This window comes from Sciurus vulgaris (assembly GCF_902686455.1).
Source record: "Sciurus vulgaris genome assembly, chromosome: 1".
Lineage (NCBI taxonomy): Eukaryota > Metazoa > Chordata > Mammalia > Rodentia > Sciuridae > Sciurus > Sciurus vulgaris.
In genome coordinates this window covers 100998810-101070898 of record NC_136461.1, presented here as the reverse complement: position 1 = coordinate 101070898, position 72089 = coordinate 100998810, and the positions used below count along the sequence as shown (strand labels likewise).

Below are 72089 nucleotides of genomic sequence, written 5' to 3'. Positions count from 1 at the left end.
ATTCTCATTTCCCCTGTAACCCCTACACAAGACGAGTATACTCTAACTCAGAGTGTTTTTTCCTCAAGCATCAAAAGAATGGCGATTTCTCTGTTAAAGACCAAGTGGATCCTGGAATACCCAAACATTGTCTTGATACCATACTACTGGAATTTTTTGGTAAAGTTGATTGGATTCATCTTGGGCTCAAGCCCATGGAGGATCGCTGTGCAGCTGGTCTTCAAGCTTGAGTAGGCAGTAGCTCAGTCACTGCTCCTGAGATACGAGGGAGAAAAGAGAGGGACCCCTGTTGGCCTGAAATCTGACCGGTGAGATCAGCGGAGCACACATTCACCTCTTTGATCTTGAAAAAGAAGAAGCGATTGGAGTGGTGGTGGGGACCTCACTCTCTATAGTGGGGTCACAGTGAATTCACTATGAAAATTATTTTCCTCTAGGATATAGAGGTAAATAAGTAGGTAAAGTGTAAGAACACAGTCTCTTAACAAAATTCAGTACTGCCCATTGTCCACAGCCCAGTTTTAGTGACCATATGTTTGTGCTTCAATTGCTCTTGCCACAATCAAATATTTATTCTTAACTTGGCATATAATTGTTGAGTCAATAATTCATTCACAAATTGTTTTATCATTCATTTTTTCACACGGTAAACATTTATTGATTCAGGCAGTAGAGATTAAGAAGCAAATCTGTAAGGCAATCCTTGGACTAAGTCTTGGGAGTCCATGGGATGAAGATGGAGTTGGAAACAACAGAGTTATAAATGGGTAAGTGCAAAGGTGTTATAAGAGATGTCCGGACAGGAAACCAGGAGAAAAGAGAAGAGAGACTCTAAGTAGATGAATTCATACAGGAGGTTCCACTTCTAGCCAGCTGGCATCACAGCAGGCCCAAAATGAAAGTGTGACCAAATCCTACACTGTCTGCATTGGAGGGATCTTTAGATATCTTCTAGCCCAACCCCCTCCGTCATAGGATAAGGAAACAGACCCATCTGGGGAAGGAAATAGATTGGGCCAAAATTGCAGAGCTGGTCAAAAGCGGGGCTTGGACCTCTGATCTCGCAGCTCAGTGATCTCTTCACTGACATGCCTGTCTAAGGGTCCCTGGCTGCTCTCTGGAAGGTGGGGCCCAAGGTCTCCAGCTCAAGTTAAGCTATTCATGGACCATAGCCTACCTCATGCTTTCAGGCCTCCTTTTCTGAACTTCTCTCTCTAGTTTTCCCTGGGTGTGAAGCCACCTGCTCATCTCCTGGAGCTGATCACCCTTTTCCTCTGTTCTCAAATTTGTAAGCTTTCCATAATTTCCTGCTGCTCTTGGTCTTAACGACTTATCTTTGGTCTGGCCTGGTTTCTCTAGTTGGCTTCCCTCACCCTTGGCTATTTCTCCTCTGTCCCCATTCCTTTGAGCAGTTCTTGCTTTCCCAATGGCTCCCTCTTCCCCAGACACAGTCTCCTGCTCCTCGCAGGGGCTCTTCACCTGTTTTGTGAACAGACCCTCTGACTGTCTGGTGATTCCTAGGTTCCCTTTTTTACCATAATGCTTTAAATTTCATTAAGTAAAATATATAGAACCACAAAGGAAATTTTGTTTTGAAAAGTGGCAAAACATAAGAAGTCAAATTTATGCTATAGCTTTTTCAATATGTTAAATAGCAAGATCTAATGGCAAGTCTAATGGCTTTCATAATGTCGAAGTAGTGATGAGCACAAATGATCTTGCAAGATATCTGTGACAGCTGTAATGTGATATGAAAACATCTGTAATTTCTATTACTGACAAATCCACAAGTATTGCATATGCAGCTGTAGTTTATTGTCTACTTTCATAATTGAAAGAAATGCTACATTTCACTTAGATGTTAGCAAAAATGAAGATATAATATTTTTCCTTTTCAAGTTTATGGGTTCCTGAGTGTGATGCACAGACCACAGCCATTGTAACCTCCAGGTCAAGAAATCCCCCCTAGATGGTCCTGTGATTTGAAATGCCGCATCCGCGTAGGTATAACATAAATTTATATCTCTGGACCAGGATATCCATCCATTCATATATCTCACAGGCATCTATAAAACTTAACATGTCAAAAGATGAATTTTTGATCTTATCCTCCAAAATACCTCCTCATTTTTCTCATCTCAATAAATGTCACCTCAATCTTACCTAGTGCCGAAACCCACACTCCAGAATTAATTTTCTACTCTTCCTTGTAATTTAATTCAACAAATATTTACTCAGCACCTGTTATACGAAAAGTACTATTTTAGGCACTGGGAATTCAATAATGTACAAGACAAGTTCTCATTGTGACATGTTGACAATGAATAAGAAAATACATATGTACAATTAGTAGCAATAAGTGCACCTAAAACATTATTCATCCAAAATATTTCTCCAGTGTTGCTATTTCTGTTCATATTTATTGTTACCCTATAATCTAAACCACTTCTGATGCTTGCTTGCAGTAGTCTCCTAATTCAATCTTTGAAGCCAGTCTTGTTCTACTCCAATCTTCCCTCCACGTGGTAGCCTAAGAGAAGGGAGGAGACTGTCCCCTCACTGCTGAAATCCTTCAGTGCTTCCCAGTGTGCTAGGAATAAACCTAGACTGCCTCAGCTGGAAGGCCCAGTGCTAGCAAACCCTCACCTACTCTCTATCTTGCTCTCCTACCAATCCCTCTGCATCTATATTTAGGACCTACTGGCCTTGCATTTTCTAATATTGGGACCTTGTCTGTCTCTTAGTCCTGTTGATGCCAACTCATCCTTCAGGTCTTTTAACATATTTAACCATCTTGTTAGAGCATCCTTTCCTGAGCCCTCAGTCTAAGTCATGTCTCTATCATCCTGCCTCAGAGCAACATCTTTTCCTTTATATAACAAGCTACTTGTTATCATTGATATTTAATATAATACTCAAGTGTCTACTTAATTTCTGTTTCATCTGCTACACTGCAAGTTCCAAGAAGGCAAGAACCTTGTCTGTTTCGCTCACCAACAGCAAATTGTTCCCAGCATATTGTTAGTGAAAGCAAACGTGTGGCTCTGAATGAATTGTGAGTCACTGCACCTTTCATCTCTGACATCTACCCCCAGATTCATCACAAATTCCAGGCTCATTCTTCCTTTCTTTATGCATAGACATATCAACAACTCTATACTTATTTTTTCCTGACCTAATCGGATACAGTTATTCTCAAATTCACTTACCCACTCATCCATTCATTCTTTTAACCATAATTTATTATGTACCTTCTAATTATAAGGCACCATGCCAGGCAATATATAAGATTGGAAGATGTGTATAAGACATGGTTCTTGTCCTCAAGTCATTTATTATCTAGAAGGAGATTTAAGAAGTTACCAGGTAGCAAGAAAATAGGTGCTATGTGAACTATCATTGCACATTGATCATCAGCATTACCAGCACTGGAAATGTGAAGAGGTTGAAATAATATAACTAGAGATTCCAGGAAAGCTTTTATGGGGAAGATTGCATCTGAGCTTGTCCTCAATGGTTGGGCAGGGTTTAGACAGCCAGAGGCAGAAGAGGATGCATTCCAGATGAAGGAATAGTTTGTAGAAACAGAAGAGCACAAGTGTAGAGGAGTCCATGAGTGGCCCACAGCCTAGGTTGCCAGTAGGGGAGCTATGAGAGTCTAGGATGAGGCATGTGACATTTTGATCTCTATTTGATACTTTTTAAGGAGTTAGCAAAGATTGTTTGATAGAGGAATAAATTAAGAGGAGGGAGCACTGGCAAGCCTTGGCTATCTGCATGATTTTAAGTAAGACAGATTTTCCTTATTCTATTAAAAGATGATCGAATAAAACATGGGGGTAGGAGAATTGCAAGGGAAGCTATGTATATATTCTAGAGTAGATGGAGAGGCCCTTGTAAAGGAAGTGGACATCCCTTTGCCTTCAGACTAGAATACTGACTTAGGAAAAATGAAAGAGTCAACTCCAAATTCTGATGGCCATTCTCATCCCTATACTGAGAGATCACTGACTCTACAGCTGGAGTGTTTTAGTTCAGGATGGTATGGCCTAATATCGTACACTAGGAGGCTTATACAAGGTAAATTTCTCTCTCACAGTCATGGAGGCTGGGATGTCCAAGACCAAGGTGCCAACTGATTTGATTCCTGGTGAGGGCTCTCTTGTTGGATTTAGATAACTACCTTTTCACTCTGTCCTTTCATGACCTTTCCTTAATGTGTGCAGATTGGAAGAGAAATGTGTCTCTCTTCCTCTTGTTATAATGTCACCAATCTTATTGGATTAGGACCCCACCCTTGTGTCCTCTTTTTAAACTATGACCTCCTAAAAACCCTATCTCCAAATATAGTCATATTGGAGATTAGGGCTACAACGTAAGAATTTATGGGCTACAACTCAGTTCATAGCATGGGGCAACTGGATCCTGGATCTGGATCCTTTAGAAACAATGACTGTGCAGACTTTTAATTCAGTGGTATTTGAGCACTGTTTCAAGGAGCATGAGTCATTTCAAGTAGCCTCTTCTGGGAACTCCACTCAAGGGGCAAAGTACACATGGACTTCACTTTACCTGTATTAGTCTCCATATAAATTACTTCTAAAGAAAGGGGCTAAAAATATGTATTAGGAAAAACCTGATCTAGTGTGATGACTTCACTAAACCAGAGAAAGAGAAGATCTTGACATTCAGAAAGGCATGAGACTTGTCCACAGTCACATGGCAAAGTAGGGACAAATTCTATTAGCCACTGAATTAAATTACAATTTTGTGTACAGGATTACACAGAATTTCTAGGATTATAGTCCCAGTCCAGTGTTTTTCCCATTGTTACCCTTAGATTCCTCAAGGTCCAAGAGAAAGAGGTTCTGGATATCCTACTGTGAGCATGACTAATGGGGAACCCTCTTGGCACAGAGTAGATGCTTCCTGAAGATTTTGTTCAGAAGCAGAATTAATGCTGTGGGGCTCAAGCAGGGCACTGATCTTTTATCTGTTCTTCCTCACCTGTTTCACATGCCCATACTTATATAAAGAATTGGCAGGAGTTATGAACTATTAAATAATTTAGGTGTTTTTCCTAAATAAGTATGCATAGAAAATTATACCATAAATGCCTAAGTGTTGTTCTAATATGCTGTTTGTCAGCCACTCAGAGGAACCAGAGGTAAATGCTTTCCTCTCTGGAAATAGAGAGACAGATCCATGCCACCTATGGAGAGACTGATGTGCTGTGGATTTTCAGATCAGCTCCAGTCCTTCAAGAAGATGCATAATAATGACATAGAACAAAGTTGTTGGGACAAAGGAAGAACCTGTCTGGGGTTCCTTCTGAGTTCAGAATGCCCATATGTGGGGTGCAAAAGCTGTATCTCCAGAAAAGGAACTGATTTTTAAGCATATATAAGGGGGACAGAATAGCAGAGTTCTATTCATGGTCCTTGGAGTAAGGACCTCTTCATTGTTCCTTATCCGTAGAGGCATAGCCACCAAACACTCATTGCTGCTTTGAGATTCAGGCCATCTAGATGGCCATTTTCCCTTGGACCATCTCCCTTTCACATTTCACTTACCATCCTTCAGTTTGCAGCTTAAATTTTTTATCTTCTTGATCATTATCTCTCTCAATCTGATACTTTTCCTGTCTTTTAGAGCACTTAACTGAGGTATAATGATATATTTATATGTTTGTCTTTCCCAGATTCTAAGCTCCAATCAGGGCTATGCTAAATATCAGAGTGTTATGAATACCTTATATCTATCTATCTATCTATCTATCTATCTATCTATCTATCTATCTATCTATCTACATATATACATGCACACACTCAGTGGATAGTTATTTAATGAATAAATGGTTTATTTCCACTAATGTTAAAATTTTATTGTTTTGTTTTGCTGAGGATCAATCACCTGTGTCTTCATATTACATTCTTCATATTACATTCTTGGTTGCTGTGGATTGCAAGAAATCAAAGGAGTGTGAGAAGTGAGTTGAGTGTATAAATGAACAATGAAAGACCAAATCCTAAAATGTAACTTCCTGTGATAAATCCATACATTTAGTTTTTTGACAAATGTCTTTTGACCGAGCACTATATGATTTGTACTGTAGAAATACAAGTATACACCATGAATAAGAAGAAATGATCGTTTGACCTCGTGGAGCAGATAGAAAAAAAAAATAAAAGTAAGCAAAGTTGTTGAGAGAATAACCAGGATGATGAGCTGAGAGCCAGTGGGTCAGACTATGTTGAGAGGAGGCCAAGAAGGCTGCTTTATTTCAAGACCTAGAGGATGAGAATGCAAAACATAGGCAGAGGGAGCAATAAATGCAAGTGTTGAAGTGGGAATGAGCTTAACATGCTGAAGCAATAGAAAGGAGACAAGAATGGCCAGAGGAGTATAAGCAAGGGGGAGTGTGATTGAGATGAACATGGCAGAGCTCTAAAGTCATGATTACAATTATGGATTTTATTATAAGATCAATGAGAAGCCAATAGGAGATTTTTAAGCAGAAGGGTGACATAATTTGGTTAATATTTTAGAAAGATTAAATTAAAGGACAAGATGGAACCAAAGTGACAAGCAGGTCTGTTGTAATAGTCCAATAAAAAGGAGACAGGGACTTGACCTTGGGTGGTGGCAGTGGGGATAAAGACAAGGGGACAGTTGAGATTTATTTGGAGGTAGAACTGATGGGTCTCAGTGATGGATTGAATGTAGAGGGTGAAGGAGAGGGAGAAATTGAAGATGACTCTAGTATGACAAATGGCCCTTTTCTTGAAGTCATATATCTTTTCAATTTGCTCCTGACTTGACCCACTCTGCTTTCCATCATTATAAACCATGAAGGCTTTCACTTTTCCTTCCTTGACATCACTTAGGCCCCATATTTAGCATCTTAATTCAATAATGTACAATCTGTATGGTTCATATCTTGATCTTCACAGCTCTTTGAGTCTCTTTAAATGGACTGCAACATGTGAATTAAACATGGTGGGCAAAGTGAGAGAGACTTTAAGTGACAGATATCTTGGTTCTCTTAACCAAATGTTCTGCATAGAATCCAGATGGGGCAAGGTAATGCTGATGACCACCGTCTCAGCAGGTATTTTAAGGAAAGATGGAGAAACTCAAAAGTCTCAAGGATAGAAAGATGTAGGAAAATAAAAGGAGAGATAGAATCTGAAACACCAGGGACTTCCCAATGATGCATCTTGACCAATCTGAGATACCAGAATGGATGAAGTGGTCAGTGTTTTATTGAGCCAGAATCATCTGTGTGTGTGTGCATGTGTTTAATCTACCTGAAAGGGAAAGATAGATGGAGCAGGGTGGGAGAAGTGAGACTAATATTGTGACCACCATTTATTGAATTCTTGTTATTTGTCATGTGTTATGCTAAGTCCTTCAAGTAATATATACTATTTAATCCTCCCAAAACCCATTTTATGGAAAAGAAAACCGACTCAAGGAGATTTAGGTAATTTGTTTACACATAAATAGCTAGCAACTGGTAGAGCAAGAATTCGAACCCAGATTAGTGTGGCTGCAAAGCCTGTGTATTTACCTCTACTATACTTTCTTCTTAAACCTGGGAAGGACTGGACAGAAGGCAGAGGTGGAAGCAGATGGAAAGAGAGAGACAGAGCCTAAGAGAACAAGTATACTTGATATTGCAAAAAAGTAGTTGACTAAAATGAAGGGAAATCTAACCTGAAGGAGAAAATAGGGTATTAGTATATGACATGAGAGTGAATCGAGCCTTATGAAATTTCTAGAGATGAATCTGATGTGTTAGCAGCCTCCTACTCTATTTCCCTGCTAGCTGTGGACTCATAACTTCTGTCTTTATTGCTGTTTCTGCTTCCAGTCAGGAAATACTCTATCCTGAGATGAGCCAACATCCCCTGACTTCTCTGACACAGGCCAAAGCCCACTCTCGAATGGAGGGACTAGGGAGGAGAGCAGCAGAGGCTGTTTTTCCTGAGTGAAGGCGATTCATGCCTCATGAAAGACCCCAAAGGAACAGTACCATGCTGTAATTAGCTGAGATTTATAACTTGGCACAAAAACCACTCATGTTAGATATTCAATTTCCCTGTTCTTGCTCCAGGTGCTCAGAGAAATTCCCCTAGCATCCTTGTCACTCTGCATCCCAGAGGAAATCCCAGGAAAAGGTTGTTTCACTACTCAAAGAAAGAGGGCTACAGTAAGAGGAGGCTCATGTCTTCTGTGTCTAGGTCCTGAGTCCTCTCTCAGTCTATGAGAAAGGGTACATTGAGCCCAACTAGAAGGCAATGAGACTAGCATACAGTAGCCTATATTATTAGCATAATCAAGATTGATGTACCACACCCTGCACTAAACAGCAGAGCTACACAAAATGCACCTGACCAATACAGACACTGTCCTCATGGTGCTTACAGAATACCGAGGTAGAGAGATATTGGATAAAGAATTACAGCACCATGGTACATTTGTAATACAGGAGAAACATAAGCATTCTAGTATTCTGGTGTCAGAAAACCTCAGTCTGTGACTTGTATTAGCTCTTTCACCTTGGGCAAGTAATTTATAGCCACAATGAGCCTAGGTTTCCTCATCTATAAAATGAAGGCGACTCATTCATTCATTCGACAAATGTTTATTGACTACCTCTGGAATCTTTTAGCTTGAGTGACAAGAGAAAGCCACTCTGGAAATTATGTTCGTGCTGAGATCTGATTGATGTGAAGGCATCTGCCAAGTGAAGGGTGAGATTGGGAGAGGTATTCCAGAAAGGGGAGGGTGCTTGCAAAGTCCATGAGGTGGGAATGAGAACAACACTGTCTTCCATAGCCCACAGGTGGCATACTGTGACTACTGACCCAAGAATGTTGTGCTCTCAAGGAGCTTCCTTTATAATTGGGGAGGTACCATCTGGAGTCTTTAGAGAAGAATACAGGATCATGGATTGCAAATGGTGAGACCTACAATATGTCACGGAAGATTGGGGGCCAGGAGAGGTTAGTGTGGGAAGAGGTAAGTTTATCTTCTTTGTCGTGAGGGATACATCAAACAGTGACTGTATCTCACAGTGACCCAGTCACTCTGGTCTGGGCCAGAGATGCTCCAAGCAGAGGAGACCACAGATGCTGCAGCTGACAGTCTCATTTTCCTGTTGGTAAACCTGACCCTGGAGTGGAAAAGTTGTAGAGATCATTTTTGGTTCTCCATGGAACCACTGACCCTGAAAAGAGTCCTTCTGGGATGTGGGGCAGCAGAAGCTATATCTAGAAAAAGATAGGAAGGAGAATGAGAAGAATGGAGAGGGGCAAAGAAGTAACCCCACAAAATGCGTTGGCTCAGTTGGTTAGATTTTTGGTGGTCTTTAGAACCCAAGTTTTGTCTTGCCTCCTGCCCTCCCTGAAGCATTTGGGACTATAGGTAACATGGTTCATGGGCTTGGCTGTTTAATTTTGGCTCATTTCAGTTCCAAGATCGGTTTTCTCACTGTAACTTGTGTTGGAGATCGTGTGAGCATTTCAGACATCCCATGATCACACACCAATAAATGCAAATGAAAACAAATCAGTTCAAAATATGTTCTTTCTGTCTTTTACATGCTGAGCCCCCAGTGGTGACAGGCGACCGGTGACAGCTGCAGAGGAGGTGAAGACCTCCCGCACTGCTGCCGGACTGGCTGTCTCCCAGGCTCCTCCTGACCATCCTTTAATCACTCTGACCTTTTTTTTTGAAGGGAAATGTTCCACCCAAGGTGGTTTCTGTCCTTTGGGAAGAAGCCAGACAGCTGCAGTCCTGGTTGCAGTATTGAGGACTCAGTTTATCTCTTATCTCAGGGGTGTTGTGGAGAGGCCCTTCCAGTAGTATGTGGCCCACTCACCCATGGAGGAAGTAGCAGGCCTGTCCTATCATTGGTAACAGAATTCTATGCTGTAGATGCCATAACTTTGTGAGAAGAGTGGCCTTGTCTCTTGGGGATTGTACTTGTCAGTTCACCAGTATTTACTGAGCACCTACTGTTTGTCAAACGCTGGATAAATCTAGCCATGATTTTGTCAATGAAGTTTTCTAGAATTACAGCTGTACACACTCATGTATGTATTTCCTGTGCTCACTTCCACACTGGCAGAGATGAATAGTCATCGCAGAGGTTGTGTGACTTGCAAAGCTGAAGATGCTATTTCGCTCTTTATAGAAAATGTTTGTTGACACTTGCTGTCAAACCTTATGTCCTGATACACAATCCCACAGTAAGATGGTAGCTGAGGAGAGGTGGGTATAAAGGGAGGAGGGCAGTGACATGCACTGAATAAAACATGGGTACAGTAGTTAGGAATACAAGCCCTAGAATCAAACGGTCCCAGGTTCAAATCCCAGCTCTGTCACTTACCAGTTGTGGGTTTGGTTCAAGTTACTTAGCTCTGTATCTTAGCTTTCATGTCTGCAAACGGCTCTGATAATTGCATTTATCTCATAGGATGGTCATGAGGATTAGGGCGATTAATGTAAGCATTGTCTAATGCATAATAAGCATTCAGGAGGGAGAGACTGTTATTTTTACTACAAATGCTGTATACCAAGCAGTAAGTTAAACACTCCATGTATTTTTTTTTCACTCTGTGTATTTTATCTCAGTTAATCCTTAAATTGTTCCCATGAGGCAAATACTGCATTATTGTTTCTGTGTTGACAGGGAGGGATCTGTGGTACAAAACACTGCATTGGATCATATACTTGTAGGTGGCAAAGTGGTTCATGTGAACATATGTGAATCCCTTAAGATGGCCAGTGGCAAAGTAGTTCCAAAGAGTCACAGTGGGGGCTGGATGGGGCTCAAGGAGGGCCAAATCACTTGTTGTCATTGCAAGTCCCAACTCAAGAGCAAACTGTGACATAATTTCTTAAGAAGATACAGAGGGCAGGGGCCTCTTGGAAAGTGAAGGTGGAACGCACCCACTAGCCTATGGAGGAGATGGGCATCTGTGTAATTTTTATAGTGAGAAATAGTCTCAGTGGTCAGAGTCAGAGAACAAGAGTCAGAGAACCCTTGCGTCAGGGAGTTGACAAGGCCTGCTTTGGAACATGGGATGGAATTGCATGGTTTCCTCTGTTTCTTGTCACCTTTGTCTTTAATTTCTACCCATAGCCTCTTCATGCGCCCCCCCCCCCCCCGGGAACTGGAAAAGACATGCCTGGGCTAGGAAAAGGAGGGTAGAGCTGAGATACAGGTGATGTTTAGCAGTCACAGTGGATCGAGAGCAGGGGAGGGGCAGGTAGAGAAGCTACCAGGTGGTGTCTTGAGACTACATCATACATATTTTAAGGCAAACTCCAGAAGCTTTATTCAGTTACCTGGGTCTATTGATGTCACTTAGACTGGATCAATATATCTTCCTGGAGAATTCAAAGGAGAAAAATCTATGTGGGGCCTGCTCTGTAGGGAGAGCACGTTGGTGCCAGAGTGACAGCTCCGTGAGGAGAGTGTTAAGCACTTGCAAACTGAAGTCCCTGTTGTCTCCCCACCCTCAAGATGGGGCAAATGATGTGAGAGGGAAGCGAGCAAGTGGAAGCTGTTAAACATTCACATGTAAAAGAATCCACTGAGCTCTCAGGTTATGCTGGACTATGTTGGACACCAGAGTTATGGGACTAATGGGATACCATGGCAGTCCCTAAGAGACAAGCTCTGGGTTTGCTTTGCCCATGGAGGGGGCGTTGAAGGAGCCTCCAGTGGCCAAGGCCTCCTTCCTCAGCTGCCCCTGTGATGCTTTTGGATAGTGGAAATGATATTTCTCCAAAGTCAGCCCTCCCTCAACCCCATGACATGACACAACTCCCAGTGCTGACTCATCAGGGATGTTTGCTCTTACATTATTTTTTTCTATCTCCCTGGTTCCTCATCTTCTGCTTTCTTTTTTGTGCCCACAAGTGGGAGGTTTTCATTAAGCTAATTAAAAAGCCACCTGGGAAAAATAGGACAAAAAGCCACTTGGGCTTTCTTGAGTGGCATTGGCTCTGCTGCCTCTTCTGAAGTCTGAGCTGCCTCTGGTTGCTGGAGAAGACAAAGACCTTTCCCCAGTGGCTGAGCCAAAGCTCAGGTGGCCAGGCCCTTTAGGAAGCCTCCTCAACCCTCCTCATTCTCTACTTTCACCATATTCTAACATACTGCTAGAAGTACAGTGGACTTCAGAAGGAGCATACCCATGTGCAGCTGTTGCACGAGGATTTTTATAAAAGAAAATGCCTCTGATTCCTTGGCTGCTATGTGTGCACATAGGCATCAGGATGTGTCTTGCTTGTATCTAGTCTTAATCCTTTTGTTGTTGCCCATAGTCACATATCTCTCACATAGGGGAAGAATGGAACAGATATTTGCAATCATTTGCAGGAATCAATTGTTTTTGCTTGGCAACAACTCAGAGGGCTTTTCTTTTCTTTTCTTTTTGGTACCAGGGATTGAACTCAGGGGCACTTGACCACTGAGCAACATCCCCAGCCCTATTTTGTATTTTATTTAAAGACAAGGTCTCACTGAGTTGCTTACACCTTGCTTTTGCTGAGGCTGGCTTTGAACTTGTGATCCTCCTTTCTCAGCCTCCTGAGCTGCTGGAGGCATGCACCATCATGCCCAGCTGGAGGGCTTTCCAGTGCGAGAATTTGTTCCATTCCTAATATGGCTCAGGCTTTGACCCATGGTTGTTCCAGTTTATCTAGAATTGCACCAAAGTTTGAGTGATTCTTAAATTTGAGCAGTTTGTAACATGACTCAAATACAAACAGAGAACTCTGTCTTAGATCTGCAAGGTGCACTGAGGAAAAATGTTCAATCTGCCCTGGGAAAGCCAGAAGCCGGGAGGGTGGGTTCAGGTTGCCTTTTGGTGGCTGAGGATAATCATGTGTTTTCTTTCTCTCCAATCTGGGGCTACTCCTGAAAGAATGGTTACTTCCTGGCTTACAATTTTTCTCTTCCACCTGCCCTCACAGCACTATCTAGATTTCGACTCCTGAAGGAGTAAGTTCCTGGAGTGCCTCTCCACTGTGAAGGAGCCTCACACCACTCCCTGCTTCAGCTAGTCAAGCTGCTATAGCAGAGCTGCTCCCAGCATGATGGGCTGACTAGTTAATTTCTGGAGAGCCCAGGACTCAAAGTCTACATGATTTTTTCCCCTTCCTTTTGAAGGAAGAAGAGAGGGAGAGCAAGAAAGAGATAAAACAGGCCTGAGCTGTCAATTTTTGTGTGTTCCTTTTAAGTTACTCATCAGGCACTAACACTAACATTACACATTTTCAACATTTTATTATGGAAATTAAAAATATACATAAAAGTTGAATGAATTTTGCAATGAACACCAGATGTCTACAATTCAGGTTTTATCATTGGCACTTTGCTGTACTTGACCTATCACATAATATCAATCTCTATATCCTTTTAACCATCCATCAGACCATCTCAGTTCTCTCCCCCTAAATATTTATTGAACACTTAACAGGTGCAATGCACTATTTTTAATGATCAACCCATAGTCATTCACAATCTGATAAACACACAATGCTTGTCATTAAGAGAGGAAAGAGAGAGGATCATAGGAAGGAGGGGAGACAGGAAAGAGAGAGAGAGAGAGAGAGAGAGCGATATCTGAGCACAAAAACAAATCAGTAGAACAGAGTTGAAAACTTTTCATGTAGTTATTGGCACATGCAAACAAATCAAACCCATTAAGTTTTTTAGGGACTTATACTATTATCAAAGGGTTTTTGCAATGTTTGGCCCAGTGAGATTCATGAGTTTGTTACAGATCAGGGACTGCTGTGTGTCTCTTTCTTCCTCCTTTTCACTGGGAATGATTACAGCAGTTCCATTGTCCTTGTTTCATCCGGGTTTTGAGCCTAGATGCTGCTCTCCAAGGTGCTGAAGTCAGAGGCCGTCCATCTCCACGAAGGACAGACCCAGCACAAAGCAACCCCAGATATTGGGTAGACATTGGGGAATCCCAGGGAAAATGATAGAAAAGGTCTCAGGATTTTTTAAAAAAGGTTCTCTTCAGAATCTATCAATGCAGAGAGGGGAAGAGCAAAGAGGAGGGAAGGAGAGAAAGAAAGAGAACACCTGAAATTGAGTTTCATTGTGTTTTTTTGTTGCTTCACACTGTGTCAGGCACACAATTAGACCTAAGTGAGTAGAACTATCTGATGGTGAGTGCTGTTGCTTATAAATTGAAGGGGTTTAGCTGAATTGATTTTGATAAGTAAAACATTTACAAGTGAAATTACTTCAGAGAAGTGATCCTCAAAGTGTAGTCCCTGGATGAGCAGCATTTGTATCACCCAGGAACTACTTATAAATGCAAAGTATCATTGCTTGCCCAAAACCAGCTGAATCATAACTCTGGAGAAGGGCCTCCAAATCTATTTTAACACACACTTCAGGTGATTTTGGTGCATACTAAAGTTTGAGAACTTCTGCATATTGAAAAATGGTTCTCAATGCTGGCTACACGTTAGTCACCCAGGGTTTTGTAAAATACTGAGGGTAGGTCCCACCCCACCCCCAAAATTAGATTCTGAGGGAATGATGTCCAGGATTTGATGTGTCTTAAAATTTCTGTAAGTGATTCTAATGTACAGCTAGAGTTGATATACTGCCTTAAAATTTTATTGAAAACACACAGGCATATCCACGGAATCAGAAGGGGGCTATAACCCACAACAGCATGAGTTTTAGCTATCAGCCTTGGACTTCTGTGCTCTGAAAGCTTTCTGGAACTCCTTGGAGACTGAGCAGACACATCATACCTGCACAAGGGCATCACACACTGATATAAAGTGAGAGATACTGAGAATATTTGTGTAGTGACACAATTCAGTGGGGTTTTGCATCATAGATTATAAGAACTAATTGGCGGCATTGTTTAAGTTGACTCCATCATATTACAGCTCTCTGATGACATTATCAAATTTTAATTCACCTCTAATTTTTCTCCATCAAATATCTCCTTTGATTATGGATGGACAGGGAGATGCAGCAATGTGGAGTAAAAGTCATGAAACCAAAAGATGTAGAAACTTTTCTAAGACATTTTGGAGAGCAAAAAAGGATGGGCAACTCCCAACACATCATCTCCAATTTCTGTGATTCAAGTAAAGGGAATCCATGTTTCTCTGTGTTTGGTTGGCTCTCCAGTTGGATAGGCCAATAGGAAAAAAGATATGTGTAGCTGTGTTTTGTAAACTGTAAAGAGTTGTAGAAAATTAAGCCCGATGTATAACTTTTTTTTTCTCTGTGTATTAATAATGATGTTGGTGGGCACAATCTATCAGAGAGGTCTCACTCTAGAAGAATATGAATACTATTGCATTGAGTGAAGCATCTTAGTAGAATTTCCATTCATTGAGAGTTCCTGGGTGAATTCATTAAAATTTTAGCATTTAAGACAAGCCTTCAACTTCTGGTTCCTTCTCTGAGTTTTAAAAAATGACCCAGATCTAAGGTCCTCTGGATCCTATCAGATTATATATGTTTTAAAGGTAAAATTTTAGAAATAATTAGGATAGGTGGCACCATTTGTTGGCAGGGGGCACAGCTAAAATGCCTTCAATTCATCTCATTTGTTTTTCTCTTATGTCTCAGAGACATTTGTAATCAGTATTTTAGAAACTGGATATCATTAAAGAAGTTGAGGTTTCAATCATAGCATGGGTAGTGTTGGAAAGAATTTTAAAATAAACTTGTTTCATTTCACTTTGAACAGATGCCAAAAGATATCTCTTCATCCTAGTACAAAGCTATTTGAGACACAGATAACTGCTCCCTTCCAAAGTTGCTTCTAGAGCTTCCATGCTATTCCTTTGCATTATTTACCATGATGAGTACCCAAAATAGCATTAGCCTGGCAAATATAGGGCATGGGGCGGGAGCAGGGGTTGGGAAGGTAATTACCACCCAACATGGAAGCTATGCCTGAATTAAATAGGAAAGTGGAACTCCTTTTTGGGCACCATTCAAACTGGAAGAGATTTCAGATAATTTCATCTTGCAGGCTCAGAATCACACTAGGAAAAGTTAGAGCAATATAGTCATTTTCTCTGCATGGCCTTAAATAAACAAAATGTAACAAAGGGGGAAGTTGATGGAGACAGTGTGGATCATATCTGAGGTTGGTTCCAGGCATCATTGTGAAATGGAAGACCTTTATTCCTGGCATCTTTCCCTGATTCTTTGCTTTTTGATCCCTTTCTGAATCCTCTATCCCAGGGCCAGGACTAGGGTGAGGCAAGCAAGCCTCCAGGGTAAGAAATTTAAGGAGGTACTTGCTTTCAGATGAATGCCTTCCGAGAGTGAAGGCATTCCTCCTTAAGTTTTGAACCTAGTAGCCTGCTGATCTCATCCTGGTTTAGGACCTCCTCTGTGTACCCTAAACACCTAGTATTTATATAATAGTGTCCACATGTTTCTTCTCTAGTTTGTCATGGAAAATCATCTGACATACTAATTCATGCCAGAGTATTGAGAATATATTGACCACCCATTCTCAGGAATGCTTGTATGTTCCAGAAAGGCAATATTCATCCCAAAGAACGTTCATTTCAACCTTGATGATCTCTCCCTGCTCTTAACTACTAGAATGTTCCTTGTCTGTGTTACCTATTAGACATTTGAAATATCCTCTGTGAAATTTCAGGCTTCCTCAGGGATATTTCTGAATATCCCTATAGTTACTATATTGTTTTATATTAAATATGATTTCTTATAATGTTATTAACTGATAGCCAAGAGTTAATTTTCAAAATATCAATGGGGGATAGATTTTTGGAAATGGGGTCCTTCTTGAACTAAGATGTGCAAATGAATAACCCTAACTCAGGATAGGAAATGGAAGCTAAAGGAGAAGCACTGTGGAAGGAGGAGAGACCACCCCTGAATATTGGGTAGTTATGGAATTGTGCAGGTAATGGGTTTTGAGCTGCAGAGATGAGGGTTTAGACATTATAGACAAGTGGAACAAGCATAGACAGAGGGGTAGAGATCAGAAAGATTGGGGTATATAATGAAGAATAAGAAGAAGTTCTATTTGACAAGAAGAAAAATTCATGGAGGTAGTGCAAGATAAAGTTGGAAAGAAATGTTGGGGTCAAATTGCAAAGGGCTCTGAATAAAGGCTCTGAATACCATTTTAAGAACTATGGGCTTTATAGAACAAAGAGTGATATGAGTGTGTTGAGGAACATGGGAAAGTTTCCATTGACCTATAATCTGTCTCTTTTGGCCTATTAAAGGTGAATTTGATTTTCCATTGGAGATTAATACTTTTGTAGTAACAGGTCCTGGGGGAAGAGGTAGACAGCTCTTGAATATAAACATTTATTCACACTTCAGTGAAAAGTAGTACAATGGCTACTTTTCTTCTAATAACTCATGAAAATTAGGCAATTGAACTGTATTTATAACAAAAGGTGCTGTCCACAAAGGGCAGGCATCATTAGGGTTCTCCAGTCTGTTACTTGGGGTAATAGAGTAGGACCAAAAAAATGATGAGAACACAGGGGCAGCTGTGGGATCATATGTTGTTGATATTAACCAATTAACAATTCACAAATTGATTTCACCTCCATTATTTCATTTTATCCTCATAACAGCTCCAAGAGGGAAATGCAACAGTGATGATTTTATGAATAAGGATAATGGACAGCACAGAGCTTCCAATCCAGAGGTCAACTGGCAGTCTTCAAATTTGAATTCAGGTCTCTAGAATCCAATTGCCTTTTCCATCATTCTCTAAAGCTCACCTATTTCTCTCATTCTTGCAGAAGGTCAACCCCTCAAGAAGTTAAACCTTTGATTTCTTCATTAAATACTATCATGTGTGAGTCTGTTACCCTTGAAGACATCCATGAACACTGACAGTTGTGGGTTGAGTAACAAAATCAAGGGACTCTGCTGGTCCTGGCTCTTGACCTTCCATCTTTGAACTTCTATTTACTTTTTATTTGTTAGTGGGTTTTCAGAATAAATGCAGTTAACAAGAAGGGTACAGGTGGTTATGGAAGTGAACAAGTATGATTAGTTTTATAAAAATGTTGAATATTTAACATCACAAGTGTTGCTTAGACATGTCACTGGTGCTTATAGGGAGAGGACTCTGAGCCAAATCATTGCCACTTCTTATTGTGTAGTTATTAATACTGCATGACTGATTTGTTCATTACCTCAAATCCCTAAGTAACTTGTTTCCCAGTGAATCTCCACTTTACTTTTCTCCCCATGGAAACTGGCTTCCTGAGACTGGAGTCTGCAGCAGGGAACAGATGCTTGGGTCCCTTATGGCAACCCCAAGGGATCTGTCTGGAAGCGTGGAGCTGGTGTGTCAGGAAAGCAAGCCCTTTGTCGAGCTCATCCTGGCACTCAGGGAGGCAGGAAGGGATCTGCCAAAACAGAGAGAAACAATGACTCACTTCTCCAGTAACACAGCTGACAGAGTGTGCACACCCAGCTTATCTCATCAGTGCTTCATGACAACTCCAGGAGGCAGGCAGGGCATATAGCACCTTAACAAAACTGAGGCTGAGCAAGCAAAGTGCCTCTTCCAGAGCCATTTGACTGGATAATATTGAGGCTGTCACTAAAACTCAGAGCTCCTGAAACCAGGTCTATGTGCTTTTTGTGGCTCCACCCTGCATCTGTAGAGAAGTGCTGAACATTGACTGTTCATGCATCTCTTGAGAACAGGAATTTCCAGGACTCAGAGAGCATTCCTGTCCAGTTTCTACTCCATACAGCCATTTCTTTTTAAAACGCTGGCAGGGCACATGCACCCTTAGTTCCAAGCTTAAAAATCTGTCTCCAAGAACCTCTCCTTCACCTCTACCTTCAACTGGGTTTAGTTGCCCCTGTACCACACCTCACCATAACTTTTACCTCCATTGTAGCACTAATGATTTATTTATTTACTTATCACTTGTTTGTTTACTAGGTAACAGCTAATAAACTATAAGCTGCTCTGGGTATGAGTCATGTTTATTGTTTCTCCATGGTGCTCAAAGCAATGCCTAGAACATAGTTGGTGGGCAAAACATTTGGAACAGAACATGATACAGGGGAACTCAACTGCCTTTGACTGCATCCTTTGTCGTGCCTTGAAATTAGTTCCTCTCTCTCCTGATTGACATTTTTGTTTCTCCTACTCTCCATTCAGAAAGGGTCTGTAGCTTCCAGTCACCTTGAAAAGGCTGAATGCAGGATCCTTCCTTGGGGTGCTACATCTGAATCAATGGATGCTGCTAATGTAGAGTTCTCAGCACTGGAAACCCTGTTTGGTGGTGGTTGTTGGAGTGTGCTGCAGAAGGAAGGCTAATGTTTCCCTGAAGTTCCATCATAAGGCAAAATGGCCAGGTGAAGGGGCTGTCTCTGAGACTGTGGATCTCTTAACTGTGGGAGCATGTGGGGTGCATCTGTCGGAACATAATGTGCATGCATGTGTATGTGTGTGTGTGTGTGTGTGTGTGTGTGTGTGTGTGTGTGTACACTTGTGCATCCTGAAGCTCCTAGAATGAGAAAAAAGAGAGAGAAAAGAAGATGAACCATACTTGGTCTATTTCTCACCCAGAGACAAGGCCACCAAAAGAAGGGCCCCAGAGGGAAGAAAGCTAATATACTGTGGTTGGAATGAGTCACCTTCTCCTTGCCTCTCCTGCCTCTGTCCTTTCTCCCTTCTGCCATGACTGGGAAGACCCTAACCAGGGCTCATAGTTGTCTAGAATTAGGAAAATGACCACATCAGGTCACCATCAGGCCACAATGAGTCCAATAAGCTTCTCCAGTGGAGAGGAAAACATGGGCACAGAGTGGGCTGGAGGAAAGAGACCAAGCAAATAACCAAGGGCAGAAAGCTTGGTGCACCAGGCACTCACTCCCCACAACATCATCAAAGTTTAATGCCTACAAATGCGTGCTCAGGTCACTCAGTTTCCCTTCTGTCTGGACTCGCACACTCTCCTAGTCATAGGCACATTCATTCACCCCTGGTTCAACAACCATTTCCTCTGTGTCAGGCACAATAAGAGATGCCACACGGGCCAATGGGTGCTGAGTCCCCTAGGATTTCATCTGCTTTGTTCCTGATGCTGGTCTCAGTTTTGAGTTGGCTCTAAGATCCTGAGTGCAGGATGTAACTTCTAAGAATGTTTCTCTCTCTTCTCTTTTTCTTTTTTGTAGTACTGGTGTCTGAACCCAGGGTCTTGTGCATGCTAGGCAAGTGCTCTACCACTGAGCTGCACCCATGGCCCCATCTCTATCTCTCTAAATACCTCAAGCAACACTTTACCCTTAGATCCTACATACCTACATACACACTTCTTTCTTTTCCTTTTGTAGTTTTACTTATCTGAAGGTACTGGGAATTGAATTCAGGGCTTCATGCATGCTAGGAAAGCACTCTAGCACTGAGCTACATCCCTAGGCCCATACACAGTTCTTGAATAAATTAACTAATTAATTAATGAGGCACAGGATATGATCCCTACTTCCAAGGAGATTAGAGTCTATTAAAGAAGAAAATACTTAAATAAATGACTTTCAAGGTCCTTTCTAATTTTATGATTCTGTTCCTATGAAATATTTATAATAATACAATGCAGAATGTAATACGTTCCATTTAAGTATATATATTATCACAGGAGAGAAAAAAATGCAGCTTCAGATTGAGCCAATTATTGAAAAAATATATATATATATATATATATATATATATATATATATTCTTCCAGGCATTTCTGAATTATTGTCTCATTTCATCACTGCTCTTTCAGAGTGTGGAACAGCTTAATGATAATAGTAAACACTGTTCACTGAATGCTTGCTCTGTGCCAGGCAATATGCTTGCATGCATTCTTCATATGAATATCTTACTTAATCCCCACACTGAGCTGGGCATGGTAGTGTACACTTGTAATCCCAGTGACTCAGGAGACTGAGGCAGGAGGATCACAAGTTCAAGGCTAGCCTCAGCAACTTAGTAGGGCCTTAAACAACTTAGTGAGATCCTGTCTCAAAATAAAAATTAAAAAAATGGGCTAGGATGTTAGATCTCTTTCCTCTGGCTAAGCATCCCTGGTACTAAGAAGCAAAAAAAAAAATAAAATAACAAATAAAAATAATAAAAATAAAAAACCCCACTACAAGCCTACTGAATATAGTGTTATTTTTCTATTTTAGAGTTGAGGAAACTGAGACTAAGGGAGAGTAATTAATTTGTTTAAGAGAGATGGTGCCAGTTACTGGCCACATTGAATCTATTTAACATCAATAGCTGGGTTTTGGCCACTGCCTGGAATGCGTGTGGTTTCTGGAGCATGTTCCACGTCTGATTCCTGACCCAGCACTTCAGAGCTATGTGAGTTGAGAACCACATTTTCCCTGAGCTTTAACTCCCTGATTTCCAAAAGGCAAAAAAAAAAAAAAAAAAGTAATCACTACCTTGAAAGATTGTTGAAAGGAATAAATGAGATAACCTAAGTATATTCCTGTTATATAGTAGATATCAATGTGCTGGTGCTCTTTTAAAGAAATAAGGTAACTTTAAAAAAATAGACCAGCAAATATGCACTTGTCCTTTAAACCTGCCCTGTTGGGTCACCCTTCCCTGCCCCTGGCCAGATTCTGTACTTTTTCCAGTCACTTTCAGATATTAGAAGTTTTACCTACAGGTATTAAAAAGACCAGGTGGATCTAAATCAATACTTTCATTTCACATCCAATTTAAGCTTTTCTCTTTCTTCCCAACTCAGGGTCTACGTATGCTCGGTAACCTGCTGTCGGGTGAAGGTGGTTGCTAATTTCTTTAAGTTCCTTTTTCTATCCTATCCTGGCTACTAGACAGTGGCTGGGCCTCCTCCAGGGCTGGGGTGGAGGAGAAATGAGAGGGTAGGGCATGTCCAACTCCGCTGGTGCTGCTGTGATGTGGCAGCCGGGGACATGTGTGTCCTCTGGGTCCCCAAATACGGGCTCTCTCCCTTGCGATGTGCTTCTGTGGTTCTTTCAAGGTTTCCCTCCCATTCTCCAACACAGTGGTCTCTACATGATCTCTGATGATTTTCCCTAAGCTCCCCTTTCTAGGGTCATGCCCTCAGCCTCTCTGCTGAGGGCACCTCACCCCTGCAGGTAGGTCCCCCTTTAGTTCCTCTTGTGACACCTACTTGTCCCAGGGAAAGCCCCACCAGAGTGAGGACACTTGGGCAGCTCTGCCAACCTTGGATTTGTGACTGCCAGGTGAGGTTCAGATGCCCCTCTAGCTCCAGGATATAGGTCAGGTCCTCCAAGAACTCTGTTCCTGTGGAGCAGATTTCCTTCTCCTTCTTGAACACAATCTACTTCTTCTAAAAGTAGTTCTAATACTGAGCAGAGGGCAGTGATCAGGACTTCTTATGGAGCCAGCAATTCTCAGTGAATCCTCTTGGAACCACCTGATTAACTCTGGCCTTCCCTTACAGATGGGATTGAGGTGGGTGACAAAGTGAGATTGGATTTCTCTGTTTCTTAGTAAACCTCACAGATGAGATGTTTCCATGCACCCACTTTTGAATGTGTGGGCACTTGGCCATCATTTTCTTCAGCTGTGGAGCCTCAGCCCAAAGTCCCAAACAATAAGAACAATTCAATTTAATACACTGTTGCAATTCTCGTCCACTCCCATTTGCCTACATGCCGGACACACACACACACACACACACACACACACACACACACACGCACACAACTTTTAATTAGAATAACAATGCACATAGTTTCAAAAGTCAAATGGTATTACAAGGTTAATAATAGAAAAGATGGAAAGCAGTATGGAGATTCCTCAGAAAACTTGGAATGGAACCAGCATTTGACCCAGTTATCCCACTCTCCGTTTATACCCAAAGAACCTAAAATTAACATAGTACAGTGATGTAGCCACATCAATGTTTATAGCAGCTCAACCATAGCTAAAATATGGAACCAACAGAGGTGTCCTTCAACAGATGAATGGATAAAGAAAATTTGGTATATATATATATATATATCATGGGATACTACTCAGTTTAAAGGAAGAATGCAATTATGGCATTTGTCAGTAAATGGATGGAATTAGAGAATATCATGCTAAGTGAAATACGGCCAAATCTAAAATTTCCGCTATGTGGATGCTAATTTGCAATAAGCGGGGTTGTGGGAGATAGGGAAGAATACTTTATATTAGGTAGAGGGGAGTGAAGGGAGGGGAAGTGGGATGAGGGTAGGAATGATAGTAGAGTGAAACAGACATTACTACTCATGCAGTCATACATGACTGCATGACCAATGTGATCCTATAATATGTATAATCAGAAAAATGAGAGATTACACTCCATTTATATATGATCTATCAAAATATATAAATGCATCTACTGTCATGTACAACAAATTAGAACAGGGGGAAATGAGAGGGAGGAGGGGGTGGGGGTATGAAAGATGGTGGAAGGAGACAGACATCATTACCCTATGTACATGTATGATTACACGAATGGTGTGAGTCTACATCGTGCACAACCACAGAAATGAAAAGATGTACCCCATTTGTGTACAATGAATCAAAATGCAGTCTGAAAAAATAGAGCATGTGCCTCTCCTCTCCATCCTGACTCAATGTCTTATTTCCCAAAACCACTGCTTCTAATGTTTCCTGCTGATTATTTTGTCTATTCCTTCCTTATTTCTAAATAATGTATGTGTGTAACTATTGCTGGATTTCATACTTCAGATATTATCTGTTGTTTTCCTAATGCAGAAGGAGAGAATTGAGAACTTTCTTAACCCTCCCTCCATTCTCCTCTACCACCTTACCTTCCTAATATAGTTACTTAACAATTTTTTATTTTATAGTGTATCTGTTATTGTTGTTATATAAATATTAACAGTAAGCTACATAGTGGAGTGATTATATATCTGTTCTTAAATAACTTTTGTTTTTCCTGGGATCAATCTTTGTTCATTTTGGTTGTTTGCTTGATATATAATTTATAAATAATTCATCTTTAGATTCCTCAACAAATCTATCAAACTCCTTTTAAAATTGCACAAATGAGATATCCATCCATTTGAATAAGTAATTCTTAGGACAAGGACCCCTAAGAGCCCTCGAGCTATTTATACTCCTTGGACTGTTTGCTCTCTGAGGCCCAAAACACATCTTTGACCTTGTGGTTTCCTTCATTATCAACTGAGAAATCATGTCTTTCAACTTTGTTAGCTGTTTCCTAGATTGAATATCTTTTACTTTCTTAATTTACGTGTATGTGTGTGTGTGTGTGTGTGAGTGTGTGTGTGTATATTGATGTGTATGTATTTTTTTCACTTTGTTGGAGCTTCCTGTGAAAAGTTCATGGTAGATCAATTTTGTTAGTTGTTGATAAAAATGTCAGAGTAAGAGAATGTTTGGCTGGACATTGAATTCTAGGTTAGAAATAAACTTTTTTCACTCAGAATTTTAAATGTATTAGTTATTGTTTCCTAGTTCTAATATTTCTGTTGATAAGTTGGTCTAATGTTATTTTTATATCTGATTTTTAATGTCTTTATTCTCCCCAAGGTTCTTCTCTTTATCTTGCTCTGAGACTTCATAATTGTATATCTTCCTATGGTCCTTTTAAAAATTCTCTGCAGTAGGCACATTGTGTTATTTCATTTGTCTTTGGAATTTCTGTTAGCTGGGTATTAAAACTGTAGATTGATCCATATTGAGAAAAAAATACCTTTTCATTCCTTTGTCTTCTTGTTTTACTATCTGAAAAATTTCACTTTTTCTTCTATAATTCTATTAAAACTTGTATTTCTATTATATTTTTAATTAGTAAAAATATTTTTGTGCTCATTCCATTTTTTTAATATCACTCTGCTTTTGTTCCATGATGCAATGCTTTCTCTTTTGGGAAACTGTAGTTAAAAATGTTTTCTTCTTATGTTTTCCACATTGTCTCTGTTTCCTTCAAGTTTATTGTCTGCATTTGTGTTGTGGTTTAGATGAGGTGTCCTCCAAAAGCTCATGTGTGAGCCAATGCAAAAAGTTTTGGAGGAGAAATGATTGTGTTATAGCCTTAACATAATCAGCATATCGATCCCCTGATGGGGATTAACTAAGTGGTAATTGAAGTGCTAGAGTGTGGCTGGAAGAGGTGGGAACTGGGGCATGGCTTTGGGTACTGGCAAGCGGAGAGTTCTCTCTCTACTTCCTGATCACCCTGTGAGCTGCTTCCCTCCACCACACTCTTCCTCCATGATGTTCTGCCACATCTGGAGCCCCAAGGAATGGAGTCGGCCTTCTACGGGACTTAGACTTCTGAAACCGTGAGCCCTCAAATAAACTTTTCCTCCCCTACAGTTGTTCTGATCAGGCCTTTTAGTAACAGCAGCAAAAAAGCTGACTAATATAATTTGTTTATTTGAACTCTATTTTCTAGTACTTAGACTCTCAGTTAATCTCCATGCTTTCAGGTGATTCATCCTGTTCTAGGTTGTGCCTGGTATCCTCAAATTCAGTCTTAAACTTTTCCAATAAATTAAGTTCACTCATAAGTGGTGGAGGTGTAATTAATTGCAGGGCATCTCAGACTGGGAGTGGATCTGAGTGCTGGACTGAGGTAGATTTTTATATATTCTATTTTTACCCCATCCCTCACACTCACCTTCAGAGGTCTCTGGAGGTCACCTATTCTTGAATTTGTGTGTGTGTGTGTGTGTGTATGTGTGTGTGTGTGTATGTGTGATTTTATGGTGTCTTAGCCTGATTTCCTCAGAAAATATTGCCTTATGTGCTGTATGATATTAGGCAAAATACTCTTGGGGACACAGGAGTAAGGAAAAGTGGGATTAAGGTAGGGATGGAGAGAGCCAACACAAAAATATGATACTGTGCTGGCTACTACTTTGTTCAAGAGCCACTGATTCCTTAATCTTTCAGGACTGACTTTCAGTTGTGAATGACTGTACTTTGATACAGTCTCTGTGAGGATAGGAAACGGGAAGAACTAAAATATTAGGCCCTTGGTCAAAAGTTTACCCCATTAAGCTAACTTTTCTGCAGTTCTGGGTTGTTTATGTTGGGCACTGAGCACGTTCCATAGCATTACCAGGGAAGCTGTAGAGAGCAGTGTAGACAGATGAGGTGCTGTTGGTTTGTACCAGAGTGAATTTTCTTGGATCACGTGCACAGCTGGCTATGGCAGTACTGATGGTGAAAAACAAGAGGTGAAAGTCATGACTCAGTGGGCCTGAAGAGATGCATGAGAGGCATTTGATGCTGGTGGGAATCAGTTTGCCTGTCGTTAGTTTCTCTGCTCACTTAATCAGCTCTTTTCCTTTGCTTTCCAGGTTCTAAAATTATATGGATATTTTTTATTTGCTATGGTCTCTCCTGCTATGTTTTTTTTTTTTAAATCTAGGTAGATTTATATTTTTCAGTCATTTTAGAAGTTTGGAATTTTGAGAGGAAATAGTCATAAACTTGTGCAATTATTCTGTTATGAATCAGTACCCATAGCAACCTATTTGGAAATGTGTAATGGCTTTTGTGAGCACCTCCTATGCCCACCCTTCCATTAATTCTAGTTCTAAAAGTTCCTTGACTTATCTCATCCTGGGTGTGAAAGGAGTCCCTTTGGTCTCTGTATGGTGGGATCCATCATTGAGTTTCCATGGTCACCTCTTCCATAGGTGAGGAATAGGATTCTAGAAGGTATTCCAAGGTAGTGGAATCTTAGCTAGGGCTCAGAGTGTGCATATAACTCCATGGGGGAAATGGGATTTGGAGGCAGGTATGACTTTCCAGGCTTGAAGAAGTGCTGGTAGTAAAGATGAAGAAATGGAAACAACACAGTATATTCGAGACTCATGAGTAGCTTTGATGACTGATGTTTGGGGTACCATGGAATATGATGTTGAAAAGCTTGCTTGTGCAGGGCTGAGAATGCCTGGTGAAGGAGTTGAGACTTTTGTTCTATACACAATGGGAGTGTTTGAGCAGTGAGTGGCCTAATTCTGTTGAGGCTTTGGGATGATTTACCTGGTGGTCATGGGCTGGCATATTGTAAGAAGAAGCTCCACGGGCTATGAGAAACTTGAGGAATGTGGAAAAAATTTGGAAGAGAAATTGGAAAAAAATTTGGAGGATTCTAAAAAGAGGACCTAAAGTTTTGCCAAGTAGTGGGGAACCCTGAGAATCAACTCATATGTGTTCTCTTCATATGGCCTATTGCCTCTCGTCCTTCAAGAACCATGTCAAGAATCATATCTTCCCGGAAGCCTTCACTGTTAACCCCCACTGCCAGACTGGTTGAGGGGCCCCACCTATGCACTGCCATGGTTTCTGGGTTGGGATCTACCATAAAGTTCCTTATATTATACCCCAAGCTTTGAACTTATCTGAAAGTTTACAGGGCCTCTATTTTATCTACTCTGTGTTCCCAGAGGTGACCACAGTCTCACTATTATAATTTGGACATGGAATGTTTCCCAAAGGCTTATGTGTTGAAGAAATAGTCCCCAATGCAGCAGTGTTCAGAGGTGGAATTTTAGGAAGTGATTGGATCATGAAGATTCTGATCTCATCAGTAGATCAATCTGTCGATAAAGTCATAGCTGAATAGACTATGGAGAAACGGTGGAAACTGTAGGAGGTGGAGTGTAGTGAAAGGGAATGGGTCTATGAGGGCAAACCCTTGAGGACTATGACTATTCCTGAGCCCCTTCCTCTCGCTCCCAACCATCATGAACTGAGCAGATTTTCTCCACCACACTCTCCCTGCCATAATGTTCTGCTTTGCCTCAGTCTTAAACAATGGAGCTGGCTGACTTTGGATTGAAAACTCTGAAACCATGAGCCAAAATAAATCTTTTCTCTTTTATGTTGTTTTTCTCAGGTAATTTGTCACAGTGACAAAAAGCTGACTAACACACTCATCCATGATAAATGCTTAATAAATGATTGTTGAATGAATGACTAAATCTAGGGATGATCCATGAAAGTACATTGCTGACTTTCTCTGACAATGATTAGCAGCTTGTGAGCAGCAGCAGAGGACGCAGTTGGTGGGGCTAGGCCAAGATCAGGAGCTGACATGGTGATTCTGAGCACACCAATGTATCCAGGGTCTAGGATGTAAGAAGTGGCAACATCTAAATAGACATATGGAACTCAGACTGGATCAGGAGGAACCCCTCTCAGACACAGGCAATAGTTGAACTTATCTATCAGTAGTGCACATTGATCACAGGGGGGTATTCATGTTCCTTGTGTCATGAGCTTCATGAGGACCCTGTGAGTATGGAGGGACTGTATTGCTATATCCACTTTACAGGGACTCTATTGGGGCTCAGGTTATAGAAGGATACTAACTAAACTTCAGAGTCAGAACTCAAACCTATACATCCAGTTCCTTGTTCAAGACATACATGTGTACCCCTGACATGTGTGCCCACATTCAGATCACAGGCAAACAAAGACAAGCCTTCACCCACAGAAGTACACACAGACACACAAACCCCCAGACCAGAGGCTTTAGCAATTTATTTTATGTGGATCTTCCAAAACCCCATGTCTCTCAGGCTGTCAGACTGCATAAGCTGCTGGAGAAGGAAGGGGAAAAAAATCAAAGAATCTCCTTGACAGCTCCCATTAAGTGAAATATGAGGTGAAACAGAACGAAATAAAATTGGGAATGAGATGACAGGGTTTTTCTATCTGACGGAAACCGTTTGAAAGCCGTTGGCCTGATTGTTGCCCATTCATCATCCGCTGAAGCTGGTGCAGACCCTCTCTGAGGCTCCCTTCCTCACACTCACCAGGGAGATGACCTTTTGGAAAGGACATGCCCCTGCCAAGTCAACTCAGAAAAGCAGTGTGTGTCGTGGATCAAGGGGAGGGGTCCTGGGGACATTAGTTTCCCATCTCCTCACACTGAGTTTCTGGTCCCAGCTCTTTCCAGTTCTTACTTCCTACACAGTTTCCACATTCTCAGAGCAGCCCTGCCTGCCCAGCTTGTTCTTCCATTCCCAGCAAGTTCCTCCATTCTAGAACATTCAATACTTGACAGTACCCCACTTCTTTGGGTCTTGCATTTCCAAATCATCCCATATTCCAGACTCATTTTTCCTGTGGGGGACCAGTCCTCCATCCTCAGAATCTACTACGTAGTTCAAGGGACACTAGCACAGGTGTCCCATGTCACTCTCCCTATTTTCTGCCTTTTGGAATCTACCATAAGGTTCCTTATATTATACCCCAAGCTTTGAACCCAGTCCTGGTTTAAGGGGACCTTTGTGGATTTCCTGGTCACTTCAGCCTCTCTCTTCCAAACCAGTCTCCTCTCTTTCCCATCATCCTCCACCCATGGATGAGTGAGAAACTTCGAGTTTGCAAGATTTAGGTGTGAGGAGCTGAGATCGCTGAGAATTAAGACGGTCCAAGCAAATCAGCTCATGCCTCACAGAGGTTTCTTCAATTTCTCTTTTGAAGCTTTATTTCAATCTGAGTCTCTGCCTTATCCACCCCTGACCACTATAGTAGGGAGAGAAGACATTTTTACTTCCCAGTTAGCACTAGATACTGAAATAAACTTTCTGACCTTCAACTTCCCTCTCTAATCCATGCTCTCATATCAATTCAAATCATCCTTCCTAGGTGCCATTATTATTCTACTAATTATTAACTAAAATAATCTGTACTCATTCATAATGCTCTCTCCTTTGGACCCTTCTCCATGTGTCATAAAGCATCCACTCTCTCTCTCCCCAGTGTAACTCTTCCACACATGACATCGGAAGGATTACCTGTTAATCTCATCTCTTGTGCACTTGCACTGAACCTTGGGCAAGTCTTCAAGCCTCTGTATTCTCATCTAAATTAGGTGGGCAATAGTTCTTGTCTTGGTGGGGTGTGATGAAGCTTGACTGAGAGAACAGTTGTGTGCTGTGCACATGGTGCCCACGACGAGGTCTGTCTTCTCACCCTCTGGGGCTCTCTTCTTCTGTGCCAGCCCTGATCAAGTCAGTCAACTTCCTGCCTCCAACACATGGCTTACTCTTCCCTGGCTTCATAAAGAACCCTCTCAAAGTAGCTCAGGATGAAAATAAGGCTTATAAGAAGGATATGCAAGTATCTCCCCCGTCATGGAGTGTAAGACATGGTTGGGGGGCTGGAAGCCCAGCCTTGGAGACCCCTCTCTCCATCTGTCTGACCTATGTGGTGTGTTGCCTGCTGTCTCTACATCTGCTCTGCCACTCTCATACTCTGCCTGCAGACCTCCCTTCTTGGCACAGTGTGTATGCCAAGAGCTAGCCTTCAGCCCACAGCCCTAGTCTCTTGCAGAGCTGGTGCCTAAAACCAACTAACACTAATCCTGGTGTCTCAACTTCAAACCTGTGGCAGACTCTGATTGACACTAGGTTCCTGGTCTTCCTCCATTCTCTCTTGCCTCTTCTTCCATCCTTTGAAGATTTATCCACTGTCACTCTCTTCTTGTTCTATACTATCTCCCTGGGTGACTGCATCCATTCCTCTGGCTTCAGGGACCACATTGATGATTCCCAAATTTACAAACCATTCCAGCCCTCTTTATTGAACTCAAGATCCATAAATGCAGTGGCCTATTTGTTTTCTCCAGTTTTGGTCTCACAGACACTTCCAATTTTATATATAATTTCATATGTGCAAAATAGAGCTCATGTCCTTTCCATTGGCCTCCACCCCTACTACCACCCTAGCCTGTCTTCCTGTGAGTCATATATCACTGTTATCCAGGATTTAGCTCTCTGTCATTGCCCTTGACACTCTCCCTCCTTCATCCCCTATGTCTAGTCCATCATCAAACTTATACAGTTTTAAAAAAATTTCTGAAATATCTCTTGAATTAGTCCTGTTCTCTTTTCCCCAATACCTTTCTAGTTAAAGCAACCATCATCTCCTGACTAGTTTATACCCTAGCTTCTTAATTAGTCTCCTTAGAGTCCCTTTGACCCTTTATTCAATATTCTGGCTGTTCTCTATATTAGACCAGAAGAAGTTTTTAAAAAGAAAGTGCAAACTTGATCAAGCCACTCCATTGACTAAAATCCCTGAATGGATCCCCCTTGAATTTACAATAGAATCTTAAATCCTTGACATTCTGCCTTTTCTGGCTGCCACTCTATCAACCTCACCTTTTTGATCTCTCTTTGCTCTTCCTATTTCTGTCACAATGGCTTTAACCAAGGTCATTCCAGAAAAAAATCAGCAGATAAAACCCCCAGGGCCAGAGCTTATGAAGGTGTGCTGCTAAATCAGGAGTGCTGGTGACTTGGACCGGCTTTCTTCCTTCCTTGCCTCTCGTTGGCCTCATTCTTAATTTCCCCAAAGTAGCAAGCTCCCTGCAAAGTTGTGCCTCTAGAAAAGTAGAAAACTATACCCTCTCATTCCACCATTTTCAAATCCCACTCATCCTTCTGCTCTCAGCTAAATACCACTTCTTCAAGGGAAGAATTTCTCGAACCCCCAACTTTCTTAGGTCAATTACATCAAGCACTCTCAGCATCCTGCCCCATAACTGTCATCCACAGCACTCAATTATCGCAGTTGAACTTTATCATTTTATTGCAATTCAATTAATGTCATTCTCTGAATGTAGAATGTGGTTCTATTATTTCTTCTTTGCTGTATCCTCACTGCCTAGTAATATGGTCTGTATAACTAAGAGTTCAATAAAAATGAGTTGCATGCATGAATGGCCCAGCTTGGGCTGGATCCCTGCCTGGCCTTATCACCTGAAATCATGGAGATTGGAGACTAAAGGAAGGGAAATTAAGTCTACCAACTCACCAGAGGCAACAGTTACTGACGAGGGTTGCATATTACCCTACAAAGAGAACTCCGTGAATGTTGCCTGCTTGGGTGGGGGTCTTACATTTATGAGTCTGAGTCTCTTTCTATGTATTCAACATGCATAAAACAGCCAATATGAGAATAAAGAAAACATGATGAATGTCACACTAGAAGAACCTGTCACTCTATCTCTACCAGTACAAGGAGGGTTCATTCACTCATTCAACAGATATTTATTGAGCATCTATTATAGCCAAGCATGCAGTAGAAATCTACAACAGGCAGGACCCACACAGTGTGTTCTTGGTGTTGTCCTGCTCTCATGTCAATTCTGGATCTATCAGGATTTCCTAATTTGTCAACCTGAGAGTTAAGAATATCTTCTTGTGGGTATAAACCCCTTTTCTTCTTGATTCTAAGGACCGTCTGCCTTTGTCCAATAACACTTTGCAATAAATGCAGTCCTGCTGTACCTTCTCTTTGGAGAAGCAGAGGCAAAGGAGAAGCTGCATCAGCTCAAATCTCAGCCTGAAACCTCTTCATAAGCCATTGCCCAGGGATTCTCTAGAAGTCTGGATGGAGGGCATTTTCACTAGGGCCACCAAATGTGAATGTTCTTAGAGCGAAGGCAGGAAGGAAGGGAGGGAGGTGGGAAGCATCTTTCTTCCTGGCCCAGACCTCTCTCTAATTGTGATTCCCATAATAAGCCTTCCCGTGGCGTGAAGGTGCTCAGGACTCACAGCTTTTCTTTCCTACAGTGATGTCTCATTTGTCTTCCCTGTCTGAGGCGAACATCTGTTGAACCAAATCGATAACAATAGGGGAGCTGTTGTTGACAAGGTGCAGGGTGTATCATCTACCCAGATGCTCAGGAGCTTAGTCCTGGGAATATTCCCTGGATGATGGGGAAGAAAGAGCCAAGTGGCCAGGTTGGGTGATGGGTTGGATGAAATTCTTAGTTCCTCGGCCCATTAGCTCTTGCCGCTCCCCTCTGTGCTTGTCACTTTCCATTTGTTTTCCCTTTGTCTTCAGTCAATTCACATTACTCTGCCTCCCCATCCAGGCGTGATGCTACCTGGTCCCATTCCAATTCCAGACCTGCCGGCATATTCATCTTGACAATACACCTGTGGTTTTACTCATTCTTATTTCCACCACGAATCCAAACCTTCCCATCTGTGCAACGTATAAGCTTAGATCAAAAGCAGATCTGGGGGCTAGGCATGCTGATTCACACTTCCATTGACCACTGGCCAGGGTCAGCAGTGTTTGATATGCAAGTGAGGGAGACCATAAAATTGGTGCTATGTACCTTGAGAGTTGTACCTTTTGAGGCTATGTGACTCCTTGGTTCCTCTAGTGTGTGTGTGTGTATGTGTGTGTGTGTTTGTGTGTGTGTATACATACAGGTGCATGCATTTGTGTCTGTGCTCTTATTTGGAGATATTTTCCAAGTTCTTACCTTGTGCCATAAGTCTATTCAGAACTGACAGGAACCTGGCATCTGCCTCTTTGTAGTTTTTCTCTTGGAAAGTGTTTCTCAGTGTGGTGCCTGTCTACCAGGGAATCTCCTGGGGTGGGGTAGGAGAGAGCTCCCGTGGACCCAGTGAACGTGAGTGTCTAGGGTTGGGGTTCAAGTATCTGATTTTAACAAGGTCTCCAAGTCAATCTGGTGCAACCCAAGTTTGACACCCACTTTTGCTGCAGCAGGAGTTGGAGCAGTCTCCTGGCTCGGCACTCTTGACGTTTTGGACTAGATAGCTCTATTGTGGAGGCTGCTGTGTGTATTGTAGGATGTTTGGCAGCATCCCTCTATCCACTAGTGGAGCAACTCTTCCAGCAGTTGTAATAATCCTGTTCCAGGACATTGTCAGGTGTCCCCTGCAGGGCCAAATCACACCAAGTTGAGGACTGATGCAGATGACAGAACAGAGGAGCTACTGTCAGACAGCAAGATTCAAATCCAGGCTCTGCCACTGACCAGCTGAGAAACCCTGGGTATGTATCTGTGCGTCCGTGAGCCTCAGTTTCCTCATCTGTAATTTGAGGAAAACAATAATGCTGAGTTTGTAGGAGTGCTGGGCTGACCCAGATCAGTGTTCAGCAAAGACTCTCGGAGAGGACAGAGCTTGGGACAGCTGGATGATGGGGGCAGGTCAAGGGGCAGAAAACCTTTCCCTGCTGTGGGTTAGGTGAATTGAAGAGTAACCAGAGAATGAAGGCAGCTGTAGACTTGGCGACCAACAGTGGTGGCCAGAGTGGGGAGACAAAGCTAAAGAAACCTCTGTGTCCCCAGGCACCACCTTTGCTCTCCCTTCCCACTGACTGTGGGAATGTCCATGAACATCTCCCTGCCTGTGTGTGCTCTGTGGCCTCAGCTTCTGTGACTGGCTTGGTGGCCTACTGTGTGCTTCCCAAGTACTGATAGCCCTGCTGGCATCTGGTGCCTGCCTGTGTGTCTTCCTCCCATCTTCCCCTGCTCAGCTGGAGCCATGCAGCTGTGGACCCCAGGGTTTCTGCAGCCCCTGCCCCTGCCAGTCTGCAGTCCATCAGGCACAGGAAGGCTACATTGTTACAAGATATTTTTAGCTCACCTCCTGCTCCTGAGCTGCCCTGATCTCCAGATGTCTATTTTTAGCATCCAGCAGAGGCTGGGCAGCTTTTCCATGCTCAATAGGAAGGTGGTGATTGGCTCCCAACTGGCACGTCGCTTTGCCAACCCAGCCAAGTTGGCACAGCTTCAGGCAGAATAATTACAATAGTAAATTCCAGATTTCGCAGCTTTAGCTTTACCAAGGCTGTGGAGATCACCATTCAGGAGAGTTTATTTTTTCTGCATTAGATTTGAAAACCCTTCAATACCATAATGTTCCAAGTCTAAGGAATGGAAAAAGAGGTTAGGTGCCCAGGAAATATTGGCTAGTCAAGGACAAAGAAGAGGAAAGAAGGACCCAAACAAACAGGGCCCAGAGAACCCAGAGGAGAAAGAGGGAACTAAAAGCTGAGACAACCTGAAGCAGAGGCAGATAGGGACAGGTTAGGTCATGGGTATGTGGGGACACCGGCTCAGACCAAAAGAGAACAGAGGAATAGAAAAGTAGAGAGATGAGAAGAAACTATACAGCTCTGACAGCTAACACTTAAGGATATTTCCAGAGTGCGGGACATGGCCCCAATCTCTTTAGGTACATTGTTTCTTTAAGTTTTTATATCCACAAGACTTGGATTGTCATTACAATTTTTAAATGGGAAAAGGAATGATTAACTTGCCCAGGATTACACTGGGCTTGTGTGGTGGAGCCTGGATTCAGTCCTGTCTGACCTCAGAGTCTGCACGCAATGGTGTGCTCCATGGTTGGAATAGCCAAACACAGAAAGCAGCAGAAGCAGGAGGGAGGATGGGGTAGTGGGGGGCTGGGGAGATACACAACACAGCTGCAGTCTAGTGGGCCATTTGAGGCTAATACCTTGTCTCTTTCCTTGGGAAGGACAGCTCAGAAATGGGCACCATTGATCGTGGTGTCAGTGCTGAATTACAGCACTTCCCCGAAATGTGTGTCATGCTGATAGGGTCCCTGTGCCACCTCAGAGGCTGCCTGACATGCTTCACGCCAGCAACCAGAGTGAGCACAGCTGAGCTGGTTTCAGTGTTTGGAAATACCATCTCGCACCATGTCATTACACTAATTGAACAGGCCAACTTTTTTGACGAAGACGCTGGGGGCAGCAGAGCAGGCGATAATAGCTTTGGATTTGCCCAATGTCATTCACTTCCCGACCCAATCCTGCCCACTGCTCTTCTCTGGAACTACTAGATTCGCCAGCCCCCGCCCAGGGCACAGATGATAAATGCTATGCAGGGGGAGGACTTATTCTTGCTAATGATCTCCACCACAGAAAACCTCAGCCCCTGATGGAGACCCCCAGCTCATCTTTCTACATGTGTTGAGGCTTCAGCCAACAGAGGCAACAAGAAAGCCTTTTCCAGCAACAAGGGCCTGCCTTTGTCGACAGCAATCATAAGTCATCCCTTCTGCTCCTGGCTCCTGCCCCTCCCATGCCCATGTAGCCATCCATCTCTGTAAATCTCCTGAGCAGGTGGAGATTTACACAGGAGTAGTGGCTTTGCCGTCTGTGGGCCCCCTGATTACCTCTGACATCTTCGGGAAGGGGACTGTGGGATTCTATCATATCATATTGCATACCTACTCAGAAGATCTTAATGGACAGGTTGTTGCTCACCATGTTATGTCTGAGGGTAGGGAGAGAATGGAGACTAGACTCTCCTCCAGGCCAGGAATGTGTTGGGGTGGAGGAGTATGGGGCTCATTCTTGAGGTCTGATGGGCTGGCAAAAATGTTGTCATTTATTGCTGTCTCAGGACCCTTTGCCTACTCTTTCTTTTTTGAAAGGGGCAGATAGATGCCTTCTATCTGTCTTTAGGGAGGTGACAGGGTACATGGGGAGACAGGATGTATGAATGCATTGGTATAGCCAATAAGTGGTTGGAATATGAAGTCACTTTCATACCAGTTGGGATATAGTTTTAAGTGGTTGAGACCATAAGCCATCATTTGATGTTGCCCAGAGATGGCCATGATGGTGGATAATGAGGTCTGGGAACAGCAGGGAGCAGATAGGGGGAAACCCCCAGGAGCTGCTGAGCAAACTGAAATGATGGTGGTAAGGTTTGCCACCTTCACCTTCTCCTCCAGAGGGGCCTGGTGTTGATGGGGTCTTGGAACACATGCAGGGTAGACAGGTTGGTGGCAGCATTGTCAGGGGGTACTGAGAATAGGCTGTTGAATTTAGGCCATGTGGGAAGAGCTGGTGTCAGGTGTACGCCCAGCCATGGTGTGACTTAGGCACAGAGCTTCTGATCCTGGAGACCTCCTGACTAGCAAGTGAATGGGAGACTTACAGAAGGGTTTGATACAATTCCCCATGTCAGAGAGGCCATCATTTAGCTGATGACAGCTGCATCAAACAAAAGATCACATTGACACTTTTAAAAAATCAACAAAGGAACAGGATGCTATTGGAATCACTTGATGAATGACTTGCAGCACAGCTCGTATCACCTGGTAAGCAGCTTTAGTTACAGCACAAAAAGAAACATTTTAAAAGTTCCTCATATTGACCTAGTGCTAATTAATATTATATTCTTAAATATTTTGAATGTTACCCTTGCCTCCATACATGCACCCCCAAGACTAGGAATAGTTTCAGGATCAAAATAGCAGACATAAGCCCAGTGCCCTCATCCAGTGGTAAAGGTCAACCGGCAGCAATATGACTGTAGAGTGGACGGGACTGATGGTCTCCCTGAAGCCAGCCTTCCTGGGAAGGGGAGTTTCCAGTTAGACCTGGAAAGTCAGCAAGGACATCCTGGGGCAGAACACTGTGGGTGTGGGGCTCAGGGGAACAGGTGCTCAGCCCAGGACACCTACCCTGCTCGCAGAGGGCAGAGCTCAAACGAGGGGACCCCAGGGGCCTGCCAGTGACTGCACCAGACGCTTGACCCCCAACGGCACTTTGAAACCTGGGAAAGAAAAGCTGCCTTTAAATCTTGAAAGCCTGGAACAATTAGAATGGTTACTGCCACGGTGAAGCAGGAAATGGGAAGAGGGAGATAGTGGGAGAGTCTTAATTAATCGTTTCTTGTGGCTTATTCTCGCTTTGATCACGAGGCTGATATTTCCGCAGTCTATTACAAACTTCATTAAGTTTATTTGCCTGCTAGGCGCCTGCCCTTTCTCCCGTCCTGTCCTGCCAAAGATAAATGACTCCAGCGGCTCAGCTGGTCCCCTCTGAGCCTCCCCTCCACGCGTGGGCTGCTGGAGGACACCTGAAGGGAAGCTGCAGCACAGCAGACCCAGCGAGACCAAGTCGGCTCTTGCCACCATGTTGCACCACGGTGTCCACTACTAGGCTCCCAATCAGAACCGAATTTGAAGTGCTCATACACACCCGTGAAGCTTTTCCAAACTTGGAAGTGAACCAGACAATGTGGACACGTGGCTGTGTCCAGACCAGTGCACTGGATGGAATGAGCGATTTATCATGAGAATTGTGGAATCTCTGCCTCAGAGGCATTGGAAAGGTCACATCCTCCAGCCACCCATCCGAAACCTGAGTCCCTTCTGCACAAATGATTGCCAAGACTACGCTTGAACTCCTCTGGTGACAGGAAGCTCATTATTCCAGAGGCAGCTCATTTCATCCTCAGACAGCTTTGAATCTGAAATCTGTTCCCTCTAACTTCAAACTTATGATCCACATGCTCTCAATTGAGTCAAGTTAAAAAAGAGAAAAAGTAATTTATCTTCCACAAACCTCACCACATATGTGAAGAAACTTTATTGTAGTTTTCACTTAAGTCTGGCTACCATCTTCAAGTTCTTCACCAATTCTTTACAAGATATACTTTGTATCTTCTTAAATATGTTGTTTCCAGAGTTGATGAACTATCCCAAATATGGCCAGACCAGTGGAAGGCAGAGCAGGAGAATCACCTCCTTTGTTTTATATATTATGCTTCAACTAATGCAGTCAAAATCACATCTGCTTTAGTATCAGTCACATTGCTCTATTAATGAGCCTTCTGAGATTTAAACATGGGCCAATAATAATAGTCCATAAAGTATGGTAGTTTATCAGAGCTAATTTAGATAGCTTGATGGAATGGGTCATGATAGTATTATATATTATGGACATATACATAGCAGATAAACAAGCCCCTGAAAGCCCTGCCAATTTAACTGGGGGATTGTGGCTCAAAAACTGATAGTTATTTTTTCAATGGTTTTAAATGGTCTTAATTAATCCATTAGTTGATTATGTTTAAGAGAATAATTTTAAGAATTATCTGAATATGTTTAAACCAGCATTAACAGGTAATTTGTTTACCATTAAAACAATCACCCAAATAATAAGCTATTAAATGCACATTAACATATAATAATTGCATAAAGAATAACTAAGCAATTAATTAACATTTAATGTAATTCATAGTAAATTAGATAGCAAGACTTATTAAATGTCAATTAGCCATATTAGCAACTGACACCTAAGTGATTCAACATGCTAATGTTAATTAATTTCTTATTTCTTACAAGCTTAATGACTTAACAAAACATATTTACATATTTAAAGATTCTTAAAGTCACCAGACTGCCAGATACAAGAGTGGCTGTCTGTACGGTGGTTTGGGAAAAGAGATTAGGGGAAATTGATTACTCTTTTATACAGGGCCTCTTCTTAGCCTCTTTTCTTACTGAAAAGAATATTTTAGAGGGAAGAGTCTGCAAAGAGTACATTGAGAGGCACAGCACCCCAAGGGAATGCAGAGTGAGTCAGAGAAGGAATGCCACCTTTAAAAGGTGCTTAGGGGGTAGGTTACTGCTGTGGGCAACCAGTCACTTCTGGGGACCCTCTGAGAAAGGAGGGACCACGTGAAATGAGAGGCTACTGGGTAACAAGAAAGCAGTTGTTTTTGTGAACTTCTGTTTAGGAGATGGCTCCTTTATTTAGTTATTTTTCTTTCAGTGCTAGGGGTTGAACCCAGGACCTTGCATATGCTAGGCAAGTGCTCTGCTACCGAGCTACACCCCAGCCCAGGCTCTGACTGGATTAACTGAACTGACCCACTGCTGTTGTGCCATCTAAGTTCAATGTGGACATTTTTTTTGAGGGGGGGGGGATGGGGTAGCCATCAATTTGGACATAGAATGTTTAAAGGCTGAGCCGCCAGGAAGATAAGGATGTGACTGAGCATCAGGAACACTCAGAACCAGGTCCCTGATGCTATTGCGACTCTTTATCCCTTTACTCTCATCGGTTCCACACTGGCTTTCTCTGAATGTCAGAAACATGACCTTGAAGGCTAACTTTTACTCTTTAGGCTCCAAGAAAAGATGGCTCTGAAATGCTCTTGGTCCCAGTCTGAAAGCCCAGGGAAAGGAGCTGCCAGGATGATCAGGCTGTTTTCCCTCTGCTCCAGATGCTCACAGCCCATGAGAGAGCAGCAGGCAAGGAGGGAGCAGGGCAGTGAGAACAGATGTTCTCAGGGTGGTCACAAGGGCTCTCCAGACCTGGCAGGGACCCCAGTGGGTTCCATAAGGTCATGAGAGGGGTCTGAGCTGAATCTCTCAGGAGCTGGCAGAGAGAAAGGTGAGAGTGTGGTCTTTAGCCACCCTCAGTGAGTTCTGTGCTGGTAGCTCCTGGTGTCTCAGGGCAGGTGGCCTGTACCATCCATCTCCTCGGCCCAACTGACCATGAGAGTGTTGGATAGGTCACAGCAAGACCATCCCCTTGGACACTGTCCATACAGAGACATGGAGTCAAAAGCTTTAATTAATATTTTTATGAGACTTGGCATTAAAAATGATGCCTTCCAGAATAAGAAAATTGTTTAGTGAGAGGATTAGTTTGGAATCTACAAATATTATACTCTGTTGGTCTTGTCATTGTTAACCCTACCTAAGTTGTGTGGGCCAGTTTCTTGGCTAATAAGTCAAATTCTCATTATAATCCCTATGACATAGGTATTTTTTTTCCCAATTAACAGACTAAGGACACTGAACCTCTAAAAAAAATTGCCTATAGTTTTAATCCAATCTGTGACTGGTAAAACCTGTCTTCAAAACCAGATCCAACAGACCCCAAAGCCCATATTCACTCATTCATTCATTCATTCATTCATTCAAAAACACTATGTACTAGGCCCTGTGCTGTACCCAAGAGGCAAACAAACACAACACTCTCCCTGCTTTCCCAGGGTCACAGAATAGCTGCAACAGTGAGAGAAAAGTGCCAGGACACAGATAGACACAGGGCCATGCACAAAAATGGGAGGGGTACCAGTCAAGGGTGGGGTCACTGAGGGGTGATACTACACCAGTTCCCATCTGAAGAGGGAGCAGATTTCAAGTTGGCGAAAGGTCTGCAGCATATGTAGCAGGCAAAGGGAAGAGCCCATACCAGGGTGTGGAAGGGAAAATGAATCAGTGATCTGATGGGAGAGTAGAGGGGTAGGGAGCAAGAGAGGAGCTAGTGAGAGGCGAGAAAGTGAGGGTAAGCCGGGACTCCATTCTCAAGGACCTTGACGGTCTTGGGGAAGGGCTGCATCCCACTTTATGCTATCTTCCCAGGGCCTCATGCTTCTTGACTCAGTTCTGGATCTGGACAGAGGGCCCTGGATGTGGAAGTTGATGCATGAGCAGAATTCTTCTGAATTTGTGAGTCCTCTTTTTCATGTAGGGCAAAGGTCTTCAAGATGCCCATCCATTGCTGCTGCCCTCTTTGACCAAATACCATTATAGGGGAATTATAGGAAAACAAGGACATGCTGCACAACAACAACCACAAATGTCAGGGTGAGTCTTGGCTCCACTCTTTGCAAACTAAGATGTTGGGCAAATTTCTTAGGCTGTCCTTATCTGCAGAGGACTTGGCAGGGCTACTGTAAGGATTAGAGTAGATGTATATGAAGTGCCTGACCTATGGTAATAAACCCAACCTCTCCAAAATTCAGAAATCACAATACATCAACACCAGTAATTGTCTAACAGACTTAATGGGAAAGCCATGCAATTGCATCTTCAAATATTTGAGTGTAATAATTGTTTGCCTATTAAGCCTTCTCCTCTCCAGGCTAAGTAGTGCCTTTCCTTCCAATTGTTCTTCATATGATATGTTTTCTAGGGCCTTATGATGCCAAATGTTCTCTTTTAAAAAATTCTTAGGTGGAGGCTGAAAGCACCGCCCGGCCACGCGCTGCTGGTTCCGTGTTCTCTGCGCGCCTGTCTTCCTTTTGCCGGGCAGCTATGGTGGCTGTGAAGACGCTGAACCCCAAGGTTGAGGTGGCCCACGCGCAGGCAGCACTGCCGGTGAACATCAGCGCGGCCCGCGGGCTGCAGGATGTGCTGCAGACCAACCTGGGGCCCAAGGGTTCCATGAAGATGCTGGTGTCGGGTGCCGGGGACATCAAGTTCACCAAGGACTGCAAGATGCTGCTGCACGAAATGCAAATTCAGCACCCAACAGCCTCCTCAATAGCAAAAGTAGCAACAGCCCAGTATGACATCACTGGTGATGGCACTACTTCCAACATCCTCATCATTGAAGAGCCACTCAAACAGGCAGATCTCTACATTTCTGAGGGTCCTCATCCTAGAATAATCACTGAAGGTTTTGAAGCTGCAAAGGAAAAGGCCCTTCAGTTTTTGGAACAAATCAAAGTAAGTAGAGAGATGAACAGGGAGACCCTTATAGATGTGGCCAGAACATCTCTCCCAACGAAAATTCATGCGAACTTGCAGACGTCCTGACAGAGACTGTAGTGACTCCATTTTGGCCATAAAATAAAAGATGAGCCTATTGACCCATTCATGGTTGAGATCATGGAGATGAAACATAAATCAGAAATGGACACAAACTTAATCAGAGGGCTTGTTTTGGACTATGGGCCCGCCACCCTAACATGAAGAAGAGAGTGGAGAATGCTTACATCCTCACATGCAATGTGTCCTGGAGTATGAGAAAACAGAAGTGAATTCTAGCTTTTTTTTTTTTTTTTTTTTTTTTTACAAGAGTGCAGAAGAGAAAGAGAAACTAGTAAAAGTTGAAAGAAAATTTATTGAAGATAGAGTGAAAAAAATAGTAGAACTAAAAAAGGAAGTCTGTGGTGATTCAAATAAAGGCTTTGTCATTATTAATCAGAAGGGAATTGACCCCTTTTCTTTGGAGGCACTTGCAAAAGAAGGCATAGTAGCCCTATGCAGAGCAAAATGGAGAAATATGGAGAGGCTGATTCTTGCTTGTAGTGGGGGAGCTCTGAATTCTCTTGATGACCTAGATCCTGACTGCTTGGAACATGCAGGACTTGTCTATGAGTGGACATTGGGAAAAGAGACGTTCACCTTTATTGAGAAGTGTAACAATCCCCATTCTCTGTCACATTATTAGTCAAAGGACCAAATAAACACACACTCAATCAAATCAAAGATGCAATACGAGATGACCTGAGGGCAATCAAAAATGCCATCGATGATGGCTGTGTGGTTCCAGGAGCTGGTGCCGTGGAAGTGGCTATGGCAGAAGCCCTGATTAAATACAAGCCCAGTATAGAGGGCAGGGCCCAACTTGGAGTCCAGGCATTTGCTGATGCATTACTCATTCCAAAGTTCTTGCTCAGAACTCCGGTTTTGACCTTCAAGAAACATTAGTTAAGATTCAAGCAGAACATTCAGAATCGGGTCAGCTTGTAGGCGTGGACTTGAACACAGGTGAGCCGAGGGTTGCTGCAGAAGTGGGCGTATGGGATAACTATTGTGTGAAGAAACAGCTTCTTCACTCCTGCACTGTGGTTGTCACCAACATTCTCCTGGTTGGTGAGATCATGCGAACTGGAATGTCCTCTCTAAAAGGCTGAATTTAAGCCTCCCTGTGCCATCTGAATCTTGAAGACTATGGAATGACCCTGAGGGATATAGCTGTGGATTTTTGTTCAAGGCTCAAATGATTGCTCAAGGAATTTTCTTCTCACATATGAAAAAAAAAAAAAAAAAAAGATTGGGCCTATATTGAAATTATGGTGTGAAATTATAGTTAGAGTATTTTTTAAATTGCACTGAGTGTACATGCATAAATCAGGTCCTTTTTACCCAGTGAACAGGATGTTTTGTTTTACTTAGTGACATAAAATTACATGTTAGATAAGCACGTTATCTGCCTTATTAAATATTCCTTGAAACACACACACACACACACACACACATACACACACACACGCACACACAAATTCCTAGGTGGAAGTTATTCTTACCAAAAGTGTCTTGGCTGGAAGAAGATCAGAAGTCTGGATGTCATCTGAGCATATAGGGACAGTCAGGTCATCACAGCCCTTGCTCTGGTTCATTATCCTGTCAAAGCTGCTCAACTGCCATCACCTTCTTCTGCCTCCCCCCACATTTTTTTATTGTTGTATATAATTGTGGGATTTGTTGTTACATATTCATACATGCACACGATATAATAACATAATTTGGCCAATATCACTCCTCAGCACTTTCCCCTTCCCCTTCCCTCCTCCCTCCAACTGGTTCCTTTCCTCTCCTCTAACTGTTCTCCTTTTGATTTTCATGAGATCCACCCCCACCTCTTCTTTTCCTTTTTCCTCTCTAGCTTCCACATAGGAGAGAAAACACACAGCCCTTGACCTTCTGAGTTTGTCAGCTGCCATTGCCTTCTGAGCAGCTGCAGCGCACTGGAGGCACCTATGGAGTCAGCAATCAACACTAGTCTTCTCCTCCAGGTGAAATAAACCAACTAAGTGGTCAGGTCTTGAGGAGAGGCTCACTTGGCACAGGTCTGGAGACAATTCAACACCAAAGCATGTTATTGGGATTTTATGCAAGTGCAGATCCAGCATGGTGTGGTGGAAAGAGAATCAACCTTGGAACCAGTTGGATCTGGGTTCAATTGTCAACCTAGAAATCTACTAGCAAACAAAATCATAGGCAATTTAGTTAACATCTCTGAGTCTTAATTTTTTCATCTATAAAATAAATGTAATAGGATTGCTGTAATAATTAAACAGATTATAAACACAAACTGCTGCATATGTAGGCATTCAAGAAGTCTGTCTTTCCCTGTACTTGGTCCAAGATTCCTGTAATACAAAGATGAGGCTTAGTCCCGTACTAGAAAACTGACAGTATAAGAAAGGAAGTGGACCTAGTTTTACTAAAATGTACTATAGGTGGTAACAGAAGTAAGCACTGGGAGCTGTGAACTTGTCATCTATCAGGTTCACAGCAAGCGTTTGACGATTGGACAATTATTTCAGCTATCAGGACACGTATCCCAAAGCTTGTACTTATACAACTGACTTAGAAGAAATATTTTTTTTTTGTTTTGGGTGCTGGGGAATCAAACCCAGGGCATTGTGCTTGCAAGACAAGCACTCTACCAACTGAGCTATCTCTCCAGCCCAACTTAGAAGAAATCTGAAAGCAGTGCTTAACATCTATGTAGTTACAATGACCTAGGTGTTTTAACCATTGTTCTTTCCTGTCAGAATATTCTTTTCCATTTTTTTAAATTAAAAATCATAAATTTACATAGGGCAATGTTGTTTGATTCATTCTGTTATTTTTTCCCTTCCCCCCACCCCTCCCACCCCTCTTTTTCCTCTATACAGTCCTTCCTTCCACCATTCTTACCACCCTCCTTATCCCTAACCCTAAACCTAACCTTAACCTTAACGCTAACCCCTCCTATCACCCATTATATGTCCTCATCCGCTTATCAGCAAGATCATTCATCCTTTAGTTTTTTGAGATTGGCTTATCTCACTTAGCATGATATTCTCCAATTTCATCCATTTGCCTGCAAATGCCATAATTTTATCATTCTTCAAGGCGGAGTAATATTCCATTGTATATATATGCCACAGTTTCTTTATCCATTCATCAACTGAAGGGCATCTAGGTTGGTCTGTCAGAATATTTTTAGAGTCTTTATTCCATCACACAGGATATTAGCTTTTGTATTTGACTTTGGGTCACCTGCAGGTCCACTGTGTCATTCAACTTATTGACAAATGTGTTGACCAGGATAATGCAGGAGAGGACTTGTGGCAGCCTACTCAAGACATCCCTTCAGGGAAAAAATAACAGAATGAATCAAACAACATTACTCTATGTAAATTTATGATTACACAAATGGTATGCCTTTACGCCATGTACAAACAGAGAAACAACATGTATCCCATTTGTTTACAATAAAAAAAAAACTTAAAAAAAAAAAAAAGAACTACTGTAAGAAGGAAAAAAAAAAAAAAAAAAAGAAGACATCCCTTCAGGATGTTTTTTTGTGCCTAGGATTTCTAAGGATCAAAACAGCTGCTGGAAAAACACTCTGGATGTTTCCAGAAGCCCCTTCAGGAGTCTCAGCCTAGGTGGGGCCAGGTAGCTGGAACTTCTAAGCAACAACAATCAGCAACCTAGTTGGACCATGGGTCAGAAGGGCTGGACGAGCAGCCTCCTGTCTTCACCAGTTTGCAGAGCACTTTCTACTCTCTTTTATGGTCCACTTGCCACATTACTCTCAAGGGGATTCATAATCAAACTGACTCTATCATTCCCCTGCTTAAACCCTTCTGGGGTGGGCTGCTTGAAATAGGACTCTAAGCTCCTTAATTTAATACATGTGGCCCTCCATGGTTGAATGCCTGCATGTTTCCTCACACTCAATTCTTTATAATTTAGGCTCCAGACACCCTTAATTGGTCATGTTTGCCCATCTACATCTCAATATTCCACTGCCATGCTTTTGCTCAAGTCATTCCTTCTCCTGATGCCATTCTCTCTTCCCATCTCCTTCCCGTCGTCTATTCTTACACTTTAGATCAGGGTCATCGCCTTTGCCTACACTGCATCAAAGACTGGGTTAGATGGCCCCCTGGGTGCTCGAGACTCCTATGCATATCTACTATTGCTGCACTTAGCACATCCATGCTCATTATCTGCCCACTGGCCTCAAAGCATTTTTCAGGCAAGGACCACGTTCTGGTCATCTGAGAATTTCCAGCTCTGTCTTAGGACTGGTAATGGTAACTGTGCACTAAATGACTATTGTGTGTGTGTGTTTTCTCTGAGCATTCCTGTTAAATTTTAATGAGTTCCCTGAAAGTTAGAATAGAGGCAATTTTGGTGTGGAAATTGAGACCTAGAGTTGAGTGACTTGTGCCAGCTCTCAGCTGGGAGTAGAGTCTAAATCTAACTCCCAGCCCATAGTTCCCACCTTTAGATAATACTACCTTCCATGACCTGTTTTTCAACATCCAGAGCTGCCTGTACCTTTGGCCCTAGCTCGCCTGGGAATGCTCAGTCATTATTTTGGAGAGAAGAGGTGAACTGCACTGGGATATGTGTGACAGGTCAGTGAGTTTATTTCTGGCAAGGGTGTTTTCACTGAGTGAAGGACTCTGGAGGTATGGTCCTCCATTGGAATGAATCTTTACTGGTAAGATTCCAGACACTCTAGCAACTGGTATAGGAAGTACTATTCAGAAATGGATGTTTTCATGACTGTAAAATCTCATAATATAGAGATTTTTTTCTCCAGCTACCTATGTGGCCAATTCAGCCTCAGAGAAATTCTAAGTAGTCCTGAGGATCTAGCCACATTCTAGGTCTAAGGGTTAGAAAACATATTGGGGGATGGGCGGTGGAAAATGGGTGAGCTGGGGAGGGGAGAACTCTGGAAAATGATCTTTTAGAGTAGAAGTCAAAGGTTACACCTATCTTCCAATAGGTTTGCCAAAAATATGGGCTATTTACCAAAACCTCACACCTGTCTAATCTAGGCTGCATGCAGACCTTTTAAGGATGCTGAGCATAAATAAACAGGCCCCCTATGAAACAATGATGCCAAAAGTCTCTCACGCAGACAGAATACTTATGAGGTGGTCCCTTGGATCTTCAAGGCAGGCTTTAAGCTCAATTCTTTCCCATGGCAGAACTTTTTATTATAGCCTGGGGCTGCTTCCAGTTTTGTCACTGGAAAGGCTTTAGTCCTGTTTGATCCATATTGGGATGTTAACAAAGAACAGGAACTACCCTGGGGCGGCTAGCTATCACCTTCATGTAGAAAGTCAGGGTTCAGAGCCCATGGACCCCAGACCAGAGTATGCAAACACTCAACCCTATTTGGAGGGCATCTGGCAAAATGGAGTCTGAAGAGAAAATGAGGTGAAAAGAGCACAGGAAAGGGCCTTTATCGATCATTCAAAACCAAGGGAATTATATGGGACATTACCCTTGTATTTGCAGGCTGGCAAAGGCACCACAGGGACTCAACTGGAAGATTAAGACAAATTGCTTGAGAATGGCTTCCCCTGTGGTCCCCACCCCGTGCCCTCACAAACCTCAATGACTTCCTGAGAAGCGTGTCACCTTCATGACGTAATTCAAGTCTTAATCTCTGTATCATGTATGCTGAATTTCTCCCAGCAGGAGGCATTTCTGGTGATTTAGAAGTCATGCTGGTGAAACACAGAGGTGGCTGGAGAGGGTGAGCTCACCAGTACTCAGCTTTCAGCTTGTTCCCCACTTTCTCTGCTGACCGTCACAGACTATGCCCTGTCTACCCTCGTTTCTCTCCCAATTCAGCTCAGCCACTTGTGGTGACTGCCTTACTCTTGCCCATTCCACTCCTCACCATCACCTCCTGAAAATCTGGACATTGCAAGGGTCTCCTGGTCAGGACCTTGGAGAGCTCTGAATCCATCCAGCCTCCTTGGAAATGCAACCACTTCTAGGAGTGGCATTCTTGCTTGATGGGGCCTCCTAGGTCTGGAAATTTCCTTACCCTTCACTCCCAACTCCTGTCTTTGGACATGACCCAGGGGACCCAGGAAATAATGTGATTTTATGATTAAGGAACTTCCATTTTGTTTGGGGTTTTTATTTCCTCTCCTCTCCTATTTGCTCTATACTATTTCACCTGCCTCAGTTTCTTGGATAAGTGTGCTCACCTGCTTCTCGTGGACCTTAATTCTTTGGTTGGGTATGCAATGCATTCATTATTGTTTTGGAAGGAGTGGGATAGTATAGAAAGTAGAAAGCACGTTCATGACTTGAGATGAGAAAACAGTTCACAGGGACTGACTGATGGACTGATTTCTTTTTAAGGATTCCTTCTGTCCTACCTATGGGCAGAGAGTGTTCACACAATCTAAATGCAAAATTTGTGGCACCTCTTAAGTTGGGAAAGCATGCATGGAGATGGAAGGATGTTAGGGAGGGGGAGGAGAAATTAGAAGCATGAGTAACCAGTTTCTAGGGCTGGAACTGGTCAGCTTGCAAATGCCTGTAGGCTGCAGGATGAATGAAAAATAATTGTGGGAGGACAAGGGGTAGTGTGAGTCTGAACCCATGGAACCTGATTACTGGTGTTGCCTGATGTTTAGTAACAAAGCACTTTATATATGCTCTACACATACCATCTCCCTTACTCCTCACAAAGACAATTTGAGAAAGATATCATTATGTCCATTTTACTGATAGTAGGAGGGAATGAGAGATGATTTTAAGATGCATCAGCCTAGTGACAATAAGTCTTTCACCTTTGTATACATTGCATTTACAAAACACTTTCATATCTCCTTTTTTCATACAACAACTCTGTGAATCAAGAAGCAATAGCCATTTCCATTTTACAGGATAAATTATGCATTTCTGGAATGCACACTTTACTGACTACAGAGGAGTACTTCTCCACTCAGGAGTCTGTGATTTAGGTATTTTCTCCACAGAACAGGTAGGGTAAATCCTGGAACACAGATTCATTGAACACAATGTCTGAGACCTCAGACCCTGCTGGGGCATCATATCCCCCAAGACAGGTCAGAAAATTGAAGTTAAATATTAAAATTGAGTCCTGGGAATATAGCTCAGTTTGTAGAGTGCTTGCCTGTCAAGCACAAGGCCCTGGGTTCAATCCCCAGAACTGCAAAATCTCTCTCTCTCTCTTTATATATATATATATATATATAACATATATACACATTTTATATACATATATACACATTTTATATATGTATACTAAAAGTATATATATATTCTAAAATTGAGACTCAGAAAATTGATGTCTCATATTTTTCTGATCCATCTCAACTATGGCTTCCTGTAATGCTTCCCACAACCCTTGATTGATATAGCATATAAGCTCAGAAAGATAAAGAGATTCACCAAAGATACACAGAGTAAATAGTATGAGACCTGAATGCAGGTCTTTTAGACCTTGGTGCAGGCCACTGGGCCATGCTGTTTCCTGAACTGCCAGAGGCCATATAATGGCCACAGTTGAATATCCTGAAGATAATGATTTTTGCTCTGGTGGGGCCTGCTTTAGTTATTGTGCTCATCCTTTTATTCCTTTTTCCTTTTCCCCTCTGCAACTGCCTCCCTGGATATCCAGGGTTCTTGTGATGCCGGGTTTTCCTTGAGCCCTTTCTAAGCTGCCCTAGCAGGCCTGCCTCTCAGGCCACTCAGAGGATGCACAGATGCTGGCAACTGTGATCCAAGGCATAGCTGACTGGCAGTCACAGTCAATCCTGCAATTGAGTCTGGGTTTTAAAAAGGGGTGCACTTCTGCTAAGGCTCCTTCTCCCTCCACTGTTATTAGGTCTGGGGACAGGAACTTTCAAGACCATCAGATGCATACCATCTACAGCCAGAAATTTCTAAAGGATTTGTATTTTGTTTTGTGTTTGTTTCTGCTTATCATTATTGGATTTTAAGACTCCAGATGTCTTTGGGGGCTCAATCCTTGATTGCAAGTAGGAGCAAAGTAAATGAGGCAGACGTTAGGGGAAGACAGGTGGCAATTAAGGATTTAAGATGAGTAAATGGGAAGACAGACATCTTACCCTCTTGCCAGGACTAAATTAAACATCTGCCTTGCCTAATAGTCCCTGTAGCATCCTAGAGAAGATTGAGAGGGGTGGGGTGGAGGGTGTTTTGTTAATAGTAGAACTTTTATTTATCTATTTTTTTTTACCATCAACATTTATTGTTAAGTTCTCCTAAACAGGCCAGTCCTGGGCAAGGGACTTGTGCCTTCAAGAGGAATAGCCTGGGGGCCTGGGGTGGCTGCCTTAATGTGTTCCAGTGGCCCTGGGGTCTTCAGGTTTTCCCCAGAACTTTCCAGGTCCAGATGTCTTTATGGGGTTTGGGCTGTGTCCAACTCAGAAGAGCTGCCTTCAGGGTGCAGCAGTACTTGTGGGGACACATCGAGAGGCCATGTGCTTCCTCAGACCCTGCTAAGTCCATTATCGTCAGCATGTCACTGGAGGGAAACTGCGGCAAGAAGGTGGAACCCAGAGGAAAAAGTGACAGTGAGTCTGACAGTGAGCTGGGCAGGACCAGCACTGTTCAGGCCCTGAGCCAGAAGGGGATAAAAGGGAAGCTTCCCGGTCTTTCTCCCTCCTGGTGTCTGGAAGGATAAGCAGAGAGGAGGGGGCTTTGGTCTGTCAAGGGTGAGTCCTGAGTAGCTCCTTCCCAGAAGAGGGCTGCAGAGTAGCCAGGTTGGAGAGGGTGCCAAGCCTGGACTGTCCTACAGGTTGACCCTTGGTCCCTGCCCTGGAGGGGACAAAGAGAAGGTGCCAGATGCCTCATCCCTGTTGGGTCTTCACTGAGCCTTCTTGATCACCCTCTGATTCTTCAGCATAATATAGGTGATGAATAATCCCACACACAGGAGTAGCAAGAGGCCTGTGGCCAGGGGGATGGCCGCACACTTGAGGCAGGAAGAACTTGTGGATGACATGCTCACTGTCTATGAATGGCAAGAAGATTACCCAGGCAGTATAGTAGGTGAAGATGATCAGGCTAACAGTGATGAGGCCGAGTCCCACCACCTGGTCTGTCCCTGTGGCCATTTCCCCCAAGCTCCTCCACCTGCACAGCCGGCCACATCCGGTTCCGGATCCGGCCCTTTCCCCAATAGTAGAACTTTTGAAATAGATTTGCTAGCTAAATCTCAGGCTTTCTAGGAAGGCAAGCATGACACCTACAAATTTTGATATTTGTGTTCTTGCTTTTCAACATTTTTTATCGACCTTGACAAGTTGTTTAACCATTCAGTGATATATTTCCTTAGCTGTAAAATGGGCATAATAATGATATCAACCCATTAAGTTCACACATTAATTGTGTGAATTAAGTGAAAACTGAAAAGTTCTTAGAGCAGTGCTTGGAATATATTAAGCATACAATGATATTTTAACCATATTTATTACTATTTGTACATCTTCATTTAATTAACTGGGACTTTCAGAATAATGGTAAATAATACTGATGACCTCAGGCACCCTTCCATTGTTTCTGAAACTCGTGGAGCTATGTCTAAGATATTATCACCAAGTATGATGTTGGAGATTAGTGTGAGGCCAATATTCATTTATTAAGTAAGCATTTTTCTCTACATAATTTTCTAAGACTTTTTAAAAAATTCAAACACAGTCAAAAGTAGATCTTGAATTTTACCTGATTTCTGAGTATCAAGAAAATCAGTTTCTCTCCTTTTATCTTTCAATGATTTGTTCACACTGTAAATTATATGAATACATTTTCCAGTATTAAATTCTCTTTACATTTCTGAAATAAGCTTTACTTAGTCATAGTGTATTTAAATATATAATATGGTTTCAATTTTTGTTGGTTTGTATCAGGATTTTTACTGTTATATTATAGATGATATTTGGCCAAGCTCTTCTTTGTACTTCAGTTTATGACTTAGTTTTGGGATATGTTGGTGCTACAGTTTGGATCTGAAATATCCCTAAAGGCCCATGTGTTAAAAGCTTAGTCCCCAGGGTGGCACTACTGGGTGGTGGTAAAGCCTTTAGGGGTGGGGCTTAGGGGAGGACTATAACTCATTGCAGGCATGCCCTCAAAGGGGATTGTGGGAACCCAGCCCCCTCCTCTTCCTCTCTGTGGTTTCTGGTGATGAGGGGAAAGGTTTTCTCTGCTGCTCACTGGGGCCCTGATGCACAGCTTTGCCATGGGCCCAAAGCAACAGGACCAATCCATCATGGACTAAAAACTGCAGAGCCATGAGCCCAAATATTTTCTCTTTATAAATTAATGATCTCAGTTATAGTTGACTAAAACAGTTGGATTTGTAAGATGAAGGTTTATTTAGAAGGTTTAAATATTTTTGTAGGTTCTGAAAGAAGTTGACTAACATGGAAACCTCACTTTCTCTGAATGTTTGAAAGATATTAAAGTCTTTAATACCTTTAGAAGAAAAATTTACAATTTCTGCCATAATTATTGTCTAGTTTTTTACTTTGTAAGACAATATCAAACATCTATATTTTATAAACATTATTTATTTCACTTAAATTCTCAGCTTTATTAGCAATCTCTCTTCTCAGTTTTCTTTTGGCCTGTGGTCAAGTTCATGTTCACACTTTTCCTATCTGCTTCTCTATCTTCTAATTGCATTTGTCACAGACTTGTCTCATTCTGAATATTTCCAAAAAAATGACTTGTTGGAGTTACTTGATAATTTGTTCAATTTTCATCATTGTCTGCTTTTGCCTTTAATTTTTTTGTTCCCATTTTTTTTATGTTTGCTTCTTTGCTACCTTCTTGAGTTGAATGCTAACTTGGATTTTTTTTCTTGTTTTATAATGAAAGCATTTAATCCCAGGATTTTTCCTTTGAGCAAAACTTGGGCTATATTCCATAAATGCTGGCATGTGATATTCATATTGTTATTTTCTAAATTATTGGCAATTGTGACTTTGGTTTCACCAAAGTTATTTAGAGATTTTTTTCATTTCAAAGTGGATAAGGGCTTTTTGTATATGTTCAATTATTTTGTTCTTGATTTAAGTTTTATTATACTGTGATCAAAGATGATGTCCTATACAAGTTTTGCTTTTTAAAATACACTGTACTTTCTTTAGGTCCTAACACATTGATGGTTTTACTAAGCATCCCATAAGACCAAGATTATGGGCACATTATGGTGAACACAATATTACTTGACTATTATGTTCAGATCATTAAATTCCTTTTATTTGTTTATCTGAATAAATTTCTTCCTTATTAAATTGAACATATGTTTCTCCTTATAATTATAGCATTTATTTTGGTTTATATTTAGTGTAATATTACTTGGCACATAAAAGTTCTTGAGTGTTATATCTTCACTGTCAATAATATTTTACCAATAAAATGATCCAAGAATATAAATTAATATAGTTTTTGGGGAGGAAGGTAAACTGGCAGTTATAAATTAAAATTTTTAAATGGGAACATCTTTTGATTCAATAGTTTTATTTCCAAGTATCTGTACATCAAAAACATTTGAACATGTGCACAAAGAAAAGATGTTTGTTACATCACTGTTCATAAGAGCAAAGACTTAAATCAACCTACAGCAAAGTTTTGCTTAAGGGAAAACTTGTAAAATTAAGTACCTGAATTATCAAATAAGAATAATAAAAATAATTAAAGTTAGAATTTAAATAAAGAAGTAAGAAAAGGAGAAACAAAACAAAGTAAGTAAATAAGAAAAATGTAATAAAACCAAGAGCGTGTAGAGTAAGAATTGTACAATAGTGATTGTGGATAATACCCAGGAAACCTAAAGGAGAGAAGAGGCAGGAGCAGACAGATTTCAGACCACAGTGTAGATGTGCCCCATGGAAGGAGCGGGGAAGGAAGGAGGATTAGGTAGGCAGGACCTCGGACAGATGTATAGCCCAGAGGAGTGTTGGCCACCAGTCCAACAGGGAGCACTGGGGCAAAGATTACCCATAGAAAAATTCTGCACTGGGTAGGAAGGTTCAGGTAATAGGATCCTTTCTATGTTAGCCAGTGGCTAAGTGTGACTTGGCTTGAATGATGCTGCTGGATCTGCAGACTAACTATACTCCTCATAGAAAGTTTTGTTGAAGGAAGACCTGAACAGCTCATATCCATAATTGTCATAGGCCATGCTTTGAACTGCTGAGATCCATTTCTCCAAACAAGTTGGGATAGCAGATTTTCCGTGTTTCTCATGAGCCTCTTTTCCTAAGAATAAGAAGGTTATTAGCCCCTCCACAGTGCAGTTAGTGTTCACCATCCACCTCTGACACTACCCATTCTGTTACTCTGCCTATCACATCAGCACTTTGGTGGCTCACCTTGGCATGTGATCCTTACTCCTGAGAATCCTGAACCCTAGGAACTGTATCTTCTTTGATTGGTGTTGCTTTGCTTGTCCTTTCATAGCCACAATCAGTCATTAGACACTGAAGTGAAACACCTGAGTTGCTCCCTTATTCTCCCTGTCACCATGTGTATCAGCTACTCTATTGTTGCCAACCATACCTATCAAGGTGATGATTCTTTTCCTCAGCTTCCAGTATCTGTAAGTAAAGGGTTCAAAGTGACCAGGTAAAAGCAATAACTTGTAGTTCAGTAGGAACTTTACCATGTCTCCTAACAAGAATTGCCTCCTTTGGAGACTAGAGCCTCTAGTCCTGCAAAGCCAAGAATTGTAGGGATGGTAAGCCCCAAATCTCCCAGTGGACCAGGGATCATGGTAGTGAATTCATTCCTGCTTCTACCCTTTGGTACAGACTCTGAATTCTTCCCTTTTTGTGATAGAGTGATATAGTAGTCTCTGATTTGTTGCATATACAGCATCCTGGAAGGTAGCACTATATCTTTGAAGAATATTGCTTCCAAGCTTCAACTATATTTTCCTTCAGTGGGCCAACCCAACCTTCTGTTTTCTGAATAGTATGATATATGATACAATTAGTGAATCTCATGGATATGACTCCCTCTTCTCCAGGGACAATGATAGGTGCTTTCTGGGGGACAATGATACATGGTGCAAAATAAATCTCAGTAGTGTCCACTTCCATATACCCCCCATAGGCCTATATCCCTGGTCTTTTTCCAGTGTTTTTCCTTGATTAGCCTTTGATACCAGCCAGGCCATTTATCACTTTCCATGTACATGTAATTTACAATATTCTATGGGATGAGCAGATATTCCAGACCTCCTTAGCCTATATTATGACAGAGGGTAGGAGAATAACAGTCTAGGGGAAAAACTGAAATTGAGTATGGTCTGTTCCACGTGAGTGTGAACAGTTTCTGTTCTCTTTCTTGGTCAGTGCAGACAGATGTACTTGTCAAATCATGAGAGAATATTAAATTCCTAGGACCTTATTACTCTGCTCTAGGAACAATGTCACATTTGACACAACATTTGTGACAGGGACCACCACTTGGTTGATCCTGTGGGAGTTTACACTCATTCCTTAGGATCCATCTAATTTCTTTTGGGGTCAGGCTGGTGAATCAGGTAGAGATACAAAGGGACCATCACTCCTGCATCCTTTAAAGATAGCATTATTCTTTGTCATTTCTCCCAGATTGCCATCTTTCCTTTATCCTGGGGACATGGCCATCTCATCAGATCATTTCTAAATTTGGAAATTGGTTTTGCAAGAAATTGACTTTTTATTCAGGCAACTGATCTCCCTCTCCTGGTCACACATTCTTACTCTTTTGGTTGTATGTATTCAGCAGAGCTTTATTGGCTGTCCATCCGTTTTGCCCCTAGGGACACTGTGTTCTGTTAACCATCTCCATAATTCTCTATAGGTCAGACTCCCTTGGCTGTCTCTATGACTTTGCCAGTCATTATGGAAATTGAAACTTTTTGGCTTCTGGTGGGTAAATGTTGTCACTTGACTTCTATCACTTGGTGTTGGGGAATTTGAAGGACATTCTCCCTATTGCCATGCAGCCAGGCTCTGTGACCACATCTACCAGCATCCCTGGCCTATAGAGGGGAACTACAGCTGAACTTTACAGTGATTCAGGTACCCATCTCACCAGGTCACTCCTAATGGCCTGTGCCTGCCCAACTCACATAATCCTTAAGTGGTTTCTGGCCTTACTTTTCTGAGCCTTTTTAATCCCTGCCTCCATCTGTCATAGCAATTTAGAAATTTCAACTTTACTCAGCATAAGCCATCACTCTCTCCAGGCTTCTACGAGCCACTCTAGTAGGTAGTCTGCCTCCCAACCCCTTGATGGAGTCTTTACCAGGGCATTAAATCTAATTTCCTGAGAGAACACCCCTAAGTCGATGAACCCTTGTTTATCCAGTCTTACGTCCCTTGAGCATGCAGCCTAAGAATTCAATCCCATGAGCACTTTGGCTCCTGCCTGAATGCATTAGCTAATTCTTATTAGAGTATAATATAATCTCTTTCCTCCCTTATTAGGCCCAGCATTTTCCTTGCCAGTTAGACTGGGACTTACCTCTAGTTATCAGATCTGGCAGCCAGGAGGAGGTAGGGAAGGCCTCTGCAGGGTGGTTTTTTCTTTTTACCTTGTATGAGAGAAGCCTCTGCAGTACGGTTGCATAGTTCCAGCTCTTAATAGGGAAGGGTGGGCAATTCTGCAGCCTCTGAGGGTTTAGGGGAATCTACAGAGACCCACTCCTCTGAGATATTCACCCAGTTCTCCTGAACCACTTTTAAGGGACCTAGGTTTCCCCAGTATAGGCCCTGGCTTTCACATATAAAACTGCCTTGATTGAGTCACAAAATCATCTTTGAACCTTCCTGGTCCAAACTGTGATCTTGAGTTGTATCCATCCTCCCACTGCTGGAGATGCGATCCTTTATCAAAGAGGCCCTGTGTTCTCAACTTAGTTTTTTATTGCTAACATTCTTAGGATGTCTGTAGGGCATCCATATCATCTTTGTAATCATCAGCTGACCCCACGGCCTTTTGTGCCTTGCTTTCCAGGTCACCTTGCAAGATGCCAGGATGTTCCCCTGCCCTGCGGTATTCTTTTAAGTCACCTCTGGTGAAAATTTTAGCAGTTTCACCACTGGTGAAAATTCTAGAAAAGTTTACCACTACTTTGTCCCACAGACTACCCATGGTCCCACATAACACTCAACAGAGTCCTCCTTTTCTGCCAAGCAGTGAGTGGTCCAGCCTTAACAACCCATGTCTACCTTTGTTTTCTTGGATGATTTCTGATACCAATAATGTCATTTGGGTGCCAAGATGGGGTTAGAAATGCAAGAAATTAATTGGAGTTATGCTCATGAAAGATAAAGGGGAGAGAGATCTGCGGTAGGCAAGAAAAGCTTTACCCATGATAAAGAGAGGTGCTGTGAATGAAGAGGAGGAAGGAAGACTGAACAGAAAGAGCCACTGAGGCTGACTGCCAGCACCACAGAGAGATTTGGTACAAAGATTGCCCACAGAGGAGTTCTGCATTGGTAACTGTACTGCAGCAATGGCTTCTGTGCTTAGTGATTGACTGGTTGCTGCCTAGGGAACATGAACTTGACTCTCAGAACTGCACCTCAGCTGCTACAACTGACACACCACATGGTCACAACTATGATTTAACAAAGCCTTCATAGTCTTATATTTGTCTGTGAATCTGTGAGTATATACATGCATAAAGGTCTAGCAATAAATGCACCAAATACTTCTTAGGGATTAATTAGAGATTACTTCTTAGGGATGGAGTAGTAGAAGAATGGAAGAAAACATTTTCATGTTTTATTCCATATATTTCTACATTCATTTAATTTTTAAAATAATCTGTTCTCATAATAATTTCGTCTGATTAAAAATAAGTAAAAATGTAAAATTAACCTCTGCATCCAATTTGATTGTTTTTCTTAAATTCTGTTTTAACTTGTATTAACATCCCCCCTTTGCTTCTTTTATTTGCATTTAACAGATGCCACTCTTTTTACTTTGAACCTTTCTGCACTATTTTGTTTTAGGTGTCTCTCTTCTAATAATACATTATTAAAAATTTAAAACTCAACCCTGAGATTCCTTTTTGGTTTTTGAAAGGAATTTTTAATCCATTTGCTTTTATTGTTACAGGTAATATATTTAGGTTTACTGCTATTGTCTGGTTTTATGCTGTAGCCAATGGGTTCTTGTTTGCACACAATAGAAGCAAAGTCTAACATAAGCAGAAGAGGAAAGTCTCAGAGGAATATCTGGAAAGAGGAAAACAGGCTCTCAAAATCAGCAGGAACAGTGGAAGTTAAGACAGAGCCAAGATCTTGACATAGATCATGACAGGACATGTAGCTACACTCCTGCTACTGCTACCCCTGAATTTCACTGTTGTTTTGGATTATAGGTACTGTGCTCCTGGACTCTTGATGTCATAGTAGCCACCCCTAAATAATCTCTACCTGCACTTACACATGTACCACTTCTTCAACTTTCAAAGTCTCATGCTAAGCATCTGACTGGCTGAACCAAGATGGAAGCCTGGGCTAGGAAAATGAAATGACCCTCAGCTTCTAGGAGTCAGGACCAGACCTGCCAGATGCTGAGCAGCCAGGAAAAATAAATATCCACCATGTACACTGAAAGCACCCAGAAACCACTCCAGACGGGGGAACTCACACAAGAGATTTTATTAAGTGGACAGGCAGTGTCTCCCTGCAGGGAGAAGGAAAAGGAGGGGGAGGGAGAAAGAGAGAGAGAGAGAAAGAGAGAGAGAGAGAGAGAGAGAGAGAGAGAGAGAGAGAGAGAGAGAGAGAGAGAGAGAGAGAGAGAGAGAGAAAGAATGAGGAGGAGGAGAGAGAGAAAATGTTGTCAGGGGAGCTATCCTTAAGTAGTGGAATTTCATGGGCTAATAATAATGGACCAGTGGCTGGCGAGGAGGTTCGCAGGCTAACAATCTGGGCCAATTACTGGCTAGGAAGTTGGCAGCCTAACAATCTGGGTTGTAAAGTGGTGTGGGGGAGGGAGAATAATGGCGGCAGCAAAATAGCAGATCTGATGCCAATATACACATTTATTGTTCATGACCTCCTTTTCCATCCTTTGGTGTTTGGACTAATTTGCTCTTTGCTTATCATTTTTATTGTTTGAAAGCAGAGAGACCATATTAAATTCTCTTAAAGTTTAAAAATGTACTTGTTAGTTTTCAAAATGACAAAAATATGAAAACATTTCACTGAATGTTTTAAGTCAACAGTGAAACATTATTTTTCATTACCCTCTATTTAAGACTAAAATTATAACAATTCCTTATTCTTTTCCCTCTTCTAACTAGTTTAAACATGTGTGTGGTCATTTTTTCCCCCTAACTTTCAGCTTTGTCCTTTGCCTCTATGTTCAAGGAAGATTTTTCAAAAATCATCCTTCAAGTTATGATTTCACTTCCCCAATAAAGTTTCTCCTTACTAACTCCAAAATAGACTCTAATCTCTAATTCTTCTAATACATACACGTATGTACATATATGTGGGTGTATATATACACAAGTATGTATGTGCGTGCATGTATATATATGTATATATGTATATATGTATATATTTCTTTCAAATTCTTCCATATATCACACATGTCTCTTAGTCAAGCTATTTTAATTTCTTAAATTAATTTCTGAGTTTTGTTTATGTCTCTTAAAGGTGTTGTATTTTTGCATTCTATAAAAAGTCTCAGATAACTTCTGGAAATTTCCTTCTGAATCCAGTAGTATATCATTTTCAGAGGTATAGAAGTAGAATGATGAAAATGGTTGTTGCATAAGTTATTTGGAAATAGATGTGGTAGAATTTAATTTTTTGTCTTGAAGTACTTTCAATAGTTTCATTGTATTTCTAATAGAAAAAGATTGATCTGCTTACCTCTTGGCCCTGCCCTTTGGAACCTGTGCTTCTTGCCTCTGGCAGAGTCTTCTAGATAATATTGGCCCCATACTTCAGGTTTCTTATCAGACATTTTCTCTTGCTCACCTTTAGTGAAGCAAGACCTTGCAGGCTTGGTGTTTTAGGGTGTGTGTACCACATCCCACTGGAACAAGTCAGTGGACACATTGATATACATGATTTCTGGTCTAATTCTTAGCAACGCAAGCTCTTGGGCTCCATATACTGGTTCTCAAATGTGCTGTACTATTAAACACACTAGATCTCACTTCCTTGTTATATGTGTGAGACCACTCTGTGCTCCAAGTTGGTCTATAATGTCTAGTAATTAGTTGTTATATACTACTAGATTTTGAGCTATTATAGAGCAGGGTTTATTTCTATTTCATTTATTGCTCCAATACTTAGCACAGACTTAGCACTTAGTAGGTACAAAATGAACATTTGTTGACATGAATGAATGGGAAGTTATGATTAGCAGTATATTCAGCTATCAAGGTTTTTCCTGTTGCTGACTCCAGATACAACCTTTTTCTTAGGTGTACTAATAGAATCTATTGGGAGCTAGAGAATGACAGGTATATCATGTTTTCTGAACTTTTCAGGTCATTTCTGTTTTGTGAATACATCAGAGTCGACTATATTCTGTAACAAAAGAACTTCAAAATCTCATTGTGCTAACACAGTGAAAGGTCATTTCTCACATCATAGTACAGTGTGTGCTGGGGTTGAGGGGTGAGATCAGGGCTAGTTCTGAACCACTTACTCACAGAGGGACCTGGTTCTTTCCATCTGAGTCTCCATTCTCTTTGGGACTGTCTCCATTCAGTCTGAGGATAGAGGACTGTGCTCAGGAGGTTTTTATGGACCAGTTGAGGGTTGCCCATTGTGTACATGTTCCATCAACCAGAACTCAGGCACATAGATATACCTGAGTGAAAAAGAAGCCTATAAAATATAGTCTCTTTGAGGATCCAGGAAGCAGAAGAAAACACAGATGTTGAGAAGCAGCAGGCTCTGCCACAGTGAGTCAAAACCTCCATGTGATATGAGGTTAAGCCTGGGAAGGTTCTTAAAATTCCAATTCTGCTTGCCACTTAGGAAGCAGAGATTCCCTCTAGATTTTGTCATTAAGTTGTCCATCAGTCTTAGTTTTCAGTGTTGTGAATTTTTATCCTTATCTATGTTTCCATGGGTATTTCAGTAGGAAAGTTGATAAAGGCTTCACCAGAGAATGCAAGCCAGATACAATTTTTAAAAAGCAAGGTCTTCTTGAATCCTTCTTGGTAGTTGTCTTATTTTGTGTTACTTCCTTTAGGACCTAATTGAAGGATTGCACATTTATTTCCAGTAAGGTTCATTTTATTAGAGTCAGACCATCATTTTAGCCTGTCAAGAATTTTTGTATCCTGATACTATATCCTCTGATTAGGAGGGTCTGGAATTCCCAGGGTAAATGTTGGCATTTCTCTAGGCTACTACCCGTACAACCCAGAGCATTCTTTTTGGATATGTGGACATGAGGGGAAGTGGGAAGGGCCAGTCACTTTTTAAAGACTTGGTAACTGACTGACCAAAGCATTCATATTAACTCTTCAATCTTGTAATTCAGCTGCCCACCACCATCTCCTGCCTTGTTTGTTTGTTTGGTGATGTTGTTAAAAAGTTGTAGAGAGAAAATGAGCCCTAGGCAAGGAAAGGGATATGAAATACCAATTGTTGTGTGTGCCTCTAAGGCCAGCCTGTGTACCCTTCCTTCTTTCTTCTGGCTGCACTATGGTCAGATTTCTGGGGTTATTTATCATCTTTTCTTAGATGGAGAAGACTGTGGACCTTGCCCTGCAGGCTCTGGTTGGATAAGTGAACACATATGAATTGGAAAGCCAATGCTGAGAATGATCTCTAATTTAATGCATCAACTAGGCCACAGTATCCAGATATTTGTCCAAACACTAGTCTAAATGCTTCTGTGATGGTATTTTTAAAGATGAGATTAACCTTTAAATCAGTAGACTTTGAGTAAAGCAGATTACATTAGTAATTCATAATATGAATGGAACTCATCTAATCAGTTGAAGACCTTAAGAAAAAATACTGATTTTTTTTTCCCCAAGGAAGATAAAATTCCGCCAGCAGCTGCCTTTGTAAATGAAGGCAATCCGGAATAAGAAGCAGCATATGGAGTTGATCAGATGTGGGGTAAAGTTCTGGGTCTTTCTGTCTGTATGAACTTGGATTAATTTCTTACCCTCTGTTTGTCTCAATTTTCTCATTGGCGAAATGGAAATACTATTACTTATCCTTCAATTTGTTAAGGATTTTGAAATAAAATATTCAAAAAGACATGTCTTTAGTAATTAATAATTGCCTTTCAACAAACAAAAGCAGTCTTTCCTCTTCCTCCTCCTCCTTCTTCTAAAGATAATTGAAGAAAAATTCAGTGACCAGGAGTGCAATGTCCATGGGAACTCTGGCCCTTCTGCTTTGGAGGTTCAGAGTGGGTAACTCAGTTACTTACTGCCAGAGCACACAAAGGAGAGTGTGTGCAGAGCCTAGGTAGGCACCAAGGCAAGAGATAGGTGGCAGTAGTCAGACTAGGCTACTGTGACCCTTTAAGCATTCTTGTGCTTAAAGTTAAGGTTTTTGTTGCTGTGACCCAAATACCTGGCAAAAACAACTTAGAAGAGGAAAGATTTATTTTGGGTTCATGGTCTAAGAGGTTCAGTCCATGGTCAGCTACTCCAAGGCAGAAACATCATGGCAGAAAGGCGTGGTGGAGGAAAGCTGCTCAGCTTATGGTAGCTGGGGAAAGAGATGGAGAGAGGGAAGGGGAGAGAAAGAAAGAGAGAGAGAGAGAGAGAGAGAGAGGGAGAAAAGGAAAGAGAGAGAGAGCGAGAGAGAGAGAGAGAGAGAAGAGAAGAGAAGAGAAGAGAAGAGAAGAGAAGAGAAGAGAAGAGAAGAGAAGAGAAGAGAAGAGGAGAAAGGAGAGAGGAATCCAGAGACAAGATATAGTCTCTAAGAGCAAGCCTCCAGTGACGATCTTCCAACCATGCCCCACCTGCCTACAGTTACTAAATAGTAATACATTCAGCTTTCAATGGATTCATCCAGCAAATGGATTAATCCACTGATGAGATCAGAGCCCTAATCATTGCCTTAAATTTCCTCCTTTGAACCTTTCTGCACTGGGGACCATGCTTTCATCATGAGCTTTTGATGGAATATTTCAGATCCAAACCATAACAATTCTTGATACTATATTGATTGCTACTTTGTCCTAGATTCCTAAATCACATGCTAGATAACCCTCTCCTATCCCATGTGTTATGGCTTTGACCCTAGATTGAATGATAGGAGGAAAATTGTTTTGAAAATTCAAGATTTACCTCTGTTCCTGCAAATATTTGGAAAGATCTACAAGGAAGACAGTAGGAGGATGGATGGATGACCCCTAAAGGACCTGGTTGCCCTTCTTTTGGTCTGATGAAGGGAGATAATGTTTATTGGCCCCAATGAAAGATGCTAAATACTTCATTAAAATCTCACCATCAACTCTATTCCATCCTGGGGATGCTAATGAAGGGGAAGAGTCATTTGCAAATCAGACCCAATGTGAATTCCTCTGGTTCCCATTGGAGAAGATACAAGTGGCTTGTGTGAGCTGAGTGGCCTTATCGAAAACCCAATCTCATAATCAAAGTCTCTGTAATTCAGTCTCAATTACTTCATGGTGTCCCACTGCACCAGCCAGATGCAAAAATTGCCCTGCATTTGGTAAATTACTCACCTCCCCTGAAAGAACTTCACTAAAGGAATTTCACTCCATTTTCCATATGCTGTCTCTTTTTTTTTTTTTTTTTTTTTTCCCTGAGAGATGATTTCCTAATTGGACCACTGTTTTCTCCTGTAACCTTGAGGACCCAGACAGAGCTCAAGGAGGGAAGCACTGGCAGAACGTTTCCTGCTGTAGATCAAGATCTTTGCACCCAAATGAGTGTCCCAGTGACTGGGATGTGGCTAGAGTGGGTATGCTTACCTTAATCCTGGACCTTCGAACAACCTAAATGTCAGGAGACTTTGAACTTTGGCTCTCTTTAAGTTGGCTTTCTTTCTGAAAAGACAGAAACATAATTTTAGCTTCAATAGGTGTTGACATTGAACACCTATGGACAGACATCAAATACATTACTTCTTGTTTTGTCAAAGATGTTAGATAGCCCCTAAGCTGGGTATTAGGCTCTTAGGGAAAACATGAGAAAACCTTTCTTCTCAATCTAGTTCTCCAAAGGGTTAGCAGGCTATAAGATCTGTAGCCAGATGCAGGATTTTATAAAAGGATGCAGGATAAATTAGGTCAAGTTTAGCACAGCAAGTGTTAATGAGAAATCATGCAATCAGTACCAAGAGGTGCCTAGTAAGTTCCTGACTATTCTTGTGCTGTGAGTAAACTCTTGTATACTCAGTTTCTTTATCTGTGAAATGGGGGAACCATACTTGCCTCACAGAGCTGTGAAAATCAAATGAGACGCACTTTGTGAAATGTACTTTGTAAATGCTAACAAGCTTTACAAATATAAGTTATTTTGGGTTAAAATGAAATATTAGACCAAAGCTTTGTTTGCTACATTCCTCTCACTTCTCCTGATCCCAGCTACTTAGAGCAAATCTCTTGGCCCTGAAGTCAAATGTCAGAAAAGGTCCCCACTGTGCTTTGTGAGTTGCAAAACAAATTCTTCTTCAAGGGAAAGAGGCCTATTCTTTTTTTTTCCTCCCTCTGCATGGAGAGCAGTGATAACTCCAATTGATAGGTGGGCAAAGTTTTGCAGTTTAAAAATCTGCTTTTATGATGGTGGTGATGGTTCCACAACTCTGTGAACAAACTGGAAACCACAGAGTTATGCACTTTAAATGAGTAAAATGTATGGTATATGAATTATATCCAGGTAAAGCTGTTCCAGCAATAAGTAAATAAATAAAAATGAAAAATCCACATTCAATATGCTTCCTCACATGTATCTTAGCAATGATTCTTAAGGCATACTTCTATATAGATATACATCCCTATGTCTATATATTCTATATAGATATCTTTGATACACAAAGATACTGTATTAATCAGGGTTCTCCAGAGAAATAGAACCAATAGGAAAGATATATATTTTAGTAGCACACACACATGTATATATAAATAATCTGGATATATTTATTATATAATATATTGCTATAGGTAATGCATACTACATAATATATACCATATAATAGTATAAATAATATATGTATATTTACATAATATACATTTTCTCATATAGCTATATTTTCAATAAAAGATATACATTATATAATATTGCATAATATGCTATATATAATATGTAATATACACTTATATATATTTTATATTATATATTAATGATATAAATTAAAGCCAGTAGATCTATCTATATCTATACATGATATGTAATATCTGTATAATATATATTTTACATAATATTTTTTATATTGTATACTGTGTATACTTTTTTACATATATTCTGTTGGTCTATAGATACATTCACATATAAATATAAATACACATACAGATTATAAGGAATTGTCTCTTGCAGTTATGGAGGCTGAAAAGTCTGGGATCTGCAGCTGGACACCTAGGAGAGCTGGTGATACAGTCTAGTTCAAATCTGAAGAAATGAGAATCAGGAGAGCTGATAGTATAAGATCTAGTCTGAGTTTGAGTCTGAAGGTGGGAAAAAACTAATGACTCAGTTCAAAGATAGTGAATTCTCTTACTCCATATTTTGTTAATTCTCTCTTATGTAGACCTTTGTTTTATTCAGGCCTTAAATGTATTGGATCAGTTCTATCCACACTGGTAGGGCAATCTTCTTTACTCAGTCTACTGATTCAAGTGTTAAAATCATCCAGAAACATCCTCATAGACACTCTCAGAATAATGTTAAATATTTGGTCACTACATGGTCCAGTCTAGTTGACACATAAAATTAACCATCATAGACGCCGAAGTTCAGAATTATACAGCATCTAAATGATAGACCCAGGATCTGAATGTGAATTTTCTTAGTAGATTCCACACTTTCCAGTAGTGTCAACCACACTGCTCTGCCTCTTTGTGCTCACACTTAGTTTGATGATCAAAGGGGAACTCAGATGCAGAACAGTTTGCACAAATCAGTCCTACTGTTTTAGGAAAATCTGCCATCCTGAAGAAGAATCAACTACACAGCCCAGAAATTAATGGTTTAGCTGGCCTTGAGCCGCATTAAAGGGTGAACACAGATTGTCTCAGGAAACTCACCTACAATATACAAGATCAAGTTCTAATCAACAAAGGTCTCCATAAATCTGTGATCTGAGATTGTTGTTGGTGGTTGTCATGACAGGGTTGTATAAAGATCAATTCAGGAATCTTCTTGGAGGAGTTGGCCCTTGAAATTTAGGAATGGGAGAAGGTGGAGTACCAAGGATTCCATAATTCAGGATGATGATGATTCAAAGAAAAGAATTGAGAGTGGGGTGAAAGCATGTGTTTACCTGCTCTACTGCGTATGAATTTTCTATTCCACTATACAAGTAATATAAACTTGAAATTTATGTTATACTGCTCAGCTTTGGTGAGTGAGAGTCCATTACCTCTATCTTTGCTACCATATTTACCTTGTTAATGGGCTCATTGTGTCAGGACTGGAGTGGCTAAAGAGCTGCTTGGGGACAATCACAGGATGAGGCATTTGGTTACTTGATTATTGAAAGTCTCCTCTGTGGTAAGTATATGCTGGATGGTGGGTTGAACACAAAGGTCTACATTCTTTGTTCCCACTCCCTAGTACTTAGTCCCCTAATTTTTTGATCTTATTCCTTCTTGACCTCAAACTAACCAGTTAAGTCATTTACCAATGAGAAGGAGTCTCTGTGTTTGCATGAATACACATAAACACACACATACACAAAGATCTCTCTCTCTCTCTCTATATATAGTATTGTATGTACACACACACATATAAACATCTTTTTTCATCATTTCTCCCTCCTTCAAATAAATGAGCAAGTATATGAAAATGAAAGTTCATTTTTAGTTAATGCCAGTATGTTGTTTTCAGTCATCTGTAAACCTGGTCTGAATTTTTTTCTCCTTCATCAGTTGGTCATGAGACCCCATGAGACCATAGGTCCATTATAGGAGAGACATCAGTGCATTATAGAAGACATGGGACTCTGGGCCACATGTTCACATGATTTATTTATGTATTTTGAGCCCACTTGGGTCTGATTCCAAAAATTTAATTTCTATTAGATAGGTAATTGCTGCTGTGATCACCCAACCTTATGACTTGGTGAAACTGATAATTTCAGCTCATGACTTGGTTGGTATCTCCTAGTCAGACATCTAGTTTCAAAGACTTGAAAAATATAAGGGCAATGGTCTCATCATATCTTCATTTAATTTGCTTGGTATCATTTTGTAGCTCCTGGTCAGGCATCTAGTTTCTGTTAGGGAGTGCAGTAGTAGCACACAAGAAGCTGTTTTTCAAATGGAAATTAGTTTTCTGTTATAGAAGTTATTGCCTTTTCACAGAACTTTAGAGTACTTTAACTTTCCAATTAGGGCTTGGCAATAGGAGCAACCTTACTTAGTATGGATAACTCAAACACCACTGGCTATACTGAATCATATATCCCCAGTAGGGTTATTGTGCCAATGGGGCTCCTGCAGAATTCTCTCTCATTTTTGGCCTTATTTGAAACTGGCAGACTTCTGAGTCATTTGAAATTTTGGTCAGTGTGGTATAGTCTACCTGCAAATCCAAGGTCCAATAACACTATGACTTTTTTCTTTTCTTTCTTAACCAGTGAGCCACATCCCCAACCCTTTTTATTTTATTTTTATTTTGAGAGTCTCACTAAGTTGCTTTTGGCTTTGCCAAGTTGCTGAGGCTGGTCTTGAACTCGTGATACTCCTGCCTTGGCCTCCTGAGTCACTGGGATTACAGGTGTGCACCACTGCACTTGCACTATGCCTTTTTCTTAATAGTAGGAGGTACAAATCACTGCAATTTGTCCTTTGTATTAGCAGTAATATCCTGATGTGCCCCAAACCACTGTGCTCCTAAAACTTCACCAATATGTCAGGTCTCTCAATCTTCCTATGTTTCATTTCTTACCCTTTAATATACATATATTTTACTAGGGCATGTAGAATACTTGTCAGTTCTTGCTCACTAAGTCCATTGAGCAAGATACCATATTGAGGAATATAACATTATTCTACAGAATTCTAAGATGATAGAGATTCATATGGGCTTATTGTGATGGAGAGAAAGAAAGTTAACATAGTCCTGGAGAAAGACAATGAAAGCATGTTGCTTTCTCTGCCATAGGCAAGTTACTACATTTGATCTTCTTATTGATGGGGCTTGAGAAGTATGCACTTGCAATTCAATAGTTACATACCTAGTGCTATTAGATTTTCTCAATGAAGATATTAAATCCACCTCAAAAACTATGATTGGAACTACCACTTCCTTAAATTTATGGTAGTTCAGGAAAACATTGCCTTAATTCATTAGGATTGGCTTTTCCCCCTCTTTGTTTTATTTATTTATTTATTTATTTATTTATTCATTCATTTATTTATTTATTTATTTGTTTATTTATGCAGGGACCACATAGGTAAGCAAAATAAATGAAGATATGACAAGACCCACACCATTATGTCTTTTAAGCCTTTGATAGTAGTGCTAAATCTGTGATTTCTTCTGGACTGAGCTTCTTTTAACTACTTTGGTAAGAGTAGAAAGTGAAAAGTTAGTCAATTTCAGGGACTTCTGGCCATTATTACCATAGTGACCCTTATTTCACAGGTCAGAGAATGGAGGTGAGGACTCAACTGCATCTATCCTTATTGTACACTTGGAGACCAGAGATATAACCCTAGAAATATGTTTGCAGATTCAGTGAACTTGTGAGATGGACTAAGGCCAGGATTCTATTTATCATCTGGCATCCCCTAATTTACTTCTCTAGCTTTAGGACTGTGATGACATTTTAGGTCCCTTGGTCAGAACTAACATCAAACAGTATCAGAACCCATACTGAACAGTTCTTGAAAAGTCAGGGTAGTCTCCTGATTATACACTGGCAAAGGACTACATGTTCCTATTGAGAATGATCAGAGAAATATTTAGCATGCATGCTTGCAGTGTCATTGCAGAGTCCTTCCTAGAGCAAACTCAGTCTTCTCTTGAATCTGGTCTTTGAGTATATGTACTACCTTAGATCCAGAAAGTAAATAAGGGACCATGTGTTTTCATTTTGATGGTTGAATGATTTTTTATAGACACAAGTTGAGAATCATCTCAGCTGGTTCTAGAAGCATTGTTGCCTGTTGGTATGGTGGAGTCAGTTCATATCAGTTCACAAGGACTTATTGTACATATCTCTTTCCAACTCAGGGTTCAGTGAAGTCAGATTTGTAGCTTGAAAATGGTCATGGTGGGAGTATTTACACTATGGAATTTGGAAAATGCTACAAGTAAAAGTTGTCTATTTTTGGAAGCTGGTTTCCACACATTTACCAGCATATCATCACCAATGCCACGGATTCCTTCACATTCAAGACACTGATTTCTGCTCTGACCTTGCTGTACAATACAGAAATAATATCCACTGTGTTCTGATAGTCAAGTGCAGCTACCAGTCTCTAATATCCATCAATCCTGTCCAACTTGTTGACACTAGGACTCCCTGTTCCATAGTAGCATCTTCTACCAGCAATTTCAGTTTACAGAGGAAAACTGCCATTAAATTTCTCAATGATGCTAATGCCTCCCCCATCCAAATATTCCTATTCCTGGTGAAGAGGTTGTGCTCAAGGCAAACTTGGAAGGTATTGTTAGATTGTGGATCCTCAGATTGCATATGTATATTCATTTTAATATTCCTACTTTCTTGAAACTTGGAATCTCTTCAGTACCACACCCACCAAAGAAGTTCCAAAATCTCCACTAATTTACTGTGAATCATTATCATGCTCAAGTTTTAAAGAAGCATCCCAAAAGACTGTGATAAAAAGCCATAGGTGTCTTTGCCAGAATATAAATAAGATTTTCTCATGTCAAAAAATATTTCTTGTCTAGATTTCTGTTTGACTCCCATTCTCTCAAAGGCCCATTTCCTGGTTCCTGCTGCTACATATTGGCAAAGTTCTTTACTTCTTTCAGAATATAACTATTTTTCCCAGACCAAGGACTGTAATTCTGTGCTTGAGCTGTGATGAGATCTTATCCTGTCCCTGACTCTCTGTCCCTGGAGGCATCAAGGAATGGCAGAAGATTTTGAAGAGGACCATCATTACCTTGCAAGATACAGGTGAAGTCATTAAATGGACTCCAGGCAAGAGGATGATGTTTTTCCTGGCAAGGGAGAAGGAAACAATCTGTCCAACTTGCAAAGTTCAAGAAAATCTGAGTTCAAGATTCTTGGACTTATTTTATCCAGATGGCACCTATTCTAGGTTTAATAATCCCTCTCATTTCCTATCTGAGCCTTGATTCAAGTGTAAGGGACCAGAGCTTGTGCATACATTCTTTTTGGCATTGCAGCACCCTTATAATTAGATCCTGGGTTTACTTTTCAGCATTGTGTGTCCTGTAGCTAGAGGAAATAAGTCTCCTTAAAGCTTCCATAGAGGGCCTCTTGCATTCACATTGTGTCTTAATTTGATAGTTTTTCTAAACCTATCATTATTTTTAGTCAAGGCTTCCAAAGTAGTTAACAAAATCCAACTCATTCCATATAATTATCAATGCTATCATATTTTTCAAGTATCACAACCATCACATATTTCAACACCTCATCTTGTACTTCATTCCAATTAACAAGAGGTAAAAGTTAAGTATTTTTATGCCAGTGTATGCTACTGATGGTATTGCTACCCTTCTGACTAAGAGCATCCTCAGAGTTTACCTTTCAGGTTACTCCTGATGCAAACTTAGCATGGATTGCTCAGAACACAGAGACTGATGAAGAGATTTGTTTTATTTTAATAGGGAGTGGCATTCCCAGGAGCAAGAACTATCAAGGGTGTGAAGCAAGGAAGAATGGAGAGTTACTGTGAGGATGCATTTTCAACTGACAGGTGATAAAGTGTGACTGATGACTTGACTTCACAGGCTAGTTTTCCAAGAAGCCATGCAAACTGCAGCTTAGTGAAATTCTTCCAGGCTAAGAACTGGGGCAGAATTTATGCATTTCATTATCTAGTGGTCAAAGTTTTATTCCAAGGAGTATTAATTCCCCTACATTTCCAGGTTGTATCTGTGTGTGTACCAAACAGGGTCTAGAGAGATTCTATGCTTCAATATCAAAGGAAAACTCTCAAGATAGGAGGCAAGAATTGTGCATCAGGGTTATGAGAGAAAGCACTGTCAGGTAGTGCCTATGTGAAGTCAGTAGGAGCCTACATAAAGATGGAAACTTTACTGGCAGATGAGATGAGAAGTAGGTGTGGTCAAAAATAACTGCAGTGCTACTTAAGAGTATTTGATAAAAGTAGACAGACTGGACTATAAGCTCCTCAAGGGTAGGGACCATGTCTTATTCATCTTAGAATCCCTAACATGATTCTTGGCACATAGTTATATTAATCAATAAATCTGTGAATATCAATTGAGTGAGTGGTATTATTTTCTCTATGTTGTAGATGCAGAAACCAAGGTCCAGATGAGGTCACTGACTTCCAAATTCAAACACACTTGATGAGTAAAAGGGTAGAGACTAGGCCTGGGGTCTCTTCTTAGCCATGCTGAAAGTAATCAGCTTTCACTTAACCTCTCAGTAGATATTCCTTAGGAATATCCAGAAAGCCCTTGGCTGACTGTGTTCATGTGACCTTCAAACAGGATAGTCTGCAGGGATTAGTTCCTGCAGGGCTGACTTTGCCCCTCTTGCTACCCTTCAGATGCCCATTTGAC

General features: G+C 41.4%; 1 protein-coding gene and 1 pseudogene across 2 annotated transcripts; one reads left to right on the top strand and one right to left on the bottom strand.

Moving 5' to 3' along the window:
• The first annotated feature begins 41622 nt into the window (after nt 1-41622).
• LOC306638329 (T-complex protein 1 subunit zeta-like) lies at nt 41623-43620 on the top strand (annotated as a pseudogene). Its single transcript has one exon. The product of its transcript is annotated as a T-complex protein 1 subunit zeta-like (transcript).
• Nucleotides 43621-50435: 6815 nt separating this feature from the next.
• On the bottom strand, nt 50436-51357 carry LOC306659994 (dolichol phosphate-mannose biosynthesis regulatory protein-like). Its single transcript, XM_079138059.1, is given in 2 exon segments — nt 50436-51165; nt 51167-51357. Coding segments are annotated over 2 exon segments (249 nt in total). The 5' UTR covers nt 51310-51357; the 3' UTR covers nt 50436-51059.
• Between the last annotated feature and the right edge of the window lie 20732 nt (nt 51358-72089).